The sequence below is a fragment of the Anoplopoma fimbria genome, chromosome 14, assembly GCF_027596085.1.
Source record: "Anoplopoma fimbria isolate UVic2021 breed Golden Eagle Sablefish chromosome 14, Afim_UVic_2022, whole genome shotgun sequence".
NCBI classification, from domain to species: Eukaryota; Metazoa; Chordata; class Actinopteri; order Perciformes; family Anoplopomatidae; genus Anoplopoma; species Anoplopoma fimbria.
The window spans coordinates 6800173-6871734 of NC_072462.1; the positions used below are offsets into that span (position 1 = coordinate 6800173).

General features: G+C 41.8%; 5 protein-coding genes across 6 annotated transcripts in view; all 5 read right to left on the reverse strand.

Moving 5' to 3' along the window:
• Window positions 1–1015, reverse strand: part of hwa (huluwa) — a 2344-nt gene extending 1329 nt beyond the window's left edge. The window contains exon 1 of the mRNA XM_054613111.1: window positions 122–1015. Within this exon, the coding sequence (XP_054469086.1) occupies window positions 122–703 (582 nt within the window). The 5' untranslated portion in view covers window positions 704–1015. The remainder of the gene's footprint in view (window positions 1–121) is intronic.
• A 1253-nt stretch (window positions 1016–2268) lies between these two features.
• zgc:122979 (uncharacterized protein LOC641576 homolog) lies at window positions 2269–5700 on the reverse strand. 2 transcript variants are annotated; one of them, XM_054612801.1, is made up of 4 exons: window positions 5580–5700; window positions 4501–4759; window positions 3592–4145; window positions 2269–2573 (listed from the first exon to the last, which is right to left on the reverse strand). In XM_054612801.1, the coding sequence occupies exons 1-4, from the start codon at window positions 5682–5684 to the stop codon at window positions 2340–2342; spliced, it is 1152 nt and encodes a 383-aa protein (XP_054468776.1). In that variant the 5' UTR covers window positions 5685–5700; the 3' UTR covers window positions 2269–2339. The 2 variants fall into 2 exon arrangements, with proteins under 2 accessions (XP_054468776.1, XP_054468775.1); XM_054612800.1 differs by having other exon boundaries at window positions 5577–5700.
• A 7985-nt stretch (window positions 5701–13685) lies between these two features.
• Window positions 13686–16974, reverse strand: LOC129102764 (urea transporter 2-like). Its single transcript, XM_054613033.1, has 9 exons — window positions 16863–16974; window positions 16507–16696; window positions 16193–16321; window positions 15632–15761; window positions 15497–15556; window positions 15208–15355; window positions 14837–14971; window positions 14252–14301; window positions 13686–14138 (listed from the first exon to the last, which is right to left on the reverse strand). Exons 1-9 carry the CDS (start codon window positions 16972–16974, stop codon window positions 13887–13889), a joined length of 1206 nt encoding a protein of 401 aa, XP_054469008.1. The 3' UTR covers window positions 13686–13886.
• Window positions 16975–20647: 3673 nt separating this feature from the next.
• thbs4b (thrombospondin 4b) lies at window positions 20648–36080 on the reverse strand. The gene is made up of 22 exons (XM_054611982.1): window positions 36002–36080; window positions 32769–32966; window positions 32077–32327; window positions 31858–31960; window positions 31596–31678; window positions 31430–31481; window positions 31143–31294; window positions 29982–30119; window positions 29304–29381; window positions 29039–29191; window positions 28861–28965; window positions 28667–28774; window positions 27965–28124; window positions 26614–26732; window positions 25978–26030; window positions 25665–25858; window positions 24486–24664; window positions 23114–23162; window positions 22797–22993; window positions 22454–22626; window positions 21657–21796; window positions 20648–21382 (listed from the first exon to the last, which is right to left on the reverse strand). The coding sequence occupies exons 1-22, from the start codon at window positions 36078–36080 to the stop codon at window positions 21324–21326; spliced, it is 2823 nt and encodes a 940-aa protein (XP_054467957.1). The 3' UTR covers window positions 20648–21323.
• An 8741-nt stretch (window positions 36081–44821) lies between these two features.
• Window positions 44822–51139, reverse strand: zgc:73226 (uncharacterized protein LOC402792 homolog). The gene is given in 7 exon segments (XM_054613034.1): window positions 44822–45219; window positions 45384–45530; window positions 46268–46341; window positions 46898–46979; window positions 47238–47298; window positions 47301–47387; window positions 51097–51139. Coding segments are annotated over 7 exon segments (543 nt in total). The 3' UTR covers window positions 44822–45170.
• Between the last annotated feature and the right edge of the window lie 20423 nt (window positions 51140–71562).

Here is a 71562-nt window from a genome sequence, read left to right on the forward strand (position 1 = left end):
AATGGATATCCACCAATTGTTCAATCTCCACTACTCAATAACATCTTCACGGTGGCCCTGGACTCATTGGGACCTCTTCCTGGTTATTTCCAGTCATTATCACTAACAGTGCACCACTCACCGTTGGAGAGTTTGGCGGAACAAGGTGCACTCTGGTCTCAGCATCTGAATCAGTAGACTGCGCTAAAACTGGCGCACTCTTACACCACCGCGCTTTACTGGAGCTGTATTCCCGTGAGCAGGAGCGCAGGTCGAGCCCGGCAGTGGATGATGTGGCCCGGATGGTGCTCGGTGCCCTCATCGACCCGGAGCCGGTTGCGCCATCCGGCATCAGAAGCCGGATCCTGGGATCCACCCCGGCCCTCTCCCTGGATGAAGCCCTGGAAGAGGTGACAGGATGGGGCAGGATGGGCTCCGACAGAGACATGTACGCTCTCCTCCCGGCCTGCAGAGAGGGGAAAGCCAGGTCGGATGCCCTCCTGACTCTCTGCAGGGTGGAATGCAAAAGCAACTCCTCCGCGTCCTCTCTCGACCTCCTGCTCTTCTTCTCTGACAGGATGAAGAACTTGTAACCCAGAAACAGGCAGTTCAGCAGGAGCAGAATGACCACAAAGGGTATGAGCAGGAGAACCACCAGAGTCAGATTAGTCACTGGGTGACCCTCAGTCAGACCTGATGCTGTGGTCTGGCTTATCTGCGACATTTCATCCCAGAGGACATGGAGGAGGGATTTGGGGATTTTTGGAGAATCGTTGATCACAACTGAGATTCCACGTTGCCTCTGGACGCACAGGTGGGGTTGGTGTGTCAATCAATGTGGACTACTTTAGGTTTCTAAGTTTTTTTTTTTTTGATCTAATAGCAACATGGCAGTCTGCTTCTCAAATGCACAAAGTCTCCATGTGGGACTGGTGTCTTTGTCCTCTCTTGTCTTCATCATTGTAGACCAACAGTGTCAGTGTTAACAAAGCTTGATCTGACACGACTATGCAGCGCGCGCTCGGTTGGCAGCCACATAAATTACAGATCAACAGGTGCGTCCTATTAAGTGCAGGATGTTTGGCGTTGTCGTTGCAATCAATCACCACTAGGTGGCAGCAGATTCAGATTCCTGCAACACTGCATCTAAAGTTCCGCAGTGTTTATATATATATTTATTCTTTATCTTATGGACTTATGGACACTACATTTATAGATAGACATCTCCTCTCTCTCTCTTATATGAAAAAGCAGAACTTTACTTTGTTTTGTAATTCTTTTCCGACAACATTTATAACCTCAGCAACGTTTTTCTGCTGAATGTACTGCTTTACTTTTAATTGTGATACTTTAAGTACATTTTGTTGATAATACACATTTGATGCATCCCTATAAACAATCCAACAAGGTCAAACATATTAATATATACCAGCTACTTGGACGTTTTACTGCAGAATGAGTACTTTTATTTTTAATACTTGTAAATTATTGTTGATAATACTTCTGTGCTTTTTGAATGCAGGACCTTTTCCTTCTAATGGTGTCTGCAACACTGCATCTAAAGTTCTGCAGTGTTTATATGTATATTCATGCTTTATTTTATGGACTTTAATGTCTGATAGTTATTTGAAGGCTTGTGTAGTCCACTTACAAACCCCTTCACATGTTTATCACAAAGAACAAGTCAAATTGTGTTTTTTTTTTCTTTATTTATCATGCTTACAAACATGTCTATGTCAGGTAATGATACATCAACTGCTGGCTCGTCGCAGAATATATACAAACATTTCAAATAATTCAATAGAACATTTGACAGATGAATCTCTCTTAGAGACAACATTTTTGCATTTTGTAAACAAAGTAGATCCTTGTACACAAGTATATATTTTGCTATTGTAATAAATCAATGCAAAAGATCAGTCATATGAGCACCATATAACATTAGTAAAGTTGTTGTTTTTTTTCTTCATGTGTATCTACCATTCTATAGTCTATACAGACTTGAATAGCACACTGGTACCCTGCATTAAGTTTTGCAAGTATAACAGTACAGATAAGCTTTTCATTCAAGAGAAAAGGCTGTTGAGTCAATGGACGCCCTCAGATACCAAAGACCCCATTCATCAGATCTAAACTCACTGCTCATGTGGCATCATAGATGTTGTGCTTCATGCCTGCAGAGAGTCATCTCCTCACTGTACTACAACTCACTTAAGCGCTGCTTGCCATTCCCAAACACAATAAGAGGTTGTGATTGGTTGTGATACTAGCACCTTGGGCAAGGCCGTGTTTGTGAATTGATAACAACACGCACACACATGGTGAAGCTGTGTCAATCACATTTGCTGAATTAAGGCAGGCTAGCACTGGGCAAGGCTGTGCTTGATGATCTCGCGAGACTGCGGCGGGATCCTGTCGGGGAAGAGCACCTGGAACTCCACCACCAGGTCGCCTCGCTGAGACGGGCTCTTGGGCATGGGCAGACCTTCGCCCCTGAGCCGCCGGACAGCGCCCGGTTTGATCACGTCGCTGCATGGTAGAGGCATCATCCGGTTGTCAAGTGTCGGAACGTTAACTGTGCAGCCGCAGAGAGCCTGGAGGAGAAAGAGGAAGAAAGAAAAGTTAGCTTTGTAGACCTGTTATATTTAGAACAAGTTTCATAATGCTTCCTGACTGGCCTCGTTATGACTGGAATGAAGCACACTTGAAAAAAAAAAAATCAATTAAATGCCTGATCTTTCAAAGTGTCAAGTTACATAACGGATAAATATGGAGCGTCTGCCTTTTTCCAAAAGCTTGACAGGTTTTCTGCGTTATGCAACAAAACCGGTGTCACAGATGTGATAATCGCGGCCCTATTTACAGCCTCTGTGTGGGAGTGAAGTGCTTCAGTGACTGAAGGGAGTCATAAAAAAAAGGTGGAGGGAGCTCTTTTGAAATGCCACTCTCTGTGACTGCTACCCTGCTAATCTGTGTGTGGGTTGGTAGAAGTGAGAGCCAGAGACGGGGCCGAGCCAAAAAAGCTGCCTCTCTGCCTGCCTGGTAGAGGCAGAGGAGTCTGCAGCACACATAGTGGCTGAGAGGGAGAGTGAAGTGTGATTCGTGGGGGCAGTCAGCGCCGGGGCTAAATTTAGCTTCTGCTCTCTCTTTCTCTCTCTCTCTCTCTCTCTCTCGCTCTGCAGGGGCCGGTGAGGCATCGAAGGCGTTGGCAGGCTGCTGCTGTTCTGTTAGCGGGGGTCTGTCAGCCCCATTGTGAGATTGGGGAGGGGGAGGGGGGCTCAGATGCCTGAAACAGAACACTGTGTTCTGTCCTCTGACTATAATCCCAAGATATCAGGCGTCTCTGAATGTGGCAGGGATCTAACCTTCTGGCTTAAGTCTTATTGAGGCCTCTCAGAAATCGATTTCCTCCGGTATTTCAGAGAATGCATCATTCGACAGTTATGTAAAAGGATAAGAAGTGGTGGGTGGATGTAAGCCTTTCTCTGAGTAGGTGTAAGGGGTTGGCAGTGACAATATATCTACTTATAGGCCCCTAGTATGTTTAATAATAAATCAAGAGTAATGGCCTTTGTAGACCTTTTAAGCCGGACATGAATGCTCCAAACTCACCTCCTTGAGGGTGATCTTGGCTGTGAAGACGATGTTGGAGCCGTCTCTCTTGTACTGCGTGTGCTCCTTGTCCCTGAGAATGAAGGTGACGTCCGCAGGAGTGCTGTTGGGCGTCTCGTCTCCCTCCCTGGGGAAGGTGATCTTGGTCCCCGCCTTCCAGCCCTTTTTCACCACCACATTGAGCACCTTCTCCTCGGAGCGCAGGCTGCGTCCGTCGGGGTTGAGGCGGCTGCGGGTGATCTTCACGTGCTTGGTGCAGCCCTGCATCACCTCCTCCAGGGTCACCAGCAGGTCGTGCACCACCTCATCGCCCTGCAGCCGCCGCTGGCCTCTCCGCAGGCCGCCGTCGGAGCCGGGGAACCCGCCCACGTGGCTGAAGGGGAAGCGTGCGAAGGGGTTGAAGAGGTCCTCTTCGGCGTCGTTGTCGTTGCCGAAGAAGATGTCGAAGTGGTCGGAGCCGTGGAAGAAGGAGGAGAAGGTGGCGTGGGGGTCGGTGTGGAAGTTGTTGCGGAAAGCGTTGCCTTGACCCGCCATTGACATGCCATTTTTAAGACCTGAAACACGGAGGAAACAGAAAGAGTTCATTTAAATTCATTACAATCTGCATTTTGACATGTTGTTTCTATTCTAATATTGGTGCTTCCTCGATACAACATCTGCCTTTCCCTCAAGAAGGTTTACTCATCAACAGCTATCTAGTTTTCAGAAAAACTTTGAATAATTTATCAGCCTCACAGCTGTCTATGCTTCACACGTTGAGCCGGGTTCAGTCCTCCCACCGCACATCAGTATTTAGCCTTAATGAAGGCATGAATAGTTAATGCTCCAGCCTACACTCCTACAGTAATTAGCCAGATGTCGGTTACTATTTGAGCTACTTGAGTCATATAAATGAAGTCTCACTCTCACCTTCTTCTCCAAACTGGTCGTAGATGCTTCTCTTCTTGGGGTCGGTCAGGATCTCGTAAGCCTCCGCGATTTCCTTGAACTTGTCCTCGGCGTCTGCGTCGCTGTTCTTGTCCGGGTGGAACTTGAGAGCCATCTTCCTGTAGGCCTTCTTGATCTCATCCTCGTTGGATTCGGGGGTGACACCCAGGACCTTGTAGAAGTCCTTGCCCGTGGGTTTGATGGCCAGGCAGGGCGTGTCCGGCTCAGACTTGGTGCTTTCCTGTGGAAACAAGAACAATGGGGCTTTAGACCAAATAGTTGTGATAACTCCACTCACACTTGCATATGAATTTTAAATCACATTATGACTGCGGTGCATGCTGCAAGAAGACTGCTGATGAATAACTAATGAGCAAGCACTATTAAATATTCATCATCTAGAATACAAAAACAGGAAGGTTCATTTAATGTTCATCCTGCAAATCAACTGCTGCACAGTATCTATTTCTATGCAGAGAAATCATCCTCCCCCCTCTGATAAAACACCCTTATCTCCGTGCTGCTGTGCAACTGCATATATATATATATATATCCATGCATTGTATAGGCTGCTGCACACCACAACGAGAGAGAGAGAGTTGCAGCGATTGGCTGAACGAACCGGCGAATCCACAGCAACAGAAATAAGTCAATGAAGATGAGATACAGAGAGATGCTGCTACATGAGAGCCGATTGACTTACAGTATATAATATACACCTTGTATAAAACGTAAGCATTCCAGCAGCTTTTAAAATATTTCATATAATAATAATAATAATAATAATAATAATACATTTTATTTATAGAGCGTTTTTCAGAGTAAAGACGCTTTACAGACATTTAAAAACAGCATTTAAAAGCTACACACTAAAAACTTAAACCCCACAGCATTAGTCAAACATTAAAAGCAGTTTTTTTTTTTTTTTTTTTAAGAGGATGAGTTTTGATTTCTGATTTGAAGATTGAAAGATAATTTCAAGAATTTTAGTGATTTAAAAAAAAAAAAAAAAAAAAGGGACAAAAACAGTTAAATAATTTCAAAATAAAAGTACTTACAGCTGATGAAGATGAGCCGGAGCTGTCTCCCCTGTGCATAACCCGCACTTTGCACTTGACATTGACATTTTTGTGCTTAACACCGAACTGAGTCCAGATGAGAACCATGATGTCTGCTAGTGGAGAGTGAGAGGCTCTGCTGTAGTGTCGCTGTCCTGGTGCTGGAATGGTGCTTTCGTCCTGTCTTCGCTCTCCCCGGCTCTCCGTTAAATACCACCGCGGCGGCTCCGTTACTACTCTCATCCAGCCCACGCATCGTGACCGAGCTTTCCCCGGATCCGCCCCTTCCCTCACGCTCGGCAGGGGGATACCGGTGTGATCACTGTGCTCGGCGGAAAGCCATTGGTGCTCGGGCGATGATCACGCGGATGTTGCAGCCTCCTTCTCCATCTCGAGGCATGCTTCCGGAGTTCTTGGAGGCAGAGGCGAGCAGACAGTCACGACTCGGTACAGAGTGGTGGTTTTTTTTTTTTTTTTTAATAATAATATATTATTATTCCACAGACTGAACTGAACAACCAGACAAACCCCAGACAGTCACATGTTCAGTGTCCTCAAATGACATTTTATGTCCAATTTGTATGTCTGAACATGAGCCCACGCGTTTGAAATGTTAAGACTATATAACTCTGCTGTGGATGAAAGAATGCAGAGAATGATAAGTGGGTTGTATAACAATTTTAAGTCGCCTATGATTATGCACTTGTTTCAAAAATCGTGTGAAGGAGCAGGCTACTATTCAGGATCAGTTAGGGTTTACATTTTGACACGATAAGATGAACTACAGTTTAATACAAGTCGATGAAATAGAAGACGTATGCAGATCTTTTACTTGAACAAAAGGAAACGCATTCATGTTAAAAAAGACCATCTGTCAAACGAGCCAGCAGTTGATGTATATCATTACCTGACATAGACATGTTTGGAAGCATGAAAAATAAAGAAAAAAAACACAATTTGACTTGTGTTCTCCGCTGTTCTTTGTGATAAACATGTGAAGGGGTTTGTAAGTGGACTACACAAGCCTTCCACTAACTATCAAACATTGAAGTCCATAAGATAAAGCATGAATATATCACACAGCAGAACTTTAGACGCAGTGTTGCAGACACCATTAGAAGTAAAACGTCCTGCATTCAAAAAGCACAGAAATATTAACAACAAAATGTACAGGTATCAGAAATAAAATTACTCATTCTGCAGAAAAACATCCAAGTAGCTGGTATATATTAATATGTTTGACCTTGTTGGATTGTTTATAGGAATGCATCAAATGTGTAAGCAGCATTGTGCTGTTATAGCTGGTTTAATCTATAACAATGCAGAGTATTTTATAAATATATGTTCATGTGTGTAAAATCTAACTAGTAACTATATCTATAAGTGTAGTGGAGTCAAATAAAAATGTCACTCTGACATGTAGTGGAATAGAAGAATATAGGGGCGGCTGTGGCGTAGTGGAGAGCAAGGTAGTTCTCCAATCAGAGGGTCGGTGGTTCGATACCCGGCTTCGGCAGTCGATGTGTCCTTGGGCAAGACACTTAACCCCAAGTTGCTCCCGAAGGCTTGCCATCGGTGTGGACTGGATGTTGCATGAATGTTAGTTAGAGTCTGATGCATGGTAGCCTGTCATCAGTGTGTGAATTGTGGAGTCTTTGTGCTTTCTCGCTTCGCAGGCTTCTATAAATCGTGGCTGTACCTGGACCGTGGATGTGCATCCTGCTACGGCCCTGCTGACACAGACTGCTACCACCATTATTATTATTACTAGTCACATTACTATTACTATTACCTGTACCATTAAGCATTTTAGCTTTACTTCCACCCTGAAGCCCTTTTGCTTTCTCGTTCTGCAGGTTTCCATGAATCGTTGTGGTACCTGGACCGTAGTCGTGCCTCCTGCTGTGAGCCGACTGACACCCACTGCTACTTCGATTATTATTATTAGTCACATTACTATCCCTATTTTCATGGCTATAATTCTACTGTAATAATTGCTGCTGTTATTATATGTAGTCTTATTATATGAATCATTTATGTCATATACATTGAATGTGTTGTATCTAAGAACTGTTATGCTGCTCATTCTGTACACATGACATCTATTGCATTCTGTCCATCCTGGGAGAAGGATCCCTCCTCTGTCGTTCTCCCATAGGTTTCTTCCTTTTTTCTCCCTGTTAAAGGGGTTTTTTAGGGGAGTTTTTCCTGTGCCGATGTGAGGGAAGGACAGAGGATGTCGCATGTGCACAGATTGTAAAGCCCTCTGAGGCAAATTTGTAATTTGTGATTCTGGGCTATACAAAATAAACTGAATTGAATTGAATTGAATGGGTGAATGATATGTAATAAACTACTGATTGTAAGTCGCTTTGGATAAAAGCGTCTGCTAAATGACTGTAATGTAATGTAGAAACATAGAATGAAATGCTCAAGTTAAGAGCAAGTACCCCAAATTTGTATGTAAGCACTGAATTTAAGTAAATTAAATTAAATTCTATTCCCACCTCCCTAGATATCAATAAGGGTTAGTGGAGAAAGATAATTAATTAAGCAGAATTCAAAGCGCAACCTTAAAAGTTTACACTGACGGACAATAAATGTTTTCAGGTTTATTTCCTGTAGCTGAAAATGAACTTGGAGCCAAACTGTTCTGTTGATTGAGTTTCACTGAAAAGGTGAAAAGGTCAAAAAGCTTTACAGTCGGCTGTATTTATTTAATGAGTTCGGTATCCATTAGATTGTGCAGGAGTGCATGTAAATGCTTCCACCCCCGTAGTTCTGCATAGCAATTAGGTGTGGTGCTACAGACAATACATGCAAATCAATGCAAATTAGCCATTTAATAGCCAGCAGCTGCAGAGGGAGGGGGCAGCTTCAATTATGTAATTGAAAAGTGTTAAACCTTGTGTTTTTTGGTGAGTGTTCTCATATCTTGATCTTGTGAAAATCCAAGATATCACTTCAAAATCATGTTGACTGACTGAAGGATGCTGATTGCCTTGCCAGAAACGGTAACAAACATTTTCTGATGAACAGTCTGATAGAGTCCATAATAATAATAATAAGTGATTGTATGAAAATGATTGGGGATGGGAGACAGGTTTAACCTTTTATTTGACATTTAAAAGCAAGACCCTTCCCTCTAGTAACTTGTCTCTTCTTTCATGTTGAATATGTTAATAGTACTGGTAAAAAAAAGTGCTTCCTGTTAGCCGAGAATTCAAGCTGCTCTCTATCGTTGAACTAACAGCTAACAAATGAACAGTTACCACTGTCAATGAATAAGTAAACAGGGCTTCACCCATTAGTAGAGTAGGTTGGGTAGTTATATTACAAAATAACTCTATAGGATACAATTAAGTTTACTGCAGTTCTGTTATAAAGCAAAATCAAGGTGACTGTTGGGAAATGACACACTGTATATATACGGTCTTTATTATTAATAGACATTAAACATTATTCAGTGTCTATTAATAATAAATACCGTTCTACTCCCAGCTGTACAGTAAGATAGTGGTCCTCAAAACGTACTTTTATGATCCATGGAGCACACATTTCTTTGCAGTAAAACTCATAAATAGAATATACATTTCGGGCAAGAATAAAACCCTCCTTTCAGTAAAAGATAAAATACATAACTCTTCCCCTTTTATGACCCCCCCCCCAAAAAAACTACTGTACATTCCCTAACAAAGAAGATACTTTTTGTAGATGTGAGAGAAGAAACCGGGGAAAGTCTATTTTTGAAAAATATATCTCACAGTCCCACATAATGTCACTCTTTTGATGAAACGCAGCAAGTCATCTGCTTTTGACTGTCATTGAGAAGGAGTCGGTGTTTCTATTTGGAGCTCGTACTACAGGATTATGACACAGAGTCGACTCTGCAGCCGGCAGTGCAGCCTCGGATGTGGAGATCAGTGTCACAGGGAGCGTACATACATGGAGTTGCTTCCTCTGCTGTGATGCTTCATACATCCAATGGGGGTTGGAATTTCCTGGGGATTCTCCTTTCGTCCTACAGGAAACGGCAGACAAATTTGGTTTGAACATGTTGAGCCAGGAGCGTCACAGCACCAGATAGCAGCTCTTGCATACTATTCACAGATTGAGAGCGAATAGAGTGAATCACAGCAGCCTCTTCTCACAGCCTTCATTCTCTCCTGCCCACAGGAACAGTCTGACTGTGTGTTTGGCCTGTTTTTGTTTTTTCACGCATTCATGCTGTCTCTCTCTCTCGTTGAAACACAATAAAAGTCGCCTGTCAGTCTCAGAGAAAAAAATGAATCGCCAATTAAAGTGTCGAGCTGCTCCGACACTGTTATTGTTAGACGGTGAGAAGGTGGACAGCTTTCATGCAGCTCAGTTGTTCTGATGGTGTTGTTTGGTCTTCTCACATACTGAGTAGTGGATGCATTATCCCTGTGCAGTTTACATAATCTGTAGTTATGCAAATATTCAAATCAAGACCAAAGAGAGTTGATATTCCAGTCACACAGTTGCAAACACTGATATTATGTAAATAAAGTGTAAGTAGTCATATAACTTGATTGCACAACTCTTAGGTATTTTGGCTCAGGGCTGCCTATAAAGAGGTCCAATAATCATGTTCATCCTAAATGTGAGCAATGATAACGACACTAAATGAAAGGACCAAAACATGTTTGAACCAAAATATTTAACATTATTAATTAAAACAAAAAATAAATGGATTTATGGGTTCTTTTGTTAAAGGTATCCTTTTGATAATAACAACCACCTCTCCTGAAAAAGGCTTTTTCTTTTCTGTTGTTTAACGCAACTGTTGAAAAGAAATGCCTTTATTTAATCAAGAATAACAAGGGTATTTGTTCATTCTGTCGTAGAATGCTTATATGCCAAGTTATATTTAAAAATATTCTGCAGGCTTTTCATAAAACGCTATAATAACATTGATGTAACTTTGATCATAACGATTGTCTTTTTGTGTTTTTATTGCTGTTTAAATGAAGGTAATTTTAAGGCTTTTTTTACAACAAATGTCCAGTAGTTGTTCTTTACCATGGAAGCACTGCTCCTGCATTAATGGGCCCCACAGAGCAACAACATACATTTGAAACCATTGCTCTGCCAGAGTTGAATCACAAACCTTAGACCTTTGCAGGCTAAACAAAACAAGTTAGCATCATGTCAACTTAAGCAACTAAACCAAACATGCTAACCAATTTAACATTATTCAACTGTAATGCAATCCAACTTGCATGTGGTACCATTGAATATATCAGTAAAACAACAATCCTTTTTACTTATTTATATATTTATTTTTAGTTATAGGCATAGTCCCACATTGGTACTAACATTTAGTAATGGCACTTGTGAAGGCAATGGTTTTAATTTACTAGGAATGGAAGGAATAGTCCCACAAATTATTCTTCATAACATCCCCATACCATTAGTATATTAACACCACATCTACTCTCCCTGTTCTTGGGCCACTTATGCTCTCATGATCTTCTTCGTGTTGATAGAAAACCATATTGAACTGTAGTTATGGAACCCTTTGGCCTACTTTGTTATATGAGACTTGCTATTCTTAACTGACAGTCCCTGAATCAGACACAACGCCAGTACGGAGACAAAGCAACATGTTTTTCTTTCTCTGCAGGTATTCAGGTATACGTGACTGCCTGTTGAGGTTTTAGCCCCGTCTGTCTCTTCTCCGTTATGTTTTGTAGGAGCATTAGGAGCTGCCTGCAGGGGAATCTGGAAGGTGAATCACACTGCTGAGAGCACACAGCGCTGGCACAGGGGAAGTGACACCAGCCTCATCTCACACCATCCCACTGCCAACACTTATCCTGTCCTTCAAAGGTCTCTGGATGAATCGACGTGTGAAAGTCAACGGGAAAAAAAAACCCTCTGACAAAGGTCACTGTTACCTCCAGGCGGCAGAAAATACACCGGCGGCGTTGAGGGAAAGTTTCCGTCTGTAACGACTTTGGCATATGAAGTAGAAAGCGGTTTGATTTGAGAAGCTATTGGGTTCAAATGTAGTGCAGAAAGAAATTAGACATTCAATAAAAAATAAAAAATCTGTCATAACAAGTCATATTTTATCACCAGCCTAGAAAATGACATGTTCTCATTTTCATCTTCTTCCCCTTCCCACGTCTAGCACCTTCTCCCCCGATGTAACTGCGACTCCCACACATGTCTGGGAGTGTGACTGTCTCCTATGTGTCGCACTGGCTAGACTGAAGCCATGTGCATTGGTGCACCAGATAAACACAGACAGGCAGATGGCAACAAACACATTTATGAGATTTATTCATAAATGTCAACATAAATGCAGACACAGACCCAGACAGAGCTCCATATATACGTTTTATCAGCTGGCATGTTGGTGGCTTCTCTTCACAGAGATCGAAATCTTCTTGCTTGAGGAAAAGAGAGGACAGGTTGTCCTCAAAAGGGGAGATGAGGACAGAGGGAGAAAATTGCAGAAGAGGGCATTTGAGGACAGGGGAAGAAGCAAAAAAGGGTTAAAAGAAAAATGGTCGAACCCAGAGGGAGAAGCACAGCAAGTACCCAAAAGAGAGGTAAAGAGAGACGATAAGAGAAAACGATAGGACAGATTGGAGTACAGAAGGCAGTAATGGATTATGGCTGGCGGAGAATAGGGTGTTTTTGCTGGGGGAGCACTTTATGAAATCTCCCCTACAGCTCTCTGCTACCTGCACTGATGTGATGCTCTGCTGCATTTTAAATTAAATCACAGAAACCGTGAAAACTGTGCTTTGGAGACAGGAGGGAAGACTGTCTCCTCGTTTACTCTTTGCTTTGTAACGGCTCTCAACGAAAAACACCCCAAGACTACATTTAATATAATGTATATCATTGCAGACAAAGACGGTATACATAATCACATTCCTACATTCAAATCTGCTCAGTATTTTCCTCAGTTTTCTAGATTTACATGCAACAACAGAGGTTCTAATCTCATCTATTCCACACATCCACAACACATGATGCATATTCATTCCTTCTGTTCCTTCATTGATCATCAGCTGCATTAAAGATCAATAATTGTTGACTGAAATACATGTTTCTTGTGTTTGATTTAACAGATGCACCTGAAACTGACAACTCAGTGTATATGGTCATATTTGTGTAGTAAATATGTGTTCAAGTTAATCTTGATACCTTAGTTATGATGGTCATTCATTTGGTGATGATTGTCCTACAGATGTGCAAAAATCTGACATGAAGCCCTGGCCCATGCTTTACACAGCTTCTTGTACCACTCCAGTCTTATAGAATTTACAAAATATACCCGATTAATATTAAAACTTCTAAGCTTGTTACTAGTTTGTGTTTTTTTTTTTAAAATAATATTTTGGATAATTGTGCTATTACCACAGCTGCTTTAATCAGTACCTTTACTGACACTACTGCTTTTCCTGCTGCTACAACTATTAATCTCTGATACTGCTGCAGTTTGACAATTTCATGGTACTGTTCACTGCTCATGTTGCTTGTGGTCATGTGAAGAATTGCAAACTGGTAACAATAACTAAATACTATGATCAACCTCATATCATTTTTGATACTACAATGACCATTGGTTCCATTACAACTACAGCACGACCACTGGACTGCTAGGGCTAAAATATGACTGGTACCTAAATGTTGCACGTGTACTCATGTTGGCGCATGCGTGTTGTTCAAAAGTCTTTATTGTTATTTCTTAAAGCCACTGTCTTTAATGAGTTTTGTAATATTGGTAACATTCAAATAATTTAATTTGTATAATTTTGTTGACAAAAAAATACCCGTTTTGTTCACTTTACTCAGACTAATACTTCTTACGTAATGTAGTTCTTTACAGTAAGATATTATTGTATCAAATGCAGTATTAAATATGCAGTTATAATTATAAAATAGTCAATAGTAGTAGGCTATATAACGTATAAAGTAATTTACAAGTATCATACAATAAAACACAGGTAAACTGTGATACTGTTGTACAGTAAAGCAAAACCACTGAAAAGCTGTTTTACTGTAAGGTACTTTATATAAACAGTTTATATAAAAAAAACACAGTGATCTTTCCTTGCAAAGTGCTGCCCTCTGCTGTCAAAATAGCTTTACTGAATCAGAAAATGTTTGCCATTTAGAAAACATTTTTCACTACAATGCCAGCCATTTTATATAACAGATACTGTTATGTAAGAGATGAAATACCAAGACTGTACATCACCATACCATTCAGATAATCCCACAATCCCACACTCAGAGTTAGAGCACCTCCTCTAATGACACTCAGATTCACAGCAGCTCCCGTCCACTACCAACTGGACATTCGGTCCTCTGCTCTTCTTCAGCCTCTTCTTGGCCGCTGCTCTGCTGACTGAGCTGAGCTTCTTCTGAGGCCTTTAATTGTCTCTGGTAGCGCCGGTTTTCCTCGGGGTAGGAGACCGCAGACAGAGGTAGTCTGCAGATGGCTGGGATCTCAGAGGAAATGAGGAGGAAGATGAGAGTCGACAGGCAGAAAGGCCACGTGCAGGCTGGTAATGCAAGCTGAAAGGGGATGTCACAGGAGAGAGGGAGCATGACACATGATATATGAGAGAAATTTGGGTGTTCAGATTGCGTTAGTGGAGTTTGAATTGGGAGGAAAGTTTCTTACTTACCACGGACATCAGTTTTGATATGGCTGCAGTCATGTATGCGCAGAAAAGTGCTGGAAAGAAACATTTTTACAGTTTTAATGAAAAGCATATTGACCTGAAGGAGGATAGTAATCAGGCTCTTCGTTAATCTTGGATTACCGATTGGGCAGAAAGGGAAACTGTTACTTGCTGACATTACAATCCCACCTAGATTGACAATGCTTACTTTTAGAAATCCAATTAATTAGATAGTTTATGGCTGATAAAATCTGCTTCGACTTGCAAAATATTGTCTTTTTACATTTTTACAATGTCAGGATTCTTGTTTTAAAAATGAGTCAGCTGGAGATGTTGTTTTTCCAACGTTAGCTTAATTAGTCAGTTGTTATTTCACCAAGAAAAAAAAATCGCTGGTTGAGAGGCTTCTTTTGGTTTATCTGTCTGAAATCAAAGACCCATTGTTTCAAAAGTTACTAAGAATTTCAAGAAGCAAAGTGTGTGTAATGGACACTTATCACAATATAGACATTAACATATTTGGCAATAACAGCTACCAGTTTCCTTTGTAATCAGGAGAATAGTAGTTAGGCTCTTTGTCAATCTTACCACATAGTAGAGCCAGTAGATGGGTTTGCCAGGTTATGACATAGAAGACCCCTCCGATGGCAATGCAGGATAGAGTGCTGTTATATCCCCACAGCCCGGAGTAAATGTCCTTGTGAGGGGCCGCAAGAGCAATTCCTGCACCACACAGAACCAAGCTCAATGTTAACTAAGAAATTCATTATTAAACAGCAAACAACTGCACAAATGCAAGATCTGAAAGCTGAGTCAACATACGCAGGCTGTACAGCACTATTTGAGAAAAGTCTTGGTTCATTTGTCATAATTCCAGGGTGCCCTTTGAAGAGCTCCCGCTGTAGCCCGAGCAGACACATTGTGCATATTTCTATGCAAATGTAGGAATCTTTGTTTACCGGACAACATGCCAGCAGCAGAGCCCCACATGGCATGGAAACAGATAGTTGGCGAGGACAGCAGCAGGGCCAGAAGGATGAGACCTCCTGTCCAAGGACTGTCGCAGCCGTACACCTGGCCAACACCAACTGGCACTGACAGGAAGAGCTGCAAGTGGAAAGCCTCCATTACTTACATTTTAAAAACAATTAAAGACATCATAACATATGTGCAATAAGGCTACTGCAATGGTTTAGAATGTGTGGAGATTTTTAAAGAGCTACTGGACTAATCAAATTCCTGGCATACTTGAGAGATCTTCAGGCTTTCATTAGCAGTGTGCAGATGGTCATTTGGCTGGATATCCACCTGAAATTGCAGAAAAAGTAGCTTGCATTTCAATTTGCACTCCAAGCACTATGTATGTGCATCTTTGTTTTGTACCTGTGGAAAGTAGGGGTGATTGGCTCCTGTGGCTGCAACATGTAGACACACCAAAATATTAAAGGGCAGGGTGAATATCGGGAGGTCCCATTTGCTGGCAACTGAGGACAAAGCACTGGAGACAATCGGGCTGTGAATGGAAGCAGGAAATGGATCACTGATTAGGTGGACAGGCACACTATAACATGCGGACATCAGGATCCTAGATTGGTTCAATTTACCGTTAGAATTTAAACGCTTCTAAAGCTTAATTCGCTAGTGTATGGCTGATAAAATCTGTGAATGACCGTTTCAATTGGCAAAATCGTGTTTTTACAAGACAAATTGTCTGGAACTTCAGGATTCTTGCTTTCAAAATGAGTCAGCCGGAGTGGGCGTTTTTCCAATGTCAGCCTACTTAGTCAGTTGTCATTTCAGCCTGGAATAATTGCTGGCTTAGAGGCTGCTTTTGTTTATCTCAGTCTGAAATCAGGGACCTATTGTTTCAAAAGTTGATGAGAATTCCAAGTGGCAAAGTGCGTGCAATTAAACGAATCAGAGGACATTCAAGAGGACACTTACCTCATCATGGACATGAACATATTTGGCAATAACAGCCACCAGTACCAGCTTCCTTTGGTGGAGAAAACTGCCATCAGCATGCCGATCAAGGTTCCATTGTAGCCGTATAAACCCACTGATATGGCTTCCCTGTGGTGAATGTGACAGATGTGCGAAACACAGTTAAATGGAAAAACACTCTGTGAAAAAGAAAGTGTAGCCGCAGGGAATATAAGTGGAAGAGACAGCGATTATGGCTCAAAAGGAGGAAAATATTGCCGTTTTTTTTTTTTAAAATGGTGAAGTCAAATAAAGATAAGGAGATGCCATCTTACCTGTTCTGTCCCAGCAAAATGGCCGACACAGTGGAGACAAAGGTACCAAGCAGACCATTCAGAGCCCACCAAGGGTTCTGCAGGAAGAGGCCGGCTGTGATGAGGATCCCACTGAGAGGGTTGTTGACGAACATGACCTGGGCCACCCCTCGGAAAATCCAGTCCAGCAGCTGGATTACCACAGCCTGCCCTGTCAGTGATGGACAGTGACCGCATTCTGTCATCGTCTACATTACAAAAAAGGCTTAAAAACCATATTCAAATTGGTTGCATTCAGATTTGCACACTTTTTTTTTTTTATTACACTCAAGTGTAACTGCCATGTGAGTTTGAAGATTAGACAGCTCATCACTTACTTTTCACCCACTCTCCACAGAGGTGCATGTCCCCGGTGAAAAGCCCAACAGCTCTGAGGAGGAAGGAGCAAGTTGGAGCTCCTTCCTGTGAAGGCTGGGGGCTGGTGTCCATGCCTGATGTCATCAGAGTTGATCACTAGAAGTATAATTTCATTAGGGGTGGAAGTATGAAATTCAATTTACTTTTGGTACTGTTGATATTATTTTTAAATATTTTTTTGACACTCAGATTCACTGCAGCTATAAAATATTTTATATTTTATTTTTAAAGGCAAAAAAACAGTAATTGGACTTGTACATAAGCACTTCATCACAATTACAAGTATTGTACTTCACTACATTTCAAAACAAAAGTCACATGAAAAAGTTGTTGCAATAAAAAAAATAAAAAAAAATGCATCTGCTTTAATTAAGCTGATTTCCCTGGTGTGGGGGTTAGGGTTACAACAATGGAAGTCCTAGTTATTTGACATCAAATATCTATTCATTCTGTGATACAGTTGAAGATGTGGGAAACATTAATATTTTAGCAGACACATAAGAGAACTTTGAGTCATAACTCTGGAGCTCCTTCACTACATTTTCGGGAGTTAGGCCCATGGGTTAGTTCCAAATCGTTCACCTTTCTCCAGCTTTCACCTTTCTTCCCGTTGCCCTTCTGTCCAAAGCGCCGCGACAACTTGTGGAGCCGACGCGGAGACAGGTGATGGCGTCAATGGTCGCGTGATTTGGCTTCAAGGAACTCCCTGAAGTTTGTGACAAGCAGCCTGTGTCACTGAAGACATTTTTGACTTGCCACAGAAGGAAAAGCACAGCTGTTAGTAGGCAAATGAATCATGGCTGAGTTCCATTTAGCTTCTTGGATTTCAGTTTCCTTGGATCATGCATGCTTGCTGACTGCCACTCTCCCTTGGTTCACATGCATATATATAACAGATCCATCCTTAGTGTTCTAGTCTAACACCTGTGTGTTTCCTACAGTGGCAAGTCAGAATGTCTGCTGTGAGAAAGGCCTCTCTGTTATGCTGTGAATGCAGAGCCTATTTCAGATCAAAATGTTTGACAACTGTGAGTAGCACAGTGGGACAATAAGGGGGATTGGACTGGTTATACTGGGACAGAGAGGCAGATTGGACTGGTTTTTAATTAAGCATTGGAGAATAACAAGCAGAGAAGTTGAACCGAAAAGAAGATCATGGAGGACTTTGCTGTGCTCAAGACCCACAGAGTGACATTTATACAGGTGAGTACAAAACACCAAACTCTTAATGTTGTTGTAACTCTCTCCAAAGTACATCAACATTGCAACGTAGTATTGCATGTGTGTTTAAAAAAACTGCAGCTCTCTTTTTGCTTAAATGTGTTTCTGGTTTTATTCGCTCCCAGGTCTTTATTGTCGATACATGTCTCTGTTGTCTCCAATCGTGACGTTGTTTTCTATAAGAATGTCATGTTGTTTAATTTATGTAGCTTAATGATGCTTGTTGCATGTGCTGTGGTGTCTTCCTGTTATTTATTGATGGTTATTATCATTTTAAATCTTTTCTCTCTATTCTGGTTCATTCTTTGCCTGGGTCCAGACCTTTTATAATCTGCCCACACCAATGTGTAAGAAGTCGACAATTCTGATTGATATAAGTCATTTTAACTGTAGTAAGACTCTACTGAAGAAGGTGGGTTGTTTATTTATTACTGATGATCAGCTGTGTGTGCACAGACTGCAAAGTGTATCTATAGAAACAGAATGTATTGTTTGTTTGGACATGAGGATCTGGGTCATGTGTATGCGTTTACATGCCCAAATGTAGCATTTACCTCTAATAGGTCTATCGTGTAACGTTGTCGTCATTTTAGAGAGGTAACTTTAAATGTTAGTGGGAGCAACTCGGCTTTATTTTACATTTATCTAAGTGCATTTGACTTTTACTTGAGTACAATATTCTAGTGAGATACTCTCTCCACCTCTGCATGTTGGTACAGTTCATGAACTGGCAAATTATGCAAAAAAAGGTTCAGTAATCTCAAATTTTCGCCCTTTTTTATCCAAAAATAAACGTTGCCTCCTTCCACACAAACTTGGTGAGAACATAATTCCCTTCTGCCCTCAGGGTGGAACAACTCCAACCGAGAAATGTGAGATAAACTCTAAACTTCCCTGTCAGTTTGTCACAGCATTTTTCTATACTTTTAATTAAAAACAAAATGTTTTTGAGGGGGAGTGATCAAAGAAGATTTCCGGAAGAGGTTCCCACTGTTACTGTCAACATCCCCAGTCACAGTTCTCTGCATGAAAGCCTCGGTGTGTTTCTGTTGAGTGAGCGCTGAACCTCTTGATCTCTGAGCTCCGTCTGTAGCCTCTTTTCCTTTCTCTGCCACAATACTTCTGAAGAATCAAAAAATATGGAAGCTACTGAACTCAACTCTGCCAGAACTTTTCGTGATTAAATATAAACCTCTAAATATATTACCTGTTATCTAACCATGTGTTAACCAGCGGTAGTTCAGACCATGATGCATTTATCTTTAAAACACCACATAGCTCTGGCTTTGAAAATCTTGATTTCTTGATTATTGTTTTCTCTTTGTCTATTGTGTTGTCTCCTTTGTTTAAGCATTTTTAAAAGGCCCTTGGGAGTTTCTGTTTTTACTCTCTGTACTGCAGATTGCTGCTGTGGCTCCAAAGTTTTGTATACTAGGTGCAGGGTTGGTGCTTTTCCATCAGAATATGTAGCTTGTTGAGTGATAGCAGCATCTTGTCTAACGGTGTTATTTTATCCAAATCGAGTTTTGCAAAGTCCAGCCAAACTCTGGGTTCAACAGTGATTATCAAATAAATGATAAAACAAAGAGCAGTTTTCATATCCAGTCATTCAACCAATAAATCAAGGGATAGGTAAATTAATAACATTTTTAAAGGGGTTCTTCCTCCCAAGAAATATCTGTAAGAATTAAAGTCTGCAAAGGAGTTAAACATCTGTCTTAGAGACTGATTGATTTTGATTATCTGATCAGTTTGATGATTCATTAATCTCAACAACAGGCAAGTTATAGAATATACAAATATGGTGCTGCTCTTGAATATAACTTAACATTTGTTTTCATTATTTCTGATTAATACAATAGCACTTTTAGCAAAATGAAGCCACACTGCATACGAGACGAGTCATTTAACTTCATATAAAGGAAATATTTCCCAAAAAATCTTACCTCTCTAAGTTGCAGATCAGTTGAAGTCACAGCTCTCTTATCTACCAGCTGATTTCATGAAGGCATGCGTACTTCATTAAAAAAACAACAAAAGAGCCAGATATAAAGAAATCTGCGTCATGTTACATTGCCTCTATATGAAAGCCTTAAAAAACCTCTCTCTTTTCCGGAGGACCCCCTGCCAGAAGCAAAGACCAAAGTCTCTCTATTCATCTCTGCAGCTAATCAGGGATAAGAATGTTCTGATTAGTAAAGTATTTCCTGCTCAAGCTAAACACTGGCCTCTGTTTCTAGAGCTTGAACCTCTGAGTGTGCCAACCTCCTGGAGCGGTAGAGGCTATTTTCATGTATTCAAGAGGTTTAATTATGGCATGAATGCACAGTATGTGTGGCTATATGATGTCTTTATAACACATGTAATCATCAAAACATGTAAACATTTTAGAGGAAAAATAAAATGCTCCTGATTTCACATTCAAATCAACATCAATATACTTTAAAGCCCTTTATTTTGACCAGGGTTGTGACTACATAGATATCAAAATGATCATGATGTCGAGGACCAAATGATGGAAAGAGAAAACATGGTTACACTGAGCTTTAAGTTAATCTTCTACAGTAAGTGAGGCAAGGCACAGTCTGACATTTCAGTCGTACAAAACTTGGTCTCCTCTCCACAAACAAAGTAGTAGAAATACCACTCTGGTAAACCAATAAAATTAGTTTACGATCAAAATGTAACATCAGTATGAAGTTGTTCAAAAGTGATACCATTCCTTGCAGTTGTTTGAACATGTTTATCATGCTACACATAAGCTAAAAATCTCCTGTGTTGGAGCAAAATACAGTTATTTTTTTTATAAAAATGTTCCCTTTAATTTGAAAATATATGAAAACTTTCCATTATCGACCATATGTTATTTTGCATTTTGTTATTCTATGTTACATGATTTTGTTGTTTTTATGTCATATCACATAGTATCATTTTCAGTAAAAATCATTATAACTTATAATCTTCAGAATAACGAGCTCAACTGGATTCTTTAAGAGATAATCAAACAGTAAAAATTGCGTAACGGAAAGAGGCATGATAATATGCACATACAGTACGGTGATTGTGGTCATAGATGCACTGAAACTGTACATATTAATACACAGACGGATACAGAAACACACACACACACGCACACGTCAAACTCACACATTCACACACAGAAGTCTTTAGAGAACTGGCGTCTTGTTTTTGTCTCGACTTCAGAGTGAGTCACGTTCGTGCTGAGTGCTGAACTCCTGGAAATCCTCTGGGATGGTGTCTGCGGAAGGGAGAAGTCGGATATCATGAGACGAGCTCAGAATCTAAAGCCAAGCGAGGCCAAACCAATTACATTCACAGCTGTAGTCTGCAACAAAATCATAAAATCGAAATCTAAAATCCCTTTCCAGACACATGTTATGAAAGACATTAAGAAGAAATTTATTAGAAACAAGCCTCAAGACTATTGTCCCATAGCATGCAATCACAGTAATTCAAAATATATAAAAAATAATAGAATATGTGGATTTTGTGATTAAGTGCTCATTCCTTACCATTGCAGCGGTATTTTAAATTGGACCAGATGATGTTTTCTTGAGAGAAACAGAACACACCGAGTCGTCCTCCTCGCATGGTCGTGTCAATTGTCACACCAGAGTCTGCAACCAGCTCGGTTCCTTCATAAAACCGCGCCCTGAACAAGACAAACAATTACATTTTTTTTTAAATCTAAGTTCCACTCCCAAAACTTTGGGACATATACACTTTCTTGCTGAGAGTTAGTCGATACGATTGATCCCATAAGATAAGATAAGATAAGATAATCCTTTATTAGTCCCGCAGCGGAAATTTGCAGGCTTACAGCAGCATAGAGTAAAGTGCACACAAGAGACATAGTAAAGAAAAACAAGATAAAAAAAATAAATAAAAAAGTATTATAAATAAGCAATAAAAACAGTAGAAAAACAACAATAACTGAAATATAATATTTACAGACAGAAAAAACTATTTTAACTAATATTGTAACTTGTAATTATTCTCATGGACTTTAAATAGACACATGTTAGTTATTGGGCGTTTGGTAGGTGGATTTTGTTACCTTCAAACAGAGCTAGACTAGCCTTTTGCTACAGTTTCCAGCCTTTATGCTAAGCTAAGGTAAGCTAACCGGCTGCTGTAGCTTCATATTAAAAAGAAAAATATGGGAGTGGTATCAATCTTTTCCTCTTCCAATCAGCAAGAAGACGAATAATTGTGTTTCCAAAAATGTTAAACCATGCATTTACACAATGGAGCAACAATTAAGGGATAACGAGGTGCTTTCATTGAATCAAAATGAAGATTGTCGTACCTGATGTATCCAACCTGTGGGCGGTGCTGCAGGTACCAACGGTAGGACACCTTGTCCTTCCAGCCTACGTTTCTGGGGTCCTTCCACAGCAGACGCACCTGATCGTTGGTGTCTCCCGTGTGCCACAGCGAGTTTCTCAGGTGCTCCCCGGGGCCCGATCTAGACTTCACAGCCTGATGAACAGCAACAGATAACAAAGAGAAGTAAGGCGGTGGGTGGGGGGGGATGTGGAATCAGACAGACAAGAGAGAGAGGCAGAAATGTGGTAAATATGTCGAGGGATAAAAATAGGATGAGCATGAATCTGCTGCCTGGGGATTCGAGACGGGACTTGTGCTGTCACCTTAAGTTGGATGCCGGGCTCAGCCACAGCTCTGAAGGGCGTCGCCTGCCAGTAGGTCTGTTCGGTCTGCTTCCACATCACCACGTAGAAGGAGGACGAGTCCTGGTAGCCAAAGATGAAGCCGGCGTAGTCGTCGTCGGTCACTGTATTTACGTGAAAGGTTCCTTCAAAGTCCACTCCACTGAAAGCAGTGTAACCTGACAATAAGAAGGGAAATCAGTTTATTACTTAGAATATCAGACCAAGTATTTTTTTATTTCCGAAAACATTGTGCATTTTATCGACTGATTATTCAACACAGAGGAAATATTTCTTACCAACAGCAAGTCCTGGGTCACTATTCATGGTCTGGACAATTTCCATTCCCTGTGTGAGAAAGAGTTGTTAAAAAGGCATTTTGCAGTATTATTAAGCTCCTTAACTGCAACTTACGTTTTAGGTATATAACAATTTGTTTTACATGCACTGTATATTTAGTTTTTGGTAATGGAGTCAACCTGCTACTGCTGATTTGTGTGGTAACTTTGGGACAGCAGAAACGAACCTTTTTTAATGAATATGGTGAACTTGTTGGCAAACATGTCTGCACATCCAGCAGTTACAGAGAAACATTCACATTCATTTGGAGTCGTCTTTCTGGTCACCTGAAAGTCCAATATTTAATCTCTTTTGGCTCTGTTTTTGGTCTCCACCACTTCCTGAGGGAAATATCTGGCTCTTTACCTACTTGTGTTTCCGAGATTTATACTGAACATGCTTAAAACAGATGTGTTTTTATGTATGGACTCTCTTTAGTTTGTGTATAGGCAGAGTACAGATGTTGTCGAAATGTTAAATGACATGAAAGTTTATCCTTTTATAATCAAATGGTTTTATTCTTTTTTTTTTTAATCCATCTCAAGAGGTAAAGGTCAATGGCTCACTTTCAAAGGTCAAACACTTTAGTACAGGGGTCACACATGGCTATGTTAGCTGTCTACACAAATGAATGCAGAAGCAGACACATTTTCAGATGATAAAGCTATATTAAGTCTGCAGCTGGAGATTGCCACTTTTAAATACTGGTGTGACAGCCACCACCTCATTTTTAACGTTAATACCGAAAGACAAAGGAAATAATATTTGTGAGGTGTGAGAGCCCATGGCCCTGTAATCGTTGGTGACAGTGCAATTTAGCAGGTGTGCTCCTATAAGTACTTGGGACTAAAAAATTGACAATAAATGAAATTAGAGTGTCCACGTTGATTATCTGTGTGCTACGCTGGCAAAGAGGTTTTCTCTGCAGACTCAGACTGTACTGAGATCATGTCAACATTGGACAACGCTGTGCTGTAGAGCATCATTAAATATGCAATGGCACCTCACAGTTAAAATTCAAGACTCAACCGCATTGTTAAAGGAGGCACTGTGGTATTTTGTTTGATGTATTATGTCTTTATGGTACAATTGTCTATTTATACACGTACATGTATATTTTTCTGCAATATTTAGGCCTTTTTTTCTAAAACGTCTTTAGGGTAGAACTTTTAATGTCTTGTAGGCTATATATGGTTTTAAGCTGATTGCAGCTGTGTACAGTTGAACTTGTTGTTGTTGGTTCTATTGTTATGATACAAATATTGATCGTAGCTGCTTTAATTTGTACCTACTGTAAATGAAGAGGGAATTTTTAGCACTCGGTAATCTCACCTGGTTCAAAACAACCCAGTTGGGGTCAATCTGGGCGTCGCCCTCAGGGTCCAGCACCACCGTCTGATAGGCCCTGAAGTCAGTCAAGGTGACCTCAGCATTCTCGGGACAGTTGTCAATCCTGTCGATCACTTTGTCCTGGTCGAAGTCAGACTCACACACGTCTCCAACGCCATCACCTGAGGGACAACAAAAGAGATTTAGACTTAAATTTTAATTGTCTTAAATGAAAGTAAGAAAGAGCGTGAGTTATTGTTTCACGAGGTCAGAGGTGAAGACACTTAACAGTTTTTGATTACACACACTAGCAAAGAGTGTGTTGCGTCATTTATGTAATTAAGTAATGAGCTCCTTTCCATACTTTAAAAAAAAAAAGAAAGTGTATTCTGCCTTGTCATCCTGAGGAGATTTTAGACTGGCTGAAGCGAATAATGTCAAAAATGCCAAAAGTGCTGAAAGGCCTTAATATAAAACATCAAAAATGTCCTTTCTTAAGGGTCTATGCACATTTCTAGCAAAAGAACAAGGCTGTATGTTGCATTTGTTAAATATAGATGGATTGTATCTCTCTATCGTTCACCCTGCTGTGTGAGTGTGGGTTCAGCATTAGACATGCTTAGACATGGAAATATGTTGATACACTTTTATATCTATGAATCTGCAACAGTAGCTACGACATCAAAAAGGAGTTAATTTTGTGCCATTGATTGAATAGATGCTCAATCAGGCAAATGTGTGAATGTCTTGTGGGCATCTTGATGACATTTTGAACCAGTAAATATATTTTTTTGCGTTTTGGTTTATTTCAAATTGTTGGCTCCACTTTACATAACTTAACTCCGACTTCCAACATAGACTGCTTTGCCTCTCTTGATTTGAATTGACACTCCACTCCCATTGACTCCAGAGTGCTTTTTTTCCACACAAATTATATCACAATGAGTCTCCAATGGGTGCAGACTTTTACCCGACAAAACTCCCACTCAATGTGCTCTCGGTTGTTTTTGTTTGATCTGCGTTGGTGGTAAACTCAGGCCCAAAATTGCTTGTAAAGGAAAGTTAAACAGTTCAGGGAGAATGTGGAGAGGAAATAATGAACATTTATTTATCTGATTATTACTGTAAACTGTTTTCCACTGTGTGTTATATGAAGAGGTGCAATTTCAGACTAGCACTCACCGTTGTCGTCAATCTGGTCAGGATTTGGTACCAGCCGGCAGTTGTCCGGTCCCGGTGGTAAACTGTCAGGGATCCCATCATTGTCATCATCATCGTCACACTCGTCACCAAGCCCGTCTTTGTCACTGTCCAGCTGGGAGCTATTTATCACGAATGGGCAATTATCCTTGGTATCCTGGTGACCGTCGCCATCACTGCAGGGGAAGTGACACGATGACATGACGTTAATAACGGCCGTAGTACTTGCAGACTTAGGAACAGCAGGTCATCTGTCTGCAAGAACACATCAAATAGACTGTGATCATAGTATTACCTGTCTTGGTTTGTGTCACAGGAGTCTCCAACCAGGTCGTTGTCAATATCGGACTGAAACATAAGCAAAGATTTAACTAAAAGCACAGTTTTTTCACACGTGGGGTACTTTATATTAGTGAATGTAACAAAGGTCCTCCATTTAAAATCTAACTTAAGCAAATCTGGGGAGGAGAAGATGCCTAATGGGAGCAGAATGAAGAAAAAAATACTTTTCAGACTCCTCTCTAATACTTTCTTTGGTGAAATTTTGTACACTTTTGGTATCAAACGATTATTTATCTGAGAAGTTTCAAGGGGTATTTTTAAAACTGACAACTCATGTACATCTGAAACATGACTAGGAGCCCCAAAGAGAGACAATTTCTTGTTTGATCCACTGTTTTTATCATAAACAACGTGCTGTATTTCATGAGCTTATTATATATTTTATTAAATCTTAATCTCAAAAGCAACTAGTCATTTAAGATGCGAGACAAATGTAGTGGATTAAAAAGTACAATATTTCCCTCTGACATGTCATGCAAGTAAAAGTTAAAATGGAAAAACTCAAGTACCCAAAATTGTAAGTATGGTACTCAGTTACTTTCCACCACAGCTATCCATCCCTCCATCCCTATATCTGGCTCTGACTGACCTGGTTCGGGTTGGGGGTGTCGGGGCAGCTGTCACAGGCGTCTCCCACTCCGTCTCCGTCCCGGTCCAGCTGGTCTCTGTTCTGGACACGCTGGCAATTGTCCAGGAAGTTCTTCAGGCCTATGCTCGCCAGTAGACAAGAGGAGATGGTTAGTGTTATTTAGCAGTCAGTCTGACTCCTTCTCAGCAGTGGAAATAGAGTATTGTCATGTATTATATATTCAGAGGTGGCAAGTACAGATAGATAATATTGTACTGTAGTAGCATAAATACTGTTTTCATTGTCACTTCTGCGAAATCCGAAAATTATATAAGTGATTTTTTTTTATGATTCTGCGCCAATAAGTCGTTTGCCATAATATTAACCTGCAACAATTCTGATACTAAATCAGTTATTTTTCCACCAAAAATGCACCAAAATATTTAGTTCCAGCTTCCTATCTGTGGGGATTTTCTGAATTACAATCCGGCTTTCAGACCATTGTTCAGACAAAACAAGCCACTTTAAGATTTCAACCTGGGTTTTAGGACATTTCCCACTTTTTTTTTTTGTCATTTTACAAACCCCTCATTTAATGGAGGAAATCATAATTGGCAGATTGTAATCGTTTGCTGCAGCCCTATCACAAAAGACACCAAGTTACTGTCTAGTGGAATTATTAACAAATATGGATGTTGCCTATACGGAACGTTTATTACATGGATTCATCATGGGATGTTCACTTTATCAATTTGAAGTATTTTAATTGAGTTTTGATCTCTAAAATCAGGATGATGAATTAAAGAAACCAAGTCCGTCATTGTCTTGACAAACTCTCTCACACTTTGTGAAGTCAGTCATCAATTAATTTATATTTGATTAATGAATGCATATAGAAATTGACACATCCATACAGCCACACCACTGTTTGATTGACTGAATAATGACATGGCGTGTTACTTGTAAATCCACCACTAGGTTGCACTGTTGTCTTTCTTATGAAGGTGAACACCAGTTTGTGCTCAGATGCTATTTCCTATTCATCGCAGGGAGGCAGCAGCAGCACCACAAATGCATAAAGGTCAAGCAGCAGCGATAGAGGAAAAAAACCCATCTTCTCTCCTGTGCGGTTTTCTGAGGTGTAATCATGCTGGTGAATGATCAAAGCTGTGTTCGCTCGGGGGTCAGACTGCTTTTGGCCTTAACTTTTTTTTATTTTTTTGCAGTGCTGTTTCTCATGCCTCTACTGGCTTATATAAACATCCCTACTACTATATTTTTCTAACATGATTAAGAGAGATGTTTACTGTAAGCCAGCCGCTGGTTATATAAGCACAAGCGTCAGAGTTACTGATGTTATTTCTCTCCATACCGTCTCCGTCCATGTCATCATCGCAGGCGTCTCCTTTGCCGTCGCTGTCGGTGTCCCATTGGTCCGGGTTCTCCACCGTGCGACAGTTATCACAGGCGTCGCCGTGGCTGTCCTTATCGCTGTTCCTCTGGTCCAGGTTGGCCTTCAACCGGCAGTTGTCCTGAGACAGACGGAGAATACAAAGGCCCCATTCACTGCACCTGTGATTGATTTCGGTGGACAAGCTTGTGTGTGTGTGCGTGCAAGTTTTTGTACGGATTAAAAAAAATAGATTGATCTTATGAGTTATGAATAACAGAACTAGGTTTGCTGTTTTCCTCTGGTTCCAGTTGTTACGCTAAGCTAAGCAATCAGTCCCAGGTTCCAGCATCTTATTAATTGTAATAATGTGTTGCTGTTTTTCTTTGTTTTACATGAGTAAAACACTTTTGGGGTTTTGGACTGTTGGTTGGACAAAACAAGCCATTTAAAGACATCATGCAGACATTTGGAGTTTTCCTGTGCCAATGTGAGGGTCCTGGTACAGAGGATGTCATATATATATATACAGATTCTAAAAGCCCTCTGAGGCAAATTTGTAATTTGTGATTTTGGGCTATAAAATAAATTGAATTGAATTAAATGAATCGATGAATCTGGAAAATAATCATCAGTTGCAGCCGTGGTGTGCTTGCATGCATTTGTTGAAACGTTTCCACCGACCTGCTCGTTTGGTATACCGTCACCATCGGCATCGTCGTCACAGGCGTCTCCGTAACCATCCCTGTCTGCATCCTCTTGACCGGAGTTGGGAACGAAGATGCAGTTATCCTGTGAAGACGTGTTATAGTAAAAATAAGTTACGGTCTGACTATTGAAGCAAAGTTGCATTAGCTGACAATTTGCAACTTGGTTACCTTTTTACAGAACACATCTTTGCATTTGAGTTTGTCATCTGGGTATCCGTCAATGTCGGTATCCTTCCCACACAGGAATCCGTTTCCGGCCCAGCCAATTCCACACTGATGAGACAAAGGAAACTCAGACAGCATGTATATGGAGTTGTGCTTATGTGCAGTATGTAGGAGATCCTACCTGACAATGGATTGACCCGTCCCTCTCTGCAATACACTGGGCGTTGACATCGCATGGGTTGGTCAGGCTGTTTCCGCAGCTGATCTCTGGCTTACAGCCCTTCACTTGGTCTCCTGTGAAACCTGTCTTACAGCTGCCGCAGTGATAAGAGCCCTGTGCAGGAAAGAGGACATCTGGTTTCTTTGTACAGCCACTTAAATGAAATAATTGTCTCCTACATGAGCTATAAGTGTAGTGTTTGGATAATATTCTACAGTGGGCTTACCACAGAGTTGTGACAGACGGAGTTCGCGGCGCAGCCTCCGTTGTTGGGCTCTTTACATTCGTCAACGTCGTCACAGACCTGAAATGATGAATGTAGGTTGTGATATCATCCAAAGCTATGTTTTAATGACAATTTACATTATTTCCCTTTTTTCTGGTTTCGAGGTGACAATAATTATATACAATAAACAGCTGTAGAAAGTTATTTCGTACACTTTTCTGGTACTTTTACTTTACTTGAGTACATACTTGTGCTCAACTTCTTCCCAGAGTGTAATTGTTTATTATCTGATGATATAATAGGAAGCTGTTCTAGTTTCTTCTTCTGTATCAGTATTGATCATCAGATGGATCCAACATTGGATTGCATAACTACAAAACCTGTCCTCAGTATTTTATTATTACTTTATATGCACTAGCTATTTGTAGCTACAGCTATATATTTGTCGTCGTATAGGTCACCAGTAAATATGTTACTGATATCCCATATGCACTTATTTATTACACCATCACTTTACAGCTGTAATCTAAAGTGTTGTATTCTCTTGTAGCACAATTACATGAATTTTTTATTTTACATTATGTCTTTGATTGATGCTGTAATTTGCATGCATCCTTTTAAAAAAAATGTAGTCTTATTTTGTATTTGTGTCTTCCATATTTTTATTCACTCTTTTACCTGTTTGTTGGTCTGGGCATACACGATGCCGACACCCTCCACTGCCAGGCCGGTGTAGCCCAGCGGACAGGCGTCACAGCGGAAGCCCGGGGCGGTGTTCACACACTTCACTCCAGGGAAGCAGGGGTTAAACTGGCACTGCAGGAAGGAAGGAGGACATGAGCTCTGTTGAGGCTGAAACATGTATATGGTTCTCACTGGGCTCCTCCGCTAAAGCTTTTAGTTTTGATGACACTTCTGCTCATGCAAAAAAGAGAATGCTGAAGGGGGCCAGTCCTTATAAAAAGAGGTCAGTGCAAACACGAGAAGACAAGACAGGCAAACACACACACACACACACATATCCTTGTACTTCTATCCTTGTGAGGACCTCGTTAGCAGTCATGCCTTAACTGGAACTGAAGACCCAAACTTTTACCTTTCATTCCTAAACCCCATTATACCATATCAGCTTCTGTGGAGTTTCATGTCTCACCTAATTATCTGTCACCTGTATGCTGCTTCACATGGAAGGCTTAGCTAGGCTGTTCAATGATGGAGGAAGGCAGAGTGGAAATACTACATGCTATGCAAATGAATACAGGCGGCTGGAAGAAACTCAAAATGATCCAGAGAGATTGGAGTAACGTTAGCCCTTAGGAGGGTCGCTATGCCCTTGGACACAACTTTTGATAACAAATTAGCGAAGGTAAAACACAATTTATGGTTTTGGCTGTATAAAGGGAAGTTTATTTTTTCTCTTATTGGGCTGCCAGTGCAGTGAGTTTTGGGCGTAGAGTGACGAGACTTTTATACCGTTGGAATCTGTCATCTTTCATAATGACATATTGTTTGTGCGCGTACCATTAACTAGACTAGCATATTTTTCGCTCTCTGCTCATTAAGTTGCTTGGTTTTGGAATTGTGTTTCGTTAAGGTGAACATGGTTATCATGAGCTTTTGGTGAGATTCTTCCTGTTATGTGGGGTATGCAGGATGAATATGTTGCTACAGGTTTAACATTTATGTTTAATGTTTGTTTTTATATGCGCAATTGCCCTCCGTGTTGGGGGGGGGGCGCTCGGGTTCAAGAGGTTTAACAATAACTACAATCTTTACCTTGAAGACCAATTAATAGCCCCAAAATACAAAAGTTCAACACACGCACAACCTGCGCCTTACCTCGTCCACATCATCACAGTTGAAACCATCTCCAGTGTAGCCGTCAGGACACTGTCCACACTCGACACCATCCGCTGTCTCTACACACATATCGTTACGGAAACAGACCCCTGGGGTACACCTTGGTTTCACCACCTCTGTCCCACCCAGACCTTTAAACAACAGAGGAATATATACATTAAATTCATCATCTGCAATTTTATTTTGTTTGTCCAACAAACCAAAAGTACTCAGTAAGCACGGTATTTAAAGGTAAGTGATATGAATGTCATATAACATGATCTTACCACAAGCCTGACACTCTGAAATGGTGTTTCTGAGGAATGAGGTCTCTTTGACCTGGAAAAGGTCAAACATAAACAAGTTTATATGCAGTCAGGCAAGCTGTCAGGGAGGTCAGTAATGGTGGAGCAGGGTTTAAGGGGCCTCAGAGGAGCTGTCAGTGGTAGTCACCTGCTGAATGAGGACGTCTTTCAGGTCATTTATCACCTTGGTTAACTCCAGCATTTGATTGGACAGCTGCTTCGTGTTGACCCCTAAGAGAAAGGGATTGTTATTTTGTTAAACTGAAGCGGAGGTGGGGGATTATCTGAGCCTACTCTCAAGTCACTCGGACAAACACTGACTGTTGTTCTTTCCTGAGGAAGGGATTGTTTTCCTGAGAAACATTTGGCCGTCTCCATGGTAATTTGCTTCCACAGAAAAAGAATCTTACCCAGAGTTTGGACGGAGTCTCTTTGTTGGAAGTGGCAGTCTTGTAGTGACGCAACATTTTCAAATGTGTCCCCAACCACCAGCTTGAGCTCGTCCAAACTCTCCTGTTAGAATGAAACGGGTCAAAGTGGACACCTAAGACATTTGGAAATCTACGGATCCATCATTGGGACTGAAACCTATTCGTTATTGTATGTAAATACTGTAAGTGAAGGCTCACCTGCTCCCTGGCTTGCATGGTCTTCAGGTCCACCGTACCGTAGCCTGCTGGCAAACCTTGGAAGGCAGCAGGGAGATCCCCGACCTTCTCCACCAGCCTGCAGTCCAGATGCAGCTCCACCCCGCCTGGCCCCTGCTGCTGCATCCCCTTCAGGTGGAACAACAGTCGGTGCTGTTGGCCATCTGCCAGCACCAGGTTGTTGAAGGATACTGAGCTCATCCTCTTGTCAATCCGCATGTAGCGTAACACAGCTTTGAGAGGGCCGAGCAAGGAAGAGATAATGGGGAGAAACAGAGGAGGATTTACGAGGTGCATTTACTGTAAAAGCTCGATTCATCCACATAACAAGAAGACTCAGTCTCAAGGCTGTACTTATGCACAGCTGTGCTTTGAACAAAATGGTAACATCAGCATGCTAACACAATGCCAACACGCTGATTTTAAGCAGGTATAATGTTTTCCATATTCACCGTTTTAGTTTAGCATTCAAACATTTGCAAAGTAGTCCCCTTTAAACCAAAACAATGAGCTGAAATATGCGATAATGCTCCGCAGAAGTGAGAGGAACTACAAAGAATATTTCCCTGTGGCTTCATTATAAGTGACTCCTTTTTACTTTTGACACATTAACACAAAAAGGTTGATCAGTGCAGCTTGAAACGGAACCCACAGCCTCTTTCATGGTCTCCTACCTTTGTTGAGCTTCCCCATCACGGTGAACTCAAAGTACTTGCTGTTGTCCTGGGGGTTGTACAGGGTAAACACACTGGTTCCGGTCTTGGGCTGCAACTTGAAGGAGGCTAGGATGAAAGCCTCGTGCACCCCTTGCTCGGCCAGACCCCCCTGCAGCAGGTCTGGCAGGCAATCAGGCGAGGTGAGCAGATCATAGACTGTTGACAGGAATTGGGAAAAGAGAGAGACGGTAATGCACATGAGTAATGGATGATGAGATATGAATATTTACAACCTGCAGCCGCTGCGATTTCCCTGAGTAAACACATCCTGAGTCGATGAAGGGAAGATGATGATGTCGACCCAGTGTTTGTTGCTCTTGCGAGACGCTGTGTCAATCAGTCAGCACGAACTTGGCAGCCAGAGTTGGCTCAGAGAAATCAGAGCGATGTACCGGGAAGGTTAGGTGTATGGTGTTATTATCATTATTGTGTCAGATCCACACCAAAGCTGCTCTGCCCATCAAAATCTACGTGGGCTCTCTTTTCCAGCCACAGTTCATTCATTGTTCTCACAGGCAGAGCTATGGCAGACTTCCTACTGAGAAGCTGCTTAGTGGGTGTGAACAGCCAAAGGGACGCTGCACACTCACACTCATGGTTAGAGTCCTTTAATAAAGTGACTTGGGAGCTGGGCTGGCCCACAAGAGGATGTGCAGTGAATCTCTAGTCCGCCATCTGCACGCATCATGAATACACAAGCAGCCTAAAAGCAGTCTGCAAGGCCCACAGACACGAGGGAGCAAAAATTGCTCCCAAATGCTCCTGGAGATTGGCTGTTGTCCAGATTGCAAAGCACGATCCCCAGATGACGTTCTTTTTTAAATTTTCAGACTTTTGTATTTGTGATAGCCAAGATAACCTGTTGAGTTTTACGCAAACAGATCTCTTTTTGACTCATATGTGCATTGAATAGACAGAAGTCCAAAAATGAACAAAACAAGGGAACAAATGAACCTCAATGCATGTTTTTTGAGTTACTGTAACACTACAAAGGCATGCACAGACACATGCATGAAGCACACAGTCCGGCTGTTCGTAAATCTTCCGGACGGAGGGCTTTGTGGGGGTCAGGGTCGTCTTAAACCATCCTGAGAAAGTTCCTCCTTTCATCCCCCTGATTAACCTCCGATTTCAAGCTTCATAAAACTAGTTCAGCTGAAAGCCATAAAGTAATCCAGTGTCTTGTCCTCTCCTTAACGCCAGCATATAAATCTCTCACGGCTACAAAGTACTATTAAGTGTACAAATGGTCTGCATTCTTCATTTTACTGCTTAACAAACTCTCAAAACACATTTGAGAGCTTTCATGTTGAAAGCTGTGATTTACTTTTGTTTCATGTTCAGAACTGCCTAGTTAACCATTTGTAATTGTGAGGAAATTACATTGGCATTTTTTTTAAATAAACAGTGAGGTCACACTTGAGGCAAAAACATTTAATATTCGTTTTGGACAATTAGAAGCAGCAGAAACCAGTTGTGATTACAGCATAAGTTGGCAAACTAGTTAACAGTTGGTTATTTATACATCCAGCAATTACGGAGAAACATCATTCATCATCATTATCACCTAATGAAGTCCAATATTTACTCTCTATTACATCAGTTTTTGGTCTCCACCAATTCCTCAGGGAAATGTCTCTTTAGCTGCTAAATGCTCCATAAAGTTTCCCAGCTACTTGTTAGATGTGTCAGTCCGCGGTTTGGTGCTTAGCCGGTTAAATATGGTGGGTTTTAGAGCTTTTTCACTGAAAACCGTGCACCAAGAGTGGCAAGAGTAAACCAAAACAGTAAAGTAGCGGCTGGACAGCTAAACAATGAGCTGAAATTATAAAGCTTTGTAAAGCCAAGGGGAGCTTTGTAATTTAATCACAACGTGTGACTCCTTTCTCATTGTCATTCAATACATTGTTATAAAAGTATTGATTATAGCTGCTTCAGAGATGTGTTTTGTCCCTGCAAGGAGTCTTTGTGCCCAGTGTAGAAAGTGAGTTTTGAGTTCTGTTAATCTTAGCTCCTGGTGAAGTCATCCTTGAGACATTCCCATTGATCAATAACCCTTTACAGAGATAGAATGGCTGCTTTGTGCTACTAAAATCTTACTTACCGCAGCCTTAAACTCTCTCCTTTTGAACAATTCCAGTCATGCAGGCCATGACTCATTTGCAAGGGAAATGATGGATGATGAACCCCATTAAACTGGACTTGTTTTATACATAACATCAGGCGGCTACTGCCCAAACATTGTAGGGATTAATAGGTGCATGAAAGCAACGCAATTCATCACCGGAGTGATTTGTAAGAAGCTGATAAGCTATCAACACCAATCTCTCTGCATGTCGTCTGGAGCTCCTGTTTGTGTGTGACCTTGAACACAGTTTTGTGTGTCTGTGAAAGACGGAGAGAAAGGGAGAGGAGAGTTTGCTGCGTATGTGTGACTGGAAATTTAATATTGCTCCCAGATCAACTCTTGATTGTTCCCATGTGTGTGACCGGGCTGGGACTCTGTTTGAATTAATACGAGCCAGAAAGCTGAACCTCCTGAAGCTGAAGTAATCAAGCAGATCTGGACGGATAGATATGAAAATCTGGGTGACTTTACTTTAGCAGAAAGATGTCTACTTTTATTCTTTTATCCTTTCCTTCTCCCAGTCACAACACAAAAATGCATTCGGCTGCCTCCTCTCTTCTTGAACTGAAGGGGATATTTAGCATTTTATTCATACCTCAGTGAGTATCATACACCATGTCTAATCCTTTGTGTTCTTTGGGTATGCATATGATATTCTCTTTCACAGTGTCTGCTTTATCCATTATGCATTGAGCTCATACATAGTGTGTTAAAATACCAAGTGTTGGAGCCATTAAATCTTTTTTGACAGATAATGAAAATGGAGGATTACATCACAACTAGGAAGTCAGAAAAATGTGGCTTTCAAATAGAATCAAAGAAATCTTTCTTTATCTGTGTGTGTGTGTGTGTGTGTGTGTGTGTGTGTGTGTGTGTGTGAGTTAAAATGTAAACAGAGAACCTGCAATGATTATTTTCTCTCCTGGATTGCTGTCATCTCCAGCAGCAGCTTTAATTGTTGCAATTGGTTATTTCCAATCAATGACACATTTTGTTAAAATCGTAATGACATTTAGATAACTGATATAAAAAGGAAATGAAAAAAATTACAAACAACACTTACCTAAAGCCTGGGCTTTTACGTTTAAGCTCAGTTTTAATAGCAGCTGCGAGGCCAGAAGCAGGGCTGTCCATACACCCATTTTGTCCTTTCAGCTGGTCCCAGATCAGCACTTTCTCTGTAGTGACTTGTCAATATGTGACACGCAGTTTCCCGTATGTCTGCGCCTGCTGTGAGTGGTCCGTTTGTGTCCTTGCCTCTTCTTTTGAATCAGAAGTGAGAGAAGACTGTCATGGTGAGCCTGATAGAAACTGACTGACTGTTTTTTGCATGTGTGTCTGAATTTGTGTGTGAATGTGAAGATCCAAGTCTCACCGAGGGAGGAGCTTCAGGGCCAGAACCTGCTTTTAAAACCTTCCTCAGACGGCCCCATGCAGAGAAGGAGTGACCTGGAGAATCTCTTTGCATTGGCTCCTGCTGGCTGCTACCATCTCCCACAGGCTCTTAAACAAATGTGCTGCACATTAGTAGCTAATCATCCAGTCTAGGAACCCATGTTTGGCCACTGACATCATTTTTCAACTCAAATTGAGCGCCAAATATTTTGGTCTTGAGTTCATGCTCGAGGTGAATTAAAAAGAAAAAAAAAAAGTGTTTCCCACTTCCAGCAATTAGACTTTATTAGAATTTATTATATATTTATCACACTCTGTCCGAGAAACAGGGGGGCTTTTTCCACTTTGCTTCCAGGGATCAGATGTGACACCTTCCCCGTGTTGCCCTTGTTTTCCCCCCTCCAGCCCGGGGCAAAGTCAGGAAATGAGCGTTCTGGAGCCTGCGCCTTAACAAGTCGTGTTAACCGGCCAGCAAAGCTTCAGACAGGCTTCTGGCTGTCGCGGCCTCCAGCTCGTCAGCAAGTCTGGCACCACGCGAGTTGCCACATTTGGCAGAGATGAGGAGGCTTTGGGTCTTAATGATGTTTGTTTTTCCGTTCCTCTTTGCGTGTTGCATCTTATTTTCAACCCAACAGAGCCTTATTCCATGATTGAGTAGCTACCATTGAGCATAAAAAAAATACTGAATCAGTAGTGATGTTTCGCTAATTCAATAAAAGCCAAGTTTCAGTGGCTGCCAGATGATGTTCCCACTTGAAAGGACAAAACACAACGTATCTATAGCAACAAACAGGAGCAAATGAGTCATAGTTTCCATATGTCTACCGCAGGTGTTCCTTGTGGTTAGTCTAAACACTGCTGCTCCGGTATTTTGTTGTGTACCGTTATGGACTCCATCCAGTCAGCAGCAGGACACCCAGAGTTTTATCTGCCATCTGATTGGTTTACAGAATGAGCCTTTACAGCCGTTTTGGTTCTGGATCACAGAAATCCCCACGGACCTCCGTGCATGGTCTGCAGCTGTGGTCAGGATCTCAACAGACCACATCAGGCTGCTGGAGGACTGGGGCTGAGTCACATCATTGCGTGGTAGATGAGGTCAGACAGTGAACGCTGGAGCTGGCTCGGACATAAAACCAAACCTCAAATGTCTCTGACACCATCTCAGGACTATTTTTATTCATGATACCAATATGACCGAATCCTGAGACTCTTGACATTCAAACTCGTAACTCAGCTTCTCCTCATATGGCAGCAAACCCACAACGACAACAAAATGTACTGTGTTACCCATGAAGCCGACCTGAAGCAGTAGTTTCGTTCAGCATAAAAAGACTGTGAGGACTGTTTGTTTGGGCTCAGCGGAGGTCTGATGATTAGCATTTTTCAAAACCTCTGAATCATAGAAGAAAACAAAACAAACCGGTCAGAAACAAGAGTGATTAAAGGTTCATAATAGGAAGCATGTGGTGCATTATTAGCTAACTGAAGGAATATGTCTTGACAAAAGGAGAAACATGCATGACCTTCTAATGCTTTATTTATTTTCCTATTCTTGCCAAATCCACCAATGGAGGAAATTCATCCTTCTTTGTTTTGCTATTTTGTTTGTGTCCACTTTCTTTCCTGTGTTCAAGTTCCTTAAGGGGCTTTCACACCTAATCCGTTTGGTTCGGTTAAACCAAACTCAGGTCATTTGTACGGTTTCTTTGGGTTGTTGTAAAGCAGTCAATCGAACCCTGGTGCGGACCAAACAACCGGACCTCGATCATTTTGAAAGCTCGGTCTTGGTTCGCTTTCAAATGGACTCTTGTGTGGTTTGTTTGTGGTGTGAAAGCCAAACCAACCAACTACGGGATTTTTGGATAGCAGATATGTGATTTTTGGAAGGTCAATTTTTTTGCCCAGCCATACTTTGTTAGTTCATTAGGTCCATTTCAAAGTGTGTGACAGTGATCCAGTAATATGCCCTGATTTGTTACTGTACAAAGCTGAACGTGAGACACCTCAAGTGTGTGTCTGTGCTCCACGATGTTTGCACCAGTCATCTGTGAGTGCCCAAAGAGGCTTCTGTACAGTCCTGGCTCTACCTTTTAGTCATTATTTATAAGATGCGGGTTGATTTGCAGTCTAATACTACTAATAATGTTTATAATTGGTTATTTTTCCGTGCACTCTTTGTGACAACAAACACCATAAATATACACATCGGAAGGATTAAAGTGCTGTTCTTCTATACCATCTAATTCTCTTGGTACACGTAAGTATACAACATATTACAAAAATGGAACACATACATTCATAATTTCTTTCTCTGATGACATTTTCTGGCATAATTGAAAAAGATTTACGGATGTGGAATGTTTGAAGGGGAAAAAAAGGTTTTGTGTCACAGTATTACAGAAAATGATTATATTCACCACATAAAGGTTCCTCTTCACAAGAAGTTCTTTCATAAAACGACTTGCATCAGTGCCCCAGTGTTTGAGGTATGGACACAGACCTTTACAACACATCAAACCACAGCTGGAGGTGACCATAAGTCTCCTTGCTCCGGCGCTGAGGGCTTAAATGGTCATTACACTGTGGGACGCAGTGTCTTACAAGCTCTGCCCTGTCTTACCTGATGAAGTTATGTAACTGCGGCGAGTCAGCAAGTCAGAGAGGTCTGATCCAACACCTCATTAAATCTGCACTATCTATCAAAACCTCCGCCCTGTCTGGTAGAAGGGACTCACTCCAAACCCAAAATTACAGCATTAAATTGCCTGAATATTTGGTGTAAGACAGACTCTGAACTCAAGGCAGAGGCTTAATAAATGGACCCACATCCTGCAGCATATTTAGACTGCAAACTCTTGAGCCAAATTGGTGTGTCATGGTGGATAAAGCTGTCGAGTTTCCTGGAATCGTCTAACACAGCATAGAGGGCATGAATACAAATTATACATCAAATGTTATAGTACCAAAATTAATCAGAAAATGAACTCCGAGCTAATACGCAACAGAAAATCTTTAAAAATGAGGCACTGCTCATTATAATTGTAGATTTATTTAGTGGTTGGCCTTGAGGCATTCACACCAAATTGCTGCAAAAATATTTGTTTGAGCTGAATGTGAGTTAAATTATTAGCCTGGCTTGTGTATGAATAAAAACCAGGATTTTTATAAGCAGACATCAGTAAAACGAATGAAACCAATGATATATTTTTTAAATTCCATTTACCTGACCGAACCGAACCGCCTTCACATCTCTCTGTAAAATCACTCAGAAATGATCTCAGTCGTGGAAGCTGTAACGTAAACCTCGACGCCCCCTCCATGGAAAAACATGGCTGTTACGCCAGAAGATTGATGATAGGTGCACGAAGGTATTCTCAGAATAGCCTCGGTGCGATTAGGGGAACTTACCGTTTCTAAAACAACAATGTGGTTTGAGTGTCTCACTACATTTCTCAGCATTATGCAAGGCTACGTAATGAAGGCCCCCGTTAAAAAGCCCGCCGGTTGAAGTTGCGGTTGATGGTTTTGCCATGTGTAAACTGTGAGTTCACTCTCCGACCATCTCAGACTATCCAGCTGCTCATTCAGTCACTCACACCAGCTGGATGTGTTCAAAACTCACTCACTCCATCTCGATGCATGTCTCACCTACACCTACGCACCTAATAGTGTAGTTGGAAGACTGCTGTAAATCAATCATATCACTCTAGATACTTGACACCAAGTCAGCCACACTGCAATCTCTCTCTCTTTCTCTTTCTCTCTTTTTCACAACACCGCCCCTGATGCAACCTTTTCCTATTTTTCTGAGCTTTATGTCTTTCCTTTTACTTTTTTAGCCACGTTAGCAGCATGTCTCTAGGGATGGCCATGTCCGATCACCACTTGGATCCAGAATGAAATACCTCAACAACTGTTAGATAGATTGCGATACAATTTTGCACAGCCATTCATATTCCCCAGAGGCTGACTCCCTAATGACTTAAGTGATCCCCTGACTTGTCCTCTAGTGTGAGAATGAGATTTTGCTTGAAAGGTCTTGACAAGCGTTCCACTTAATGTGGTACAGACATTCATGTTTCCCTCAGGATGAATTGTAATAATTTTCGTGCATGACCTCAATCATCAGGTCAAACACTAAATTCTTCCAAAACTTTAAATTCCCATCAGTCTCACCTGTAGTTTGTACTTAGTGCTAATTAGCAAACTGCAAAAACCTGCTGAACAAAGATGCATGCATCATCATTGTTTGCATGCTAGCAATGCTGATATTAGCTTTAAGCTTGAAGCCTTAATTAGCCGCAAGCATGGCTGTAGACTCTTAGTGCCAGGTTTTGTTGGGAAAGACCTATTTTCAACGATGTGTTGGAGAAGTGTTTATAGTTGTTCCGATCAGCCACACTTAAAGGCGGAGTGAATAGGCAGCTGCCATCGAGAGAGAGAAGGGTTGCGGTTATTTATACAAAAAGGGAAAGAATTAGTTCTGTTAAGATTGGGGAAAAAACAAACTAGAAAGAAAAGTTCAAACAGCGACTTATTTTGCAAAGGGCATGATGTAGGTGTGAATGTTGGATTGTCTGTTTTGGAAAAGTTAAAGAAATGGTTGGACATGGTTCCCCAATTTCTGACGTTGGAAAGGTTGGAAAGGGTTTTCGAAGCTGTTTTGCCATCTGACAAGGAGTTAGGATGAAAACATACCCGTTTTTTAGTCAGCTCAGCAACAACAAGCGTTCTACATAGAAACGCATGTATCAAACAATTGCCCAACAATTTTGTAGGTTTAGTTTTTTTGAGGACAAAAATATATTACAGTATATTAAGCAGCTTGTTTACACAGAACGAACAGCCCTGCATTGTGCTGCATTGAGCTCCATTGAGCCTTATTCCAGGTGCTCTCATTAATCCTTCATAGTTCTGGCACGTCGAGACCAAGCGTGTCCAGGCTAGAAAAGGTCCGCCATACGGTGGGAAACAACACATAGTGGGAGAGCACACTGGGTCATTTGTTCAGACACAGTCAGCGTTCTCAAGAATCTCTGTCTGAAAATGTTTGCGGCAGAGCATTCATCCTGCAATAATGAATGTCAAATCACATCGGAAGCGACGTAGTGATCTCCTCCTACATACATTGACTCTGTATCATTGAAGCAGACATCCAATATCAGAGATGAATGTATTTATTAAGCGCAACTATTTACGATCAAAGGTTTTCTTTTTACCCGTGTAGGAGTGTGCTGGATCGGTTAGTGTTATTATGTGTCTGATTTTTGAGTGGGAGAACATCACTCCCTCATGTGGAATTATGAGCTACTATTCCTTATAATAAGTGGTTTGTGTGTGGGGGGGGAGGTGGGCCACATGTGGTAAAGTGAAGTTTCTTGAGATGGAGGCTCACATTAGTGACCTTGTTTGAATGTCCATGCATGGACAGCATGCCAGCAAAACTGAATTTCTTGGTCACATCCAAACCCCTTTGAAACGCGACACTCTATTTCCTGTCCAGCAGTATAGGAGCAGGAAGATAATGCATTTCCCAGAGAGAGTCAGATGTCCGATCTCTATAGTGGAGTCCAGGAAATGAATGGATTTATTCCACATTTTGTTTCAGCTTCATTGTCCTCAACCTTCAACAGTTACAAGTTATTTCGTAACGCAAAACGCTCAGACTCGTGCTGACCACCGTATTGCGCATGTATCTGAAAGTCTGCTATTTCACTTTCACACTCGGAAAAATCGCATTTGGCATTTAATGTTGTTTTCACTAGTAATCAGGGAGGATAATACGGTGCCGAAAGATCCTAACACAGTCCCCTGCTATGAAGAAGTCACTAGGTTCACAGCAACAGAGGATATAACTGTGTGGGAACATGGTGATTTACAACAGCATGTGCCACCTGTGACTGCCTGTTTTCCCCAACTGAAGATAAACTGTTCAAGGGGTTAAATCAGGGACAATCCACAGGCCGAAATTCATAGCTTTAAGGATAATTCTGATCTATTGTCATGGCTTTTACTATGATTTCTCTAGATTATGATCAATCTGTAGTTATCAAAGCAATCACAGAGATCTATAATGTCATCTGAGGGTGAAAGAAACAATAGATCTGTTTTGTCAAATTTAAGTCAATTTATTTTTTATTATTATTGGCACCAGGAGATAATAAGATTGATAGTGCGTGTGTCAGTGTGCATCTCTGTGTCTGTCCACAGATAATCTCGCACACTGCTGCACCAAACTGCATATTATTTCAGTTGCTCATTTATGGCTTCCTACTTAAGGACCTCTTGGGGTTGCAGTGACTCACACTTTCTCAAAACATCTTTTATTAGGTGATACTGCCATTAACTGACTGCTGGCTACTCACTCGCTGCTCTTAACTGAAACAACGAAGCTGAGACGGGCACCTGAACAAATGATGCCGTTTCAGACATTTGCATAGATTCAAATGAGAGTGTATCTGTTGTCTTAGTCGCGTGAGAGAAAACCTTTCTAATACACTTGTGGACTAGATGGCGTGGTTAGCCAATTGTGGGTTATATTCATTCATTCATTCATTCATTCAATCAAACATTACAGCAGTGGTTGTTGCAGACACATCTGGCGGAGATCTACACTTTGCTGAGTCCACCTTTCTAGCTGTTGGTCTGTTTTTAGTCAACAAAGGTCACCATGTTTGTGTGCAGTTGCCAAGGTAACGGATTGCGGCTGGCAATAAAGCTTGAAGGTGGCTTACCTTCTTAGTGCTCTCCTGTGTGTTTTCATGCAGCTGTTTTTGTTGCCACTTCCTGCCTAATTTTCAGCGGGACTGTGGATCCGGTTTAAAAAAAAAAAAAAAAAAAAAAAAGTTACTTTTTTCCTCAACAAGAACCGCTAACATACGACTCATCCACTTGTGAAGAGGAGACATTTTGGCTCGTTGTATTTCATCATAGGTTTTTAAATTTTTAGGGGGAAAAAAAATCTTTAATTGCAACATTACAAAACAGAATTGAATTGGTTTGCAGTGAAGGATGATGAAAGGACACTTCCTATAATAATAATAATAATAATAATAATAATAATCAATCCTTTATTAGTCCCACAATGGGGAAATTACAATTCTCTGCATTTAACCCATCCCGGAGGAGCAGTGGGCTGCAATGAAGCGCCCGGGGATATAAGCACATGTCAACATCTTCACCTCCCGGCTGAGTACTTCCCGTTGTTCCTTGCTGTGTCCAAGTAATGCCAAAACATGTATTAGTAACCAGGCACAGTTTACACGTGGGTGTGTTTAATGCGTGGATGTCTGTGAATGGAAACCAGATGCTTTTGTGCTCTGCCAACACGGGCCTGTTGTTGCATCGTCAGCTTGGTGTGTCTAGAAGTAGCTTAACGAGCTCAGCAGGAGCCCTCACATCAAACGCCGTGTTAATGGCTGATAAACTCATTGGGTTTGGTCTAGCCGGACAGCAAATGGTCACGTTTACATTCAAGGCAGCACGGAACCATTCGTTCTAGATCCAAGCCAGCTATTTTCATGAGATGTTAAGAGGAAACGGCTTTCTGGTTTTATGGGAAACCAATAAAATGTCAAATCCTTGACTGGTCAAGCAGCAGCTTAGTTATAAAAAAAAAGAAAAGAGAAAAGACTTTTGTGAGGTAAGGAATTACAAAGGCAGATGGAAAGAGCCAGGCTGGTGTGATGTCATGTTAGACAAGAGGAAATGTCTCTGCTGGTATAATAAAAAACTAGTGAAAGGCCCATCAAAGAGCTTATCAGGACAAGACACAGTGATTTACCTCAACTGGAAAAGAGAATCAATTCTAAACAGATGCTCTGGTTTCATTTACTGGAAGGAAACACTTTGAAAAGCCACTGTGTCGTTGACAACATGTCAATGACACAGTGGCTTTTCAAAGTGTTTCCGTCTAGTTTAAAATGATTGCCTGCACATAATCTCCAGACAAAATCTTAAAATACATTGTACACTTACAGTAAAAATTACTGGCCCAGACTTAATTCAGTAAATCTTGCTGAAATTGCTTCGCTTTCCCTGCATTTATTATTATATAACGAGCTGAACATGTGTCCAGCAAACACTGCCAGGGTGAGACTTGAAGAGAAGAATAAAGACCCAAGAGGCACATTAAAGGTTTTGAGGAGTGAAGTTTAATGGGATCGTGATTGTCTTTGTCGGTGGTCAAATATTTAATTGGTTTAAGGGACAAAAAGCACAACCAGAGCCACTCCTACATTCACTCAGCCAACTAAAAGTCTCTACATTAGATACACCATCAGCTCAGTGCAGGATAAAAACCCCAGAACTGTTTTCAGCAGCTCAGTGTTACAGAGGGTCATTACTTTTGACAAATTACAGACATTTAGCTTTTTCGAAGGTTGGGCGATAGGCTACCACATGTTATCTTTCTCCACTTCGTCGGAACGCACTGTTCCCAAATCACTGTTTTCATCTCCTCCAATCAAAGGGATTTATTGTCCTAGCTGGCTAAAACTCGTTCTCTCCTTTCTCTTGTATCTGGGCAATCTCTCCTCTCTGATAATACCGGTTGAGATCAGTGTTACTCTCCGGGAGAGTAAAAGTGACCTCAGCCTGACTCATTGGTCGGCATCCATCCGATCTCCGGGCTCTACGACATTCAGAGGCTGACGGAGAGACGGACTGACAGAGTGCTGCTGGGTAGACAGATGGACAGAGAGACAGAGGTACAGATTGGCAGGGTCCTAAGGTTGCCCCATGACGGAGAAGGAAGGAGGCATATTAGTGCGCTAACAGTCAGACCTTAATGGCCAGACTGTTAGCAAAGGGGGGGAGTTGGTCTACAGCCGACGTCACAGCGTGCTAGTTGTAGAAGCGGCCAATCGCTTTCCTATGTAGATCCTAAAAACCGAAAGTAAGAAAAGGAAAGTTATTGATCATTCGCTAAACCCTTCCCCCAAACAGCAGTTGTCCAATCATAGCATAGCAACTGCAACTAGTTTCAGTCATGTTTTGGGTTTCTGGATACGTTTTGCTATGGATATAAGTTTGTGTGTTTGTCTCACCCGACTCCAAGTGTGAGCAGGTGTGAGGCCAGCAGAGAGGGAACGAGGATGAGGAGAACATCGGAGGAGAAGATTCCTCTCTTCATCACCTCCGTCTTCCTCACGCTGAGCGAGCTCTGCTGCTTCGGGTGCTGAAACACAAACTCTCTGCAGAGAAAGTAGAGTGATGCAGGCAGGCGAAGGGTGGGAAAGAAAAAAAGAAAATAAACAGAGATAATGAGAACACAAGAGAGAGAAGACCGAGAATGCAAGAAAAGGCTGCAAAGTAAAGAGACCATTAAGAGCTGCTACCTGTCAAATATACTTATTGAATTGCAGAAGATTAAACGTCAAGTGTGGCAGTGTGAAAGAAAATGAGCGCGATTCATGTGCTCCTCAACACTCAAAGGTATAATCCGTAAACAAAATTAAAGACAGTATTGGAACATGCTGTCAAAGTTAAACTTAAAAGAGACCCGGTGACTCACCAAGAAAGTTTTGCAGCACGTAGCACCCCATAAAAACCACAAAATGATTGATTTGTACCGATTAAACAAACTAGATACAACTTGCTAATTAGTGTGCTTTAGAATTGCTCGGAGGTAGAGAAAGCTAGGCAAGCAGTTTCCCCTGATTTTACTCTTTATGCTAAGCTAAACTAATAGCCTCCAGCTCCACACTTAATGCACCGACATGAGCGGTTTATCTTCTTGTCCAACTCTTGGCAGGAAAGTACTATATTCCTTTTAAACTGTTTAACACCTATACGTCTTTGCAAAAGCTTAGAAGTAAGTACTCTAATAACTTAGGGATGTTGTAAAAAAAACAAAACTATAAGGCAAAAGTAAATAACTATAAAAGAAAATTAATTGAACTAATCTGACTTGAAAAAGAGCCGGTCTTACTTTGGTGGCATATTTTCAGGTCTACTGGACCAATCCCACACCCAGTCAGTGTCCACTCGCCGCTCAGCCTCCTCCTGCAACAAGCATAAGGGATGAGATGTTGTGCAACAGTAGAACAAGAGAAAGTGACTTAACCTGAGAAACATCAGCACATTTATATAACTGATACTGATATCCACATGCATCTTGAGTTTGAGCATACTGTAAGTCTTTTCAATCTTATGGGGGGAATCTCAAAGAACACACCATTTTAGAGAGATCAAAGACAGATCAATTAAACAAAAACACTTCCATGAGGTAGATGAACAATCCCAAGCAAGTTTAATGTCTCCGGAAGCCTTTTGTTAAACTTTAATGAATCTTAAATGAGTGGCAGGGAAATAGGAACTCAATAACAAAAAAGGTTGTGTTCTTTGGTTAATGGGTGGCAATAATGTAAAATAAATCTTATTATAACTATACTGTATTTGATTTGTAGTTAATGGGCTTTAACAATAAACCACCAGTGAGGTCATTTCAGAACAAAATTGAATGTCTGTATTTTTCTAAACATTTGTTTTGGATTACAAAAGGGAGGATGAACTTATCTGATGGATGTTAACAACACATGTCGGTGCTCAGAATGAATACCTGTATGGTGATACAGTCACTGTCCTGCTCACTAGTGGGCCTTGGGGAACCGGTGGACCGTGGAGTCCCCTCTTGTGGAGGACTGTGGACCAGGAACAGACAATTACAATGTGGGTTTAGTATCACTATAGAGACGGACTGCAATTTCTGTTAAAACAAACAAACAAACACGGAGAAAGTAATCACATATTGTGGAAAAACAAGCAAAGTTCCACTGAGCTCAGAATGAAACTCATTACTGTGCAAATTATTCTTGCACCTCGCTGTGCAGCTCAAATCCCCAAACAAGAAAACAAACAAAACAAAAAGAAAAACCCACACAAACAAACTGCTCCATTACCTGTCTCTACTCCTCTCACACTCCAGCTGTGCCTCCAGAAGGATCCTCTCCAGCTCCCCTGCAGGGCAGAGGAGATGCTGTCCTGAGTCCCTGTCAGGCTCTCCCTGCGGCTCACGGCTGTAATCAGCTCCTCCAGCTCGACCCAGGAGCCTGATGAGGAAACAATACGAGCAGCAGAGTTTGTAATGATGCTCAGGGCAGACAGTGAAGAAGGCAGACAGTGAAGAAGGCAGACAGTGAAGGAGGCAGACAGTGAAGGAGGCAGACAGTGAAGAAGGCAGACAGCGAGGAGGCTTCATGCACACATGTCAAACTGCAGTGAGCCAGAGAGGAGTAAACGGGAGGAAGGTAAACAAATCTATAGCCTTAAAATGTAGTGTTCAGTCACAATTTGTTTTTGCATCACCCTCAGCTGAGAGTAGACCTGTCACTGGGAATAAAATTACGACAAAATATTAATACTGTTTATATTAAGTTGTATTTCTTTTATTTTTTTTAAATTTTTTTTTTTACAAAACGTCTATTTTAATGATTCTGTAAAGACAAACACTGTTATTGATTTTGTTCATAGTTGTTTTGTTTGTAAGTGACAGAACATGAAACACATTCTTATTAAATAATAATGAATTCATCCATCCATCCATCCATCCATTTTCCGTAACCTGCTTATCCAGTTAAGGGTCGCAGGGGTGCTGGAGCCGATCTCAGCTGTCAATGGGCGAAGGCAGGGTACACCCTGGACAGGTCGCCAGTCTATCACAGGGCTGACATATAGAGACAGACAACCACTCACACTCACATCCACACCTACGGGCAATTTAGAGTCTTCAGTGCACCTAAGCTGCATGTCTTTGGACTGTGGGAGGAAGCCGGAGAACCCGGAGAGAACCCACGCTGACACGGGGAGAACATGCAAACTCCACACAGAAGGTTGTCCAGCCCGGGAATTGAACCCAGGCCCCTCTTGCTGTGAGGCGACAGTGCTAACCACTACACCAACTGCATTTAATTTAATATGACTGACCACTGTAGCTTTTGTTGTCCCTGAATGACCCACTAATCCAATTATGAGGCTCAGAATGATGCATGTAGGGAACCCTGCATCACTCATACAATACATATTTCCCCCTGAAAATTTCTACGATTGCAATTTTATTATTTCAACAATATCGGCCAGTTAGTGTCCTTCTATAATACTGGTGTGGACTGGTTAGTGAGTGAGTGAACTGGTGTGTGTTGACCTCCGGTGACTTATGCACTCATGTTGTGTTAGTGTTACACACACGTACACAAAAACACTTCGACAAAGAGTAAAAACAAAAATCTGCGTCCCTCAATCAATGAGTTTGGAGAACACATACAGCCTATATATAAATTAATGAATGAATGGTCACTCCGGTTCGTTGGGTCCATTAGCAGGAAGAGATTTACACACACACACACACACACACACACACACACACACACACACACACACACACACACACACACACACACACACACACACACACACACACACACACACACACACACACACCCAGAGCCAAACAGTAGGGCAGGGCTAACTCAGGCTGACAGCATGCTTGCTTACGTAAGATCTTATTTCTGTTAGAGATTAGCCATTCACCCTCTCCCTTCCTCCCCATGTTCCTCCCTTGTCATGCTGTCTGTATCTTCTCTGTGACATAGGCAGCATTTACAAAATATCAACACCTTATCTGCCTACCATGGTATCCTTCCCTCTCATCTGATCGCTCTAATCCTCATTTTACCCGGGTTTTTGACACTCTGTAATCACACAAAAAGCAGCAGAGGGGATAGAGACATGAGTGGGCACAGAGCTGGAGGGAGGGGAGAGCAGGGAAACTGTGCCATTGCCCTAGTTTTTTTTGATTTTTTTTTCTCTACAGAGGGGAGTTATGACATAACAACTGCCTTGTTGCCTGACTTATCTATCCGTCATCATTCTGCAGCACTAAATCAGTTTATATGGTGCAATCCCTTACACATTCATCTGTGCCACTGCCAAATCAGCTTTATGTAATGTGGACAAGAGCTGGATGCTGAAAGAATCAATGAACTGCTGCACAACAGGCTTGTTTTTGATTTGGCTATGAATGTTTGCTTCCAGTTTAGGGAGAGTGCAGAAATTTGAAGGGACAGGAAGGGAGCAAAAAGTGGGAGAGTTATTTCATCTATGCTTTTTTGCTGAAGTGAGGGTAGTGAGATGGTTTTGGGAGAGCAGGGGAGGGTCTTAAGTTTTTTTTTTTTCTTGCCTCGGATTTAGATTTAATTTCACCTTTTTCAACAGACTGAATAGTTATGAAAAAGTTACATCCCAAAATTGCCTTTTGTGTGCATTTACAAAGCACATTTTGTGGATAAACTGACTACAAATGAGTTTTCGTGCATCTGCATTATAGACATCAATTTGAGGAGAGAAAATACCTAAGTGCCAATGCTGGAAATTTGAAAACAAAAGGTGCACTATTCTTGAGTGATTTAATGGCACTGGACTTGAAAATCACAGTTGGGTGACCAACTATTTAATAATTGCACAACAGTACTGGATGAACACAAATTTGCATTTTCTTTTGCAGTTTTTATTGAAATTTGGACATTTGGATGGAAACTGGAAATATCCGTTCATTTAGTAGCCCTTAGTTAAAAAATAGAGAGCAGCTGGAATTGTCTCTAAGCGCTACACACATTTGTTATTATTTTTTGGTAATTGCTAACACTAATGTGCAATTCAGGCTGTTTAAAAAATATTGTTCCACTGACATGTTAAACTGGGTATTACTCATTTTTCTAAGGGGGTCGTTCAAAGCAAACATAACAGATAACAGAGCTCGGATGATACATTTGCTAAATATATCAGCCAATACTACCTTATTGTAGATAGATCGGCTTTTGAGTGTGTGTCAGCTGATGAGTAAAAAGAAATAGCTTTACAGAAATGGGAAACTAGGTTTGAGGTATTTAGAAACCGTGTCACCATTATATGACAAAATGACAGAATACTGACAAGATGATTTTAAAACTTTAGAATGTCCCACTTACTATGTATCTTCGTCACAATTCTTACAAAAAAAACAACAACTCCTCTAAAGGATTAGAGTCAAGATTGGTTGTTAATATATACATATTTATATAAAATCTGACTGTTTTTAACTTCCGTATTGGCCATAAAACTCCAGTATTGGTTGCAATAATGGACCATAATTGATAAACCTGTCTTGATTTTTAAAAAGTCAAGCATAAGGCTCAACACCCCCATCACTTTCATACGGTCCCTGAGTGTCCTGCACCCATAACATTGTTACCCAGCATCCTCTGTGCCAAGCAATGTTCGCGCAGCACAGTGGAGCTATAAGCGTCAGGAAATCTCTCCATCTTAATTGGCTTACAGAGATACAAACAGGTGAGTCAGGGAATCCGTTTACACAATGACGGTGTCAGTGGCAACAACAATGCAAACTACACTCTCTGTGTGTCTTCTTCTCCCAGTGGCATCCTCTCTCACCTGCTGTCATTATGACATTAAATCAAGTCTGCACTGATGATACGGTGTCTGCACCTCATATCTGGAAACACACTGAATGAATGGGGTTATTGTTTACCTATGTTGTTGTTATTTCCATCCGGGACATTAAATGGATCTGTGCACACACACACACAACAGCTTTAATAAGGATCTGGGTTTAGCTGTTTTCTACACATGAGCAAACAGTCCAGGCAAATGCATAAATGCATACATGTGATGCAAATGCATAAATGTAATGCAAATGCATAAATGTGATGATATAAACAAACAACAATCAACAAACGGCCTGGTTCATGTACCACCATCACTCACCGTAGAGTCCGTCCTCTGGTGTCTGCGAGCCGGACAGAGACATGCTTGAACGCCGGGGTGCGGGTTCTGGATGGAGAAGGGACGGAGCTCGGAGAGATGCTGACACTTTCTGGCCGAGGACGAGCAGGTGGAAAACGGGGAGGGGGTGGGGGTGTTGTTTTTCTGCCTGGACCGCTTTTCTCTCAATCACTCTTGTGTGTTTTGTTGTCGTCTAAATAAGAGACACCAGGCACCGATGCTGCGCTAATCTCCATCTCCCTCCCCCCCACCACCATTCCTCCCTCCCTCCCCCTCCCTGTCCCACGTGCCAGGAGGGAAGAGGTAAACAAAGCAAGCTAAAGGCTCAGCAGGTCAAAAAAAAAAGAAAAGGTGCATGAAGCAGCAGAGGGTGTGTGCCCTGAAAAAAAACGTACCTTAACCAACATATTGTAATTTACTTGATCATTTAATATAAGTTTTCCATAGAATTATTAGGACAGAAACTTTGATTTATACTTCATTACATTTTTATAATTTGACATGAATCACAAGCACCACTTTAACTTCTATGTAGACCACACACATCACATAATTATCTCAGCTCACTGTTGTTGATGATTATTACATAATCTACTGGCAGCTATTACAACAGTGGAGGGACTAAGACTTCTGGCCCAGACCACTGCTTAAAAATAACATCCCCAAAATTAATATGTCTGCATTAACATGGCCTATTTGAATAATCTAACTATCATAATGAAAGAGTATCACTTTTGTGAACAGACGGATGCTAATAAAATAAAGCAGAGCAAAGTTCGAGAGGTTTTAGAAAAGGCATGTTAAGCCATGATCTATTAATAGGCCATTTGGGTAATGAATAATTGTTATGGCTGTATAAAGTTTACAAAGGTTTTTTTTTTTAGGTCGTAAAGTGACAAGACTTTTTGTTGAATCTGGAGTCTCAGCTTTCATGATAACATGTTGTTTGTGCCGGAGGCATGAAGTAGAGAAATTGCTAGCAGCATTAGCACCTTTTTGCTGTGTGCTCATTTAGTTTCTTGGTGTTGGAATTGTGTCTCGCTTTGGTAAAAATGGAAATCATGAGCTTATAGTTAAGCTATAGTTCTTCCTGTTATGTGGGTAGTTAGTATGAATGTGTTGCTATATGTTTAACATGTCCATGTAACTCTGTTACTGCCCCCAGTACCGGAGTTATGTCAAAGTCTGTTCCAGCGTTGAATAGTGTTTCTGTTAGGGTTAGGGATAAGGGATGGTTCAGGTTTATGTAGAGGAAAATACATGGATGAGGAAACGGCACTGGTGCTGGAACACTAGGGAATTAAAGATCCTTCCTTTTTAAAGAGTTGAACAAGAATCAGAATATTACAGTAGTAACTATTTTTTTTTATGATGGTAATACATCATTTTGGGTTTCCAGCTTTAAAACAAGAATCAGAATATTACAGTAGTAACTTTTTTTTTTTATGATGGTAATACATCATTTTGGGTTTCCAGCTTTAAAACAAGAATCAGAATATTACAGTAGTAACTATTTTTTTTTATGATGGTAATACATCATTTTGGGTTTCCAGCTTTAAAACAGTCCCTCCGGCTGGTGTGTATCCTTTCTATTTGGTAATAGACTTAATAAGTCATCAAGTATAGAATTATGCATTCTAATTGTTAATTAGAGCTGGTTATTTATTTCCAAAGGGTTATTGGTTCATTTAAGTTTCTACCTGATGTAGTAAATAACTATATAAAAACATGAGTCTCTTGCTGGAGGAACAAACACTAGCCAGTAACCAGTTGCACTCATTTGATGAAGCAATTGTTTTGGAAACAACAACTTGCAACTTCCCAGAACTTCAGGGCCTCAGTGTCCTCAATAACAACTACAGCCCTGAACACCCCCCACAGATTAGGCTACCTTATTACAGTATAATTGTTTTGCAAATAGATATTGCATAATTTTCTAATAATATTACCACTCCAGAATAAAAATGTATCAGTTCTGATTTATGCCCTTATTTTACTGTTTGTTGGGGAACATGAAAAATATCACATACACCTTTTAAAAACTTGAATAAGTATAAACCAAAAGCTTTTTAACTGTATTGCATATGTGACTTAATAATAAACGTCTGGTGTAAGTAAAGAATCTCTTACCTTCCTGTTACAATCAGTAAATACTATTAGAAACGTTGTCAGTATAAATGAGCGCACATTTAATTTGCGGTAATAATTAAACATAGCATTTTTGTTCTAAAAAGAGTAGAATCATTTTATTTATCTTTAAATGAAAGGGTTAATTGATATTTTCCCACAAAGTGGGTAGTGGTAGGAGTAGTAGTATATATTCTGGTCCGATACTGGTACCACAGGCAGGGTTACCAACATATTGATATTTTATCTACTTGGTATATTCACAGTACATTTCCCTGGAAACCAGATTTTTTGTAGTCAGGAGTCATTTTATTGTCACTAAAAACATTGGAAAATCATCCTCCGGGCACCATGAATGTCCATAAAAAGATGTTGTTGCAATCTGACTATCAAAACAACAGATCTGTTTATGATCAAGAGACACATGGTTTGTCACATTCTGCCCTTCAGCCACATTCCCATTTATTGGCATTCTCTTCTTGTCCACCAGATGCCCTCTGACTTTTCCCCGGTCCCATCCAGCCGCTTCCTCCTGCCGTGCAAAAGCCTCTTTTCCGCCATTTCCAGTCAGCTGACCTTCCTCGGCCACCTGCTCACCTGTTCCCCCTTTCACCTCAGCCCTGAAGATATTTAACCAGCCCTTTTCAAACCACTCAATACCAGTTCCATGTTGTTGCCATGTTCTTTGCACCTTTGCTTTCTAACCTCTGTAATCTGTATCCAGTTATCTGTTACCTTAAACCTGGAATCTGGACCTTGTTACATGTCTGTTTTGAACCTCTTCCTGATCTGATCTTTTGGACTTTGAATTTCCTGTTTAGCCCTTTGGATTTATTTGTCTGTTTGGACTGCCTTTATATATGTACTGTATATATATATATATATATATATATATACACACACACACACACACACACACACACACACACACACACACACACACACACACACACACATGTATGTATGTATGTATGTATGTATGTATGTATGTATATATATATATATATATATATATATATATACATTTGACATCTTTCCTCACTGTTATGGAACAGTTTTTACTGAACACCTAAAACATTACACTCTAACCTGTTTTGAAAAATATAAAATAAATTCATTTTACAACATAAATGTTTCAGGTATCTAATCCAGGGATATCCATGCAAAATGTCTTTAAATAAGATCTTTCTAGGGGGCCCCAGTTCTGAAGTAAAATTATTAAGGCTATTATCGAAATCTAGAAAGTATATATCATTTTAAAAGCTCCCCCTTTTAATCTTTGGCATGCTGTATATAGGCCGTAGAGTACCCTTTGATGTGTGCCTTAAAAACATCAAATGAAATGGACCAGAGCCGATCAGGATGTTCACGGTTGCTGCATCATCAGAAACATATACCTGGGGAACATGTGAGAAACTCAGTGTTATATTTACACTATTTTTAATGAATTAGATCAAGAATTTGTTTCACATTTTTCTGTTCGTGTCTGTATCGAATGAGCCCCATGGCCCCATTATCGTCTATTTCTGTGACATTCCTTTAAGACGCTTGGCATCAGCGACATCAGCAGCTCACAGACTCAGAGATGGATTTCATTCATGTAGCCAAGAGCAAACAGAGAGGATACTCACACACTATACTCTCATCATGTTTTAACCCCTACACTCCGATTACTTCCTAATAATAAGCAGTTCAGTCAACACCAACAATAAGGGTGTCATAAAACATTTATGGAAATAGATCTTTTTATTTCCTGATTTATTTTTACAATGTATTGTAATGAAACAAAAAAGGAAAAACAATATCACCACCTAGTGGAGTATGGGACCAAAACATATCCTTGTCCTGAGGCAATTTTTCCTACAAGCACCAAAATTAAAACAACCATGTAATACAACTTCATACAAATTCCTTAGAACGTTTTTTGTAAAATCACTTTTGTAAGAGTTTTTTTTTTTTTTAATGTAGAAATGAGGAACAAGCAATAAGAATGATGCAATGTATGGTTAGTGCCTTCCTGTGTGTAGCTGCAGCCCGTAATCTCTCTGCTTTCACAGTCCATCTTCTCAACCATTTATTATGTTGCCAAGCAGCATTTCTCTTCTGACCTCCAGCCTTGTTCCTAGACAAAGAGGACGGACACGGAAAGTCATTATTCGGCCCAGAAACAAAGCAGAAAAAGTTCCCTCATCCATCAAAGCCGCTTAAGATCTTTGACAATGTCCTGGACCCCGGCTCAGATCAAAGAGAGAGACGCCAGTTGTAGTCAGGTCCGGCAAATGACTGCCCACCTTGTTCATCCATCATGCTTGAAACTGAGATAGCAAAATAATAAAAACCTTTTCAGGTAATGGCCGTAGTTAGATCTCGCCATTAGGCACGTCCCCTGTCCTACAACCTTGTGATTGATGACTTGATCCGAGTGGACATAAAAGGATCTGCTTAAAATTCACTTTTTTTTTTTTTTTTGTAGTGAGTCAGACTCAGAGGCTGATTAATGACTGCCAGTGAAACTAGTGGTGTTCTTTTAGTGGCTTTGTGGGCACTGTGAAAAAAAACAAAACATGATTGGCTATACGCAGAGAGCTTATATTATTAGTTTGATAAATAATAATTACAGTTTCTGGGTTCACCCTGAGAGAATGGTAACGGACTCATGTGGACAACATAAAGCCAGATAAAGAGAGAGAGAGAGAGAGAGAGCTACCGAGTGGAAAAGAGATCTGAAACAACACGATGTGTGCTAGACACTCTTTACAATAGTATGTTGATCAAAGACAGTCTGCAGTTGAATAGTCTTTTTTGACCTGGAAGTATCTAAATGGCAGCCATGATGAGAGCCTCTAAATGCTAAATAAAGGTGCTTCAGTGCTTCCTTTCTCATCTCCTTTAGCAAAGGGCACACCTTACCATCCTTTATGAAAGGAAAGGAGATAATGCCGTCCCACAATTCCTTGCAGTAATAACATTAAAATGGACCCACGTCAATAACATTCACCCATACATAATTACGTAGCCTAGTTTAAGTGCAGTAGCATTCTCTTAGCAGCTTTGTGGGGTTGTAAAACCTATACACAGCTGAATAAATCTTTGTGATTACGGTGCAGGAGTCTGCGGTTATTGTAAGCAAGCCATCCGAAGTGCAGCATAAGGGTGACATGTTGCGACCGTGGAAGGCTGTGGGTGTATCGCCAAGCCCAAGAGCAGATTTACCAAATATATTTTCTATTGTGACTTTTAAATAATTATTTTTGGGAAAGGGAGCATGCAGAAATATTTTATTTCCAAGGCTGGTTTCCAAGTCTATTTCCTACCGGGAGCACTATTTCATCCTGAACCTGACTAGTCGGTCTGGGAACCAGTTGAGATGTGTTATTCTGCCTGTGTGATCCGGGGAAGGTCGGAAATGAAATGCACTTTTTGTTTTATTGTCTATATATCATACTATTAGATACAGGCTTCAGAATGACCTGATTTGTTTTCCATGTCTGAAGACTGAAGACCTCAGTACCTGTTTACAGACAAAGTGTTTCACCTAGCTCAGTTTGTGTTGAACGTCTACCAACAGCGTAGGCGGGAGCTTTATGTTTGATGTGTTAAAGGCACAGTCTGTGCCCCAGATGTGCCCAAGTTATGTTTTAATGTGGAACATGGATTGCGTTCATATTTGCTTTTTCTTCGTTTGACATGCATGGAGGTGTATAAGCTTACATTTGCTCCTTCGCTCTGATTATTTTATTGCTCATGTTTGTTTTGTCTGTGTCTTATAAACCATTACATTACATTACATTACATTACAGTCATTTAGCAGACGCTTTTATCCAAAGCGACTTACAGGAAGTAAACCCATGTGGGATGGTCACCTTTTGGTGCATAATGCTTTGAAAAATGCATTTACCTACTTATTTACCTACTCTTATCACTACGGATGTCTGTACAGAAAGGACAGCTGAGGCTGATGGGAATATCATTAGTTTTTCAGTATTTGCTCAAAAACCAGAGCAACCAGAGAGGAGTCAGAGGATCACCAAAAGTAATTGCTGAGATAATCCATTGGGGTTTATTTAGCCTGAGAAGTAGGAACATTACTTAACCCTTAAAGGAACACTTGATCCTCAAGTACTATTCAAAAATTAAAAATCACCAAATTTGAATAGACATTTTTACTATAAAGCTTTTCTAAAACTATTTAGACCTTCTTTTTTTTTTAGCTCTTCATAGATGCTTTGACCCTCACACATCCCCACTTTAATCACCGGTAGGACAGTTGGGTTGTGGAGAGCTTCAAACATCAACAACATATAATGGATGATTAACTAAACACCGCCTGAACTCTGCCAGCAGACGCTCTTTGTCGTCATTAAACTCAAGGTCCTCTCTGTAGCTGATAGACTGCTCAGCCTCTTAAAGAGACACATGGAGTCCATCCTCTTTCCATTGTCCTCCATCTGCTTCTTCACCACGCTGACATGTCTCCAACAGCCACAAACAGGCAAGGATTTTAACATCACTCGTCGCAGACGTCAAAGTCAAAGCAAAGCTCACAGTGCAGCACATGACCCTGCACAGCCCTTTAACCAGTGCGTCATTCGGCTTCAACCGAGCTGCAGGTGCAGATCCTGGGGCCTGTTCTTGAATTATCTGGTTTGCACAACAGATTTTAGTTTATATATTTGTCCATGTTTTAGATTTGTGGTCCATGTTTTACTTTGTAATCTGGCTTTTTGGAACAGGCATGTGGATCTGCAATCAATCAGTCAGTCATGTTGTTTATTGGATTGTTTTTGCATTATGATGCCACCATGGCTAAAACTGTTTGATCAGTTACAAGTAGTTCATTTTTCCATGATCCTATTTCATGTTATAGCAAGTAATTTTTTTCATGTTATTATGACAAATTGTTTACATTTCCTTGTAATACCAACATATCACTTATCTTGTTATGTCACTAAATGTCCTTCCTATTACTTCCTAGAAAAAAGACAAACTTTTATCATTATAACATGGTATGTTGTTATAACAGGAAACGTGTGGAGGGTCTCATTCAACCCTCTGAAGATTTACTTTAATCACTGTGACCCTGGATAGTTACCACCACTATGTGTAAGGATTGTGTATGTAAAACATATGCAAAGTTTTGCATGTACTGTATGGGATATATGAATAGCTGAAAGGCATGCCTCTTTATTCACATATACACTCCATGTCTTCCCTAGGTATATCCCCATATGTATTATGCCCGTTCAACTCCTATTACTGTAAAGTCCGTCGCAGTAATTGTGCTCTTTCCATGAAATTATATTCGAAGTCCATTCAAATGAGGATTCCCAGAAATGGGGTCTGAACATCTGAGAGATGTAAAAAAAAAAAAACAAGATTCACTGGGATGTTAATGTAAGTCTGTTAGCGAGAGAGGAGATGGGACAAGATAAGTGATCAGAGCTGATAAAATGCGATGAGATGTCTCAGCCCTCAAAGCATGTAGGTGTAGACTTTATCTCTCTATCTCCGCTGAATGGAGTGGTTTCTACTAACCGGCCTCAGGCGACATCAGCCAGTGCAGTGATGATGGGGACGATGTTCTATAACTATAAGAAAAAGAGAAAAATAAATCAATTTTATGATAGCCATCAAGCCCGGACACAAACAAGAGGCTCATAACTGCAGACAGAGGACAACAAAAAACGGAAATATGTGATTAATTTAACACAGGTTGGTGTATTTTTTTATTTTAATTTGCATGCACAACACTTACGCATGTTAATATAAAAGTGGCATAAAAACACTGGAGCGGTTTAACCTTCGATGGCTGTGGATCTGCCTCTGCTTCAGAGGGCTATTGTCCATGTGTCTCTATTATCCTGCCGGTCACGGTTCCCCGCCTCTGCCCCCACTCATATGGGAGATATCTGTAGAATAATTCTACCTGTCTGTTCCTATCTCCTTCTCCCTCCTTCTCCCCCCCCCTTCTTTCTCCCTCTCTCTGTGCGTGACCTTTCTGCATTCCTCCCCAACTGACCTTGGTGTCCTGTCAGCTCTTTCCCTTTTTTCCCCACCTCACACTACTAGCTGGTCTCTAAACCACCACTGCCACCACCCCCACCCCCAACCCCAAATTACCCCCATGCCCCCTCATTTCCACCCCCTACTGACTACTTCTTCCCTCAGTGTCCCTTGGTTCCGCCCCTGGATCACTTTTTGCTCCCCTCTCTCCTCCCATTGCTGTCTCCCTCTCTGCTCTCTGCAGCTGTACATACTCTGCTTTTTAATTAGACCGACTCACTAGCTCCACCTCCGACTGCCTCCTACTCTCCATCCCACCCCCTCTCCCTCCCTCCCTCCCCCTCCCTTTGCATACAAGGATACAGGGGCTTGCATGGCGACACGGAGAGGAGGTCATGATGGAGAGACGCAGAGAAGAAGGGGGAGCGAGGAAAAAGGAACAAGACAGGGGGAACTGAGAGGAGCATCTGAGAGCATAACTGCCTGTTTGCTCACTCTTGTCTTCTTGCTCCCCCTCCTGTCCATTCACTTCCACTCACAGCACGAACGCTCAGACAGCGAGGTAGGCACAGCGGAGCTCAGAGCTCTGAGGGATGGATAAATAGGTTCCCACGTGAAAGGCATGCATCCACAGAAGGAGAGCAGAGTGAGATAGAAGAAGACACAACCAAAGAGGAGAGGAGAAAGAGGTGAGGAGGAGGAGGAGGAGAGGAAAAGGGAGACAAGAGAGAAGCAGATGGACTCCACACAGAGGAAAGGAAACAGTGTGAAGCTCACCGAGCAGCAGTGACAGAGAGGTGGGAATAAGAGCAAAACATGAACGCCAGAGGGATGGAAGAATGGGCTGAAGAGACGTGAAGGAATAGCAGAGAAGAGGAGCGAGCGTTTGTGGGAGAAAGAGACAACACAGAAGGGAATCAGGAAGAGAGAGATGTGGTATGTGTGACTCAGTTCTGTGTCCTGATGGAAGATAGTACAGCAATCTCCCCAGCAGCCCTCTCTCAGCATCACCATAGAGATAACGGAGTGAGAAAGCTCAGAGCTGAGGACAGATTTAAAAAAACACACAAGTATCTGTTTTTGTTTTGTGCCGTTGACGTGGGCAACGAGAACCTTTTTTTACTTTTGTCTGTTTTTACATTCTGCTGAATTGCACAACGAAAAGAAAGGCAGTAAGCGTCCTTGCATGTGTGCACGCACGTGCGGGCATACATTTTTGTTTATGTGTTTGGCAGGTGTTTGTGTGTACGTGCACATATTTATTTTGACAATGGGGGTGTGTTCATGTGCTCATACTGTGCCTGTGTGTGTGTGTGTGTGTGTGTGTGTGTGTGTGTGTGTGTGTGTGTGTGTGTGTGTGTGTGTGTGTGTGTGTGTGTGTGTGTGTGTGTGTGTGTGTGTGTGAATTCTAGTGAAAGGGAATCGTACGTGTGTGTTTGGATTCTGGGATTTGCTTTTACTGCAGGTGTGGGAGTTTTTTTCCGAGATTGTGCAGCTTTATGCGAAGCTTTAAAGAGTGAGGAGCTTAGATTGGTCTGTCAGTGATGTAGCTTTGCAGATTCCAGCAGCGTGCTTTCATTGCATATTTTGTCATGAGCAGGAGTGTGTGTGTGTTTGTGCAGTGGGGGGTGTACGCAGAAAGTTTGAGGAGGAGGCACTGAGCGAGGGAATTCCATTTGTATGGATCTGTGTGTGTGTGTGTGTGTGTGTGTGTGTGTGTGTGTGTGTGTGTGTGTGTGTGTGTGTGTGTGTGTGTGTGTGTGTGTGTGTGTGTGTGTGTGTGTGTGTGTGTGTGTGTGTGTGTGTGTGTGTGTGTCATAGCAAGGTCCAATGCATACTGTTTTGGCATTTAATTTTCAAGTAATGTGCGACACTGTTAATGCGTTTCAAAGATACTAATGTGCTTTAACACTATCCTTCATGTTTCGCAATTAACTTATCTCATAGCAATCTTGAATCGACAAGCATCATACAAATGCAATTGCACATGCACTCTCATGCATGCATATGCGCCATCAAATACACTTGCATGCACTCACCACGCACAGGTGCACATTGCACACACACGCACATTTGCTGTGTGAAGAAATGCTGTGCTGTTAATCCTGTCTGTTGTCACACAAGCTCTTTTGCTCTTGTTCTCTCACTCACTCTGCCCTCCACTACACTATATTTCTTTTTTATCTTATCTCATCAGTGTGTGTGTTTGAAGGGGTCAGCTATCTCCATCTCCCAAATTCCACTTGCCTACCATTTAATCCTTTTTTTCCACCTTGCTCATAAATCTGTCTTCTGTCTCCACCACTTAATTTTCTCTCTCTACCCAACAGAACTTGATGTAGCCCTCTCTTAAACTTTTACTGTCTTCTATTTTCTCCACGCTCTGTGAATCTGTCTGTCTGCTGGCCAGGTATTCTCGTTGGACTGACAGCATCTTGGCTTTATAGGTTACGCACTATGATGTACTCTTGGGACATTAGTTTGGACAGGGACTTTGCAGCACGTCAGCCCAGCAGAGAGTAACCCGCAGGGAGCAGACCGCGCTGTATGTACCTACATGTAGCGGGCTGCTGTGCACTGGACATGTCGGTTAAGTCACTTGTTGTGTTTGGCTGCTGATTTTTCATACAGAGACCTTTGGATTATTTCACCTCTGAACCCCTTGGAAGAGAGGCAAAAAAAAAAAACAGAGCGTAAAAGAACTAACCAGCCAGAGAAACCAGACAATTAGGATGCTGAGAGAAAACAATGTTTACTCTGGCTGTCTTTCACAGATACTAAAACATCATCAGATTTGTTCACAGTTGGCTAAGTTTGCTTATCACAATCCATTGGCCTAGATATAGGGATTTCATATAGGCATAGGATTTTGGTCAAAAGAGGACAGATGGAACAAATCATTTCTGGCACCCGCACTCTAAAAGTTTGAAGTAATCCGGCCACCCTTTAAGGAAACTGAAACATGAAGGGTGGCCGCACTGTCGTCTTAAGTGATGAGCTGGCCATGGGCTCTGCAAGCTGATATTTGTGTTTGTTTGTGTGACAGTGCAAGTGGTGTTTAACCTTGAAGTATGTGTATCCTCTGTAGTTAAATTCATGAAGAGCAGTACAGTGGAGAATTGAAATAACGAAAAACCTGCAAACACCAACAAAGTTAGGGAGTCTGTCGAACAGTCCTGAGATACTGAGCATTAATGTTTTCACAGCCCAACAGTGAAGTTGTGCACAATAAGACTTATGCTTACTATATATATGTTAAAACATCTTACTTTAAACCAGAGACTTATTTGTACAACTGTCTATCAATACAAAGCTGCATTGAGTGCACCAACTCTTTTAAGTAATCCGCACAGATTTCATTACGACATATGAACCTCTTTTGCGAGCTTCCTCTGTGTTGCTGTCTACCTCTCCGTATTTTTCAGTAAATCAAACAGACATGAAATAAATGGTGAGATGAAATAGCAGGACAGGCTAACACCTCTTAGCTTAAACACACATGTTTTCATGTTCTTAAATCTGCAATAACTGATTGTTAGGTTACTTTGGAGCAGTGAAAATAAGCTGTCAACACAACACTAACATATCATACAATTTTAAGTTCATGGAAAACTTACTAGAAAATTCTAGCTTATTTGCACATCTAGCAGTTACAGAGCAACATTATCATTCATTTAGAGCCGTGTTTGTGGCCGACTGGTGAATCTAAGTCAAACATTCACTCTATTTAAGCTCTGTTTTGGCCTCCAACAACTCCTGAGGAAACGCCATTTTAGCTGCTAATGCTCCGCTGTGTTGTCCACCAGTAGTTGCAGTAACTGTCTTGGTTATCAAGGCCAAATGCACCTTATGGCACTTCCATGTTTCCTTCAACGCTCAGCCATGGCGATTACCACTTTATTTCTTTGGGATAGAAAACAAACAAACAAACACTAGAACATTCCAAGCTCTCTGTTTGTAGATGCAGATTGTTCAATTCTGCAGTTAGTGCCTGGTGAAATATGGCTGGCCGGCTTGACTGGAACTGGCCGAGCTAAATGGCAGTGCACTCATAAACAAACTATTCATCATTTACATCTTGCCGCTACAGTTCTACACCGGTGTCTGACAGGAATAACAATGGCTGTGTTCACTGTGTTGCCTCGGGTTTATAATGAATTAAAAATTGTAATTTAATTTGTGTTTGTTTGCGTAATTTAATTTGCTGTTGAGCATGATCAGGCTTAAGATTGCATCAGTCAGAAGCAGCTGCATCAGTAACACTGTTTCAGCTTTGGGTATCAGCAATGAAGATATTCATTTTCTCAAGAGCAGATCCCAGACCAGTGAAGGTAACACCTTCTACTTACGCGCTGCTTTTCTTTACTTACTTTGCTTATTTCTCAATACAATTTGTTAAAGCTATGCTGTGGCCGACCTCTGCTTCAGCATTGCTTATGAATGCATGTGGATCTTTTTACATACAAATCTTTGTGCCCACAAAGTCCTTTATGGTGCTTACATCTGCATTTTTTAATGTGCTAGCTGGTTTTATTGTATCAAATAAAACTAAACATCCCCCTGTTTGACACATTGCCGTGCTGTGCTCTGCTGCACACAATGCTTACCTAACAAAATGTGTGTGTGTACGGGCAACTCTCAAGGAGGTGTTCCTGAATTTTAGATTTCTTTAGACAAGAATCCAAACGGCACAAAGGCTCTTTGCACTTTACATCTGTTCTGCGAGCTGACTGTGTGGTAAATTCCTCTGACAGAGTGCAGGTATAACTCTTACCCTTCCTTTTGCTCACAGGGCCAATAACTGATCATATAGCTTTTCTTAGTTCCTCTCCAGTTCCCCCTTAAATGCCCTGACACGCTGATGCTCCTGATTTACCACTCCACTGAACCCTAACCATGACATTTCCTCTGCTGCTAGGGGTTGTTCCCTCCTGTTTCCCCCTACCTCCGCCTGTCTGTCTCCCTCCGCCTCTTCTCCCTCCTACTTATTCAGATTCCTACTCCTCTCAGTTTGCTATATGTCTCATAGCATCTCTAAATATAACCAAGCATGTCTACCTCCTCTCCTTCCTCTTCCTCTCCGTGCCTCCCTTTTACTCAGTCCTGTCTGACAAATTTAAGTGTGCCTAGACAATCCGATCTGACACGCCTTTACATAACAATTCAATTCACAGCACCTTCCACCTCCTCGGCACAGTGAGACCCAGAGGTGTGTTATTGGCATGGATGCAATTCTCAGCATCCCTGAAAGAATCAGAATATTATTAGATCTGCGCAACCAGACGCACGGCTTCTTGTGTTTTGAATGCATCAGATATGTTTTTTCAGAGTCAGCACGGCTTAGCGTAGGGAGATCAGATGTGACCTTAGCATTATCATCACACGCACACACAGATGCACATCATACAACCACACACACAGGCAAGAGGATAGAAGCCTATATTCACAGTAAAGCCTTCTCCAAAAGGTAGGCAGCACCACGGCTGTGGTAAATCTTAAATAATAACCAAAAAGAGTTATAACCCTCGGTGGCATTATGCCGTTGCACACCTTCCTCCTCCTGCCTGGTGATTTATCTCTTGTCTGCCAATAAAGCTCAACATGAAAATGTCACATGTGGTAAAGAGCTGGCCTCAGCCACAGGACTGAGCCCCATGCAGCATTAAGAGGGGCCGGATTCATTAAAGTGTCAGCGTAAATTTTGATCTGAAGGTAGTTTGCGGACCGAGAGGCAGGATTCTGTGGCGAGGAGGGGAAATGGGGGCAAAAAGAGGCAGCTGGGGAAGATTGTGGCGGAGGAAGAAGGAGAGATATAAGTTACATTGGTGAAAAAGGAGATAGGCCAGAAGGAAGAAAGATAGAAAGAGGGTAGGACCAGGATGACATCCCATAGAATGAGTTAAGGTAATGGTCCTGCGACTGGTGGATGAAACTCAGAGGAAAATCTGTCAGGGTGAATGTTTAAAGCAGAGTGCTTTTTACAAGAAATGGGCAGCAAGACTGACGGCCGGAATGAAATGGGATAGTAATGAAAAAATAGGAGGAGTGGAAATGTGATTTTATCCAGGAAGAAAATCTTCAAGGTCAAACGGATAGCGTAGATCGATTATATGCTATAGGTAAACATCAGCTTTTGTTTTAAAGCCTCTGTAGATCAGGATTCAGTCCCCCTTAGTGTACTATCTCCTGTGTGAATCATAAGCAGCTCATCTGTATACACTGCAGCGATAAGAAAGTAAAATGAGGAGGAATCCCGTGGTTTGTTTCTAAATCCATTAATATATCTCAGTGTGTATGGTTGATATTTCCCCCCAAGGCTCTGTCAGCTGTGACTTTAATCATAATTAATCCTAATAACCATGTTTTTAAAGGGGGTTGACGGTGGGGGCGTGGTTGTGACAAAGATCCTTGCTCTTCAGAGCCGGAGAAAGAAAGAGGGAAATAGAGGAAAACAGTGGACGTAAATAAAAGTGGCAGCCCCTCGGGTATCTCTCTCCCTAAATAACCTGGGAGCTGTGAAGGAGTCACTAATTACCCCTCCCACAGTGGAGAGGGGAACAGAGCAACGGCCAGTCACACTCGCACACAGAATTAGCCCAGGCTTGTCAGTGTCAGAGGCTATCACAAGGAGATAACAAGGCACAGATCCATAGATCGTGCAAGGCAAACGACAGCATCACGCCCGACTGCCAGTGGCAGACAGGAAGTGGAAGTGATATATATATACATACGTATCAAGGCCGCAGATCTTCAAAAACAGGCCGCAGAATTAGTTTGACGAGAACATACTACTAAATACAGCGAGGCAGACAGGCTGTCACACAGTGACCAGATGAATCAGAAAGGATGTCACCATGGCAGATCATCAAGGACTGATAACAGGGCCACAGACTGTTAAACATGGAGGAAAAGAAAAATCTGTAAGACACACGCATATAAGGAATAACAGTCACAGTGTGTGTGCCCATGAGCAGGAATAATAGACAGAGATTTCATATAAGGAAAGAGGATCAGAGAGAGAGATGTAAAAGTATCCCCTTCAGCCAATGTGAATAGGCCTTAATTACAATCTCTTCTCACTTGTTTTTTGTGGATAGCCTTCTAGTGCTGATGATATACCCTGTGTTTTTGGGGGTTTTTTTTGCCACCGACATCCTTTCATTACTTTTTCTGAATTGATGTCGTCGTCTTTCCATTCTGTGATGACCCCGCTCTCATGCATTTTTAAAATAGCTGCCTGTCTTATATCTCCTTCATTATCCTGAGGAGCAAGCCCATTGTGTTTCAGTGGAAATGCAATAATATGGAAACAATTACAGTCTCTTACTCCTTTTATTTCTCTCTTTATCTCTCTGCTCTTTTCAGGAATTCCACGCTGTCTTCAAAGATGAGAGAATGAGTCACTGAGAGAAGAGCTGCGGAAAGAAAAGAGTGATAAAATCAAAAGGAAAGTAGGGAGGGAGAAAAAAAAAAGTTGAAACTGATAGGCCGCTATGGGGAAGAATTCAGGCCCATCCCATACTTTGTCCATCCAATCTCTTGAGGGCCCAGGGGACAAAGCAAGTGGAGAAGGAGGGTCTGCCAAGAAGACAAGCCAATGTGATGGACACAGAAAGGATGGACAGGTTGCATTTCCTTCCTCCCTGCTTATTTCCCGGTAACCTCTCCAGCCAAGCAAAGAGTTTGTCTCCAAAGAAAGCTAAAGAGAAATAAGGAGCACAAGTGCACAACTTCAGAAGAAATGGGAGTGTGTGGACATTTCTCACATTATCATTTATCAATGAGAATTTGATGCTGCATATATTTATTTTTGTACAAGGGTAAGATAAATGCTAACTGAAAGAGGTTGGAATTTATCAAAGTGATCTATACTTGCTGTGCTTAATATTACTACACCTTGAACTGTGAATATGGTAACCCATCCTTTCTAGAGGACAATCTTGGTTGCAAAGGAAGTCCTTGGTGTATAGATTTGAGATAACTTCAGCAGCTGCACACAATCCTAAAAAAAAAATCTTATACAGTCTGTCTGTGATGAATGGTACTCAGTCAATCTATTGGGACAGCTCATATTGTCTCTTCCCTTCGTAATATTTCCGTTTTTGTAAGTGTGCGAAATATTCAGTCACATTTTCACTGAACTGTCACTACAATGTGTTGTTACCAATCAATTACTTCAATTACGCTTACTGTTATAATGATTATAAAGCAAAGGGGGGATCTCTTTCCTTGCTGAAGTACTGACACAACTAGGCCTTCACAACATCAAACTGCCTGCAGAGCCTGTGGATGTTGGGGGAGCGAGAGAGACAAGAGAAATGGTGAGCAAAGAGCCCAACCACTTGCTCACAGGCCAAACCAACGGCAAGAGCACCTTGGCGGACAAGCTGCCCGGGACAATGACTGTGCGCTCTGTGCTGCTCAATCGAGACTCCCCGGATATCGAGAGCCGCCTCAAGCGCCGCCGCAACCGCACCCACCAGGTCCGCTTTAAAGACCTGGAGGATGGCAGCAGCAGCAGTGGCAACAGTGGGACAGGAGAAAACAATAGCCATCCGAGGCCTGCCACGGATTGTGACAGCCCGCATCCTCTTCGCAAACACGGCAGCAGGTCCCCCAAGCCATGGACTGACAGGGATGGGCTCCGGACTCACAGTCTACCTGGCCAAACCTCTGTGGTGGGGGCTGTGCGTGGGGACATGGCAAGTACCATTGAGGTGGTTGCGGCTTTCTTAGCCAGGGCCCCTCCTCATCCATTGACGCCAGGTCCTACACGTCGGTGCTGGGCACCACCACAGACTAACTCCTTGACCTTGCCAATGACACGCAGGCCCAGTACGAGCACCAGCACAGCCATCCAGACGTCCCCATGCCTGAAAAAGCCCCAGTCCCACTCTTCCACCCATACACGTAGCCACAGCCTCGGGGACTCAGTGGGCATGGATGGGGATGACGAACATGACTCTCAAGACGAGTACCTTACGCACAACCATGTGTTGGGGTCTGGGTCCAAAGACCAGAATGGTCCTCCTGGGCCTGGGGATCGAGCTGTGGTGGAACGGAGGTCGAAAGTTTCCAGGACAGACATTAAATCAGCTGTTAGTTTGGTAAAAAACTCCAGGCACAGCTGTCCCCCTTCAGTGCTTCACAACACTGAGCCTTTTCACTGTTCCGCGGTATCCTGTCGAGATGGCCCCAAGCGTCAGGGAAGCACCACCCCCTCGGTGGTCCGGAGGAGAAAGCGGCTCAATAGGACAACAAGTGATCCTGGAAAGGAAGTGCACTACTGCACCACTCCCACTCAAACCGAATGCCCAAGTACATCCCCGCCCCCCTCAAACACCAAACTCTGCACCACTCAAGTTCAAACCGAGAGTCCTTCCCCAACTCAAAATTCTAAGTATTGCACCACCCAAAGTCAAACTGAGAGTCAGCATAAATCTCCACCTTTGAGTGACAAACAATGCACAACTCAAATTCCAATCAGCAACTCTCGTCCGACCCTACCTCCAAATGCGGAAAAGTGCACCACTCAAATACAAACAGACTCTCCATGTCACGCTCCTCCAAATCATGAACCTTGCACCACCCAGACACGAATGTGCAGCCCCTGTGCTTCCCCACCTCTGACAATATCACTGAGCTCAATGCAAATTCAATCTGAGAGTCCTGTGTCCCCCACTGAGACTAAAGACCCTCCCACCACCCAAATAACTACTGTGCCTTACTGTACCTCTCCCCCACCCGCAAGTGCACCAACACAGACCCCTGAACGCTGCGCTAAACCACCTTGCTCCTCTCCAGCCAAGTCAGCTTGCATCACCCAACCTCCATCCATAGCACTGTCCATTCCTTGTTCTACTTCTGCATCCACTGTTGCCAAACACCCTATCCCATATTATACTGTTGTGTCACCACCGACAACCCCAAGCACAGTTGTTGTCTGCTCCAGTCCTTCTTCAACTACACCATCATGCCCCAGCCAAAACTGCTCCTCCCCTATCTCAAGCATAGTGTCATCAGCTCCCCTAACCTGTTCCACCCCTACCCCAACTTTTACACCTAATATAATTCCTGTTGACCCGATCGGACATTCAACCCCTACCCCAACGTTTACACCTAATATAACTCCTGTTGACCCCATCGGACATTCAACCACTACCCTAAGCGTAACACATGAACAACCACACAGTGCATCAAACGCCACACCATGTACATTTGTAACTCAAACTGCCCTGTCATGCACCTCCATATCATATTACTCTACCACACATTCGGTTAGTCCCCACGCCCCTCACCCAAATTCTACTTTACCATCTTATACCACTCTTATACAAACTGTGTCTCATTGCAACATTCCATGTCAAGCTCGGCAAAATACCTCTTCGGCCAACACAGGCATTACCCCCTACTCCTCCCCAGTCCCCAAATTAAAAACTTGCACTTCTCCGCCTCCACTTGTGAAAACATATTCGTCCACTCTTCCAAATGCACAGACTTGTGCAACACCAACTAAAGCTGTTCCTCTTTATTCTTCCACATTTCGTGCTGCACCACCATACACGCCCCCCTCTCAGGCGCCCTACAACGCTCAGGATAAGAGGGGGATTCGCCTTCCACCTCCGCCCCCGCCACCTCCACCTTACACACCACGCAAAACGGGAAGTGAACCACCAGGTCCTGCAATCCGAACACCCATGCTCAGGGCAGACAGCAAGGCCGGCAAGAAAGATAAAGATGGGGAGAAGGAGAAAAAGGAAGATATAAAATGTACAGACTCGCCCAAGCTCTGTGAGAGAGCCAGCTCTCTGAAGCACAGAGCTCAAACTCCGCCAGTTGCTGTGATGAAGGGAGAAAGGCAGTCCTCCTCCTCTCCTGCCAAGGCCTGTTTTAAGTCCAGCTGTCTCAGCTCAGCCCAGGCTCAGCTTGGGGTGCTGCACAAAATGCTCTGCTCAGGACCCAACGCCAGGCCCAACACCCCCAACAGCCAATACCCTCCAAACCAGCAGAGCTGCTCTGGAGCCAGGGGCTGCTCATCTTCTGGGGAGCGGCCTACAGCTGGGCCCCTGACTGCCACCCAGGCTGACACACTAAGACAGGTACAGGAAATTCTGGGAGGGTTGGTTTCTGGCGCCAGGTGTAAACTGGACCCATCCAGGGTGACAGAAAAGCTCCTGGGCCCCAACGGACCCCTGCATGATATTCGTAACCTGCAGACTCAGCTCCAAAGCCTGGAGGGGGTCCTGGAGACCAGCCAGAACACCATTAAGGTCCTGCTGGATGTCATTCAAGACCTTGAGAAGAAGGAAGCCGAAAGAGACGGGTGAGGCAATATTTCATTTTGGTCTACAGTTTACATTGTAGGACTTAAAAAGGAAATGCCTGCACACTGACTCCAGACCACAAATTTATTTTAATCAACAGTGTTTTGAGCTCAATCAGACCTTTGTCAGGTCGTTATACATACCACATTACACCATAGCATGCTTCCCTTATTACTATAAGATCATAAACATACAACTACTGACGTAAACTGCACTGAAGGCTTTTCACTCTTGCATTTAATTAGTCCTCGGCTGACCTATGGCCACATTTAGATAGACTTCATGCAACCCATTGACACAGTGAAGGTGCCAAGAGTGCCAGGTGTGCAGAGAGCTCCAGCAAAAAATTACAGGGTTGCAATGCAACGTTATTCATCAAATACGTGCAAGTGTATATTCATGGTAGATTATTTTGTAACGTGAACTGAGTAATTTTACCATAATGAAAGATAAATAACTGCCTCTGTGACTTACAAAATCCCATCTCATAGTATTTGAATATGCCTGACTGAAATGTCTTCCAGGGCTCACTGCAACAAAATGTAGGCACACAGTTACATTGCAACAATTTCATTGGGCAGTGAAAAAAGAGCCATCTGGATCTTGATCTGAAAACTGCTCTAAACTCAATTCACAAAATTGAAAGGTTGGGGATAGTCTGAGGCTACACAGTCGCAAGTGTTAACTTTGGTAAGACTTTTCCTGGGTCAACTTTCACAACACATTTCACATATTAAAGGTTGAAAACATCAGATGGCCCAGGATCACAGTATTGTTTTTTGCAACTTATGTCCAAGATGGTGTTCAAACGTGGCGTTAACAGCACTGTGAATGTTGCATAGCCCAAGGGTTTTGTAAGGGGTTTGTCTGGGTTTCAATGTTGTGTGAAAGCCCTGGGCCAAAAGAGAAGTGTCCCAAATTTGGTGTTGTAAATGTGAAATGACTGGAAGCCGTTAGCTAATGGAGCTATAAACCCAGGGCTAACGGGGCTCTC

Coding starts and splice junctions, on each gene's coding strand:
- zgc:122979 (XM_054612800.1), bottom strand. CDS start 5,684: ATGGTTCTCATCTGGACTCAGTTCGGTGTTAAGCACAAAAATGTCAAT. Junction 4,760..5,576: donor CCGGCTCATCTTCATCAGCT/GTAAGTACTTTT, acceptor TTGTTTCCACAG/GAAAGCACCAAGTCTGAGCC. Junction 2,574..3,591: donor CCAAGATCACCCTCAAGGAG/GTGAGTTTGGAG, acceptor TTTCTCCTCCAG/GCTCTCTGCGGCTGCACAGT.
- LOC129102764 (XM_054613033.1), bottom strand. CDS start 16,974: ATGGACACCAGCCCCCAGCCTTCACAGGAAGGAGCTCCAACTTGCTCC. Junction 16,697..16,862: donor CTGTGGAGAGTGGGTGAAAA/GTAAGTGATGAG, acceptor CATCACTGACAG/GGCAGGCTGTGGTAATCCAG. Junction 15,762..16,192: donor ATGTTCATGTCCATGATGAG/GTAAGTGTCCTC, acceptor TTCCATTCACAG/CCCGATTGTCTCCAGTGCTT.
- thbs4b (XM_054611982.1), bottom strand. CDS start 36,080: ATGGGTGTATGGACAGCCCTGCTTCTGGCCTCGCAGCTGCTATTAAAA. Junction 31,679..31,857: donor AGACTCCGTCCAAACTCTGG/GTAAGATTCTTT, acceptor CCTTTCTCTTAG/GGGTCAACACGAAGCAGCTG. Junction 22,994..23,113: donor TGACCCAGGACTTGCTGTTG/GTAAGAAATATT, acceptor TCTTATTGTCAG/GTTACACTGCTTTCAGTGGA.